At 33.0% G+C, this 72,089-nt stretch overlaps 1 protein-coding gene and 1 long non-coding RNA gene across 2 annotated transcripts; one reads left to right on the top strand and one right to left on the bottom strand.

Moving 5' to 3' along the window:
• Positions 1 to 22,703: 22,703 nt before the first annotated feature.
• On the bottom strand, positions 22,704 to 35,619 carry LOC143048266 (uncharacterized). The gene is made up of 3 exons (XR_012969776.1): positions 34,556 to 35,619; positions 27,876 to 27,974; positions 22,704 to 22,808 (listed from the first exon to the last, which is right to left on the bottom strand). It is a non-coding gene; the product is annotated as an uncharacterized LOC143048266 (long non-coding RNA).
• A 7,380-nt stretch (positions 35,620 to 42,999) lies between these two features.
• Positions 43,000 to 71,865, top strand: LOC143048261 (inhibitor of Bruton tyrosine kinase-like). The gene is made up of 25 exons (XM_076221829.1): positions 43,000 to 43,140; positions 46,421 to 46,958; positions 47,330 to 47,426; positions 47,838 to 47,959; positions 48,486 to 48,596; positions 49,499 to 49,584; positions 50,351 to 50,429; positions 50,928 to 51,045; positions 51,910 to 52,081; positions 53,183 to 53,309; positions 53,969 to 54,164; positions 56,746 to 56,914; positions 57,695 to 57,800; positions 59,938 to 60,371; positions 60,826 to 60,918; positions 61,425 to 61,545; positions 62,197 to 62,293; positions 62,718 to 62,819; positions 63,542 to 63,659; positions 63,904 to 64,255; positions 64,583 to 64,800; positions 65,349 to 65,489; positions 66,166 to 66,561; positions 70,252 to 70,471; positions 71,285 to 71,865. Exons 2-25 carry the CDS (start codon positions 46,653 to 46,655, stop codon positions 71,426 to 71,428), a joined length of 4,125 nt encoding a protein of 1,374 aa, XP_076077944.1. The 5' UTR covers positions 43,000 to 43,140; positions 46,421 to 46,652; the 3' UTR covers positions 71,429 to 71,865.
• The last annotated feature ends 224 nt before the right edge of the window (positions 71,866 to 72,089 follow it).

Below are 72,089 nucleotides of genomic sequence, written 5' to 3'. Positions count from 1 at the left end.
TTACAGACTTCTTTACAGATTCATATTCAACATGTTTTAGTCATTTTTTTCTATTTTGGTTCTTTACTACATGAGGAAGTCATAAAGAATTTACAATCCCCATAACATGTTTTCATTTACTCATGTGTAAACTTAAAGCTTCAGATTCATCAACACAAATAGAACTTTGTACGGTAGCTAGCAACTTCTAAATTTTAGGTTGAATCAGACATTAAGAAATTTAAGGAGCTTCAACATATATTGTACACCAACTTATTTTCGCGACTTTCGCGAGTAGAAAAATAAAGCGAATATAAATCGTCGCCAATATGGAAAACTTTTATCATTCCTTAATAAACTACATCAAGTCAATCAGAAAATCGCAAAATTAAATAGCCAGGAAACGGTCTAGGAAGGGTAAAATATGAAATAAAGTAATCTACATTAAAAATGATACTATCTGGTCTAGTTTTAACCCATGTGTAATTTTTTTTTAAGTTTTAGGCCTGAATAAATACAGATTTATGGTGTATAATAAAGACCTCAGTCTGAGAAGTAAAATAATAGATTTCATTACATTAATGACACATATTCTGGTGGCAGGAGAGAAAAAAATATCAATTGTTAACTATATGATTGCCAATACCTTAAGCAAAAAGAATGTTGTATTGATGATGGATTAGTTGTGATAGACTCAGTTTAGAGGAACAATCAATGTAACATAATATTCGGCTTATTTTTTTTTTTTTTTAGGCATATATATATATAACCCATGAAACTTAATCTATAGGAAATTCTACCAGAAAATGTTTATGATAATGGCCAGGATTCAAACTCATGTTACTGAGATATTGTGGCACCAAAACACCTTGCACTGTGCCTGACTTAAATATGTATATATATGTATAATCTTATGTATAATCTTATGAATTGTCAAAAAATTGTATGGTCAGTTTCCTTTTCATATTTAATCTTTTTTTACAGCAACACTTTTATTTTTTACAAACATTGAATTATCTGACCATTAACAGACTTCAATTAATAGAAAGCTTAAATGATGTGAAAAAAGATGGAACAATCTGTCTAATTCTGGGGGGAAATTAGACCAGCCATTGTATTGATTACTTCACCTTTGAGAGAAAAATACTTTTAATGGTCTCACATCTACAAATAAAGTTGTCACAAAATAAAATGGATGGACAGCGTACATCCCAGACATGAGGTTCTAATCACCGCTCTGGTCAATAATAATGGACATACTACAGGCATTGATCAGATTCTATGGTCAACAATATATATTTTCACTGATGGGATTTAATTTGGCTGGTAAAATAATAAATTTTCACACATAAGATCATTTGTTAGATGTCTTATTGGCATAAAACAGACTGTTAGGTGACAGCAATGAACTTCTTTGTCCGAAACATTATCACTGGGAAATAGGATAAGTGGAAAAATGGCCTACTTAAATATCAGTCAATCTTCAAGGGGATATTCATTTTCCTTGCTGTAAATACTCTTGTTTAAAATATTTAACAGAGGACAAATTGTCAGAACACTACACCTATTTTTTTTTACATTGATTTCAATATAAGGCCAATTAAACTTAATTGATAGATTTTCATCCCTGCCTGCCCCAATTTTTTTTTATTTAAATTTTTTTACGACTTCCGGATTTTGTTCATTTCCATCACTGGTAACCATCAATAACTTCGTTTCATTCAAAACTCCCTGTTTCAAATTTTGGTTTTTGTATTTCAAGTTATCAAAACAAAATGAACAAAATAAACTGCGAGCTACTGCTCACTGATGATACCCCCGCCGCAAGTGGATAATATTAATAGTGTAAAAATATGCAAGTGTTCGGTAAACAGGAAGTTGTCGAGTGATGAATCTGAAAACGCATCACACGGTATAGCTGACTTATATAAATCCTGAAACCAAATTTCAGAAATCCTTGTATTGTAGTTCCTGAGAAAAATGTGACGAAAATTTTCAACTTGGCTATCATGTGTAAAATCATACAAGTGTTCGGTAAACAGGAAGTTGTCGAGTGATGAATCTGAAAACGCATCACACGGTATAGCTGACTTATATAAATCCTGAAACCAAATTTCAGAAATACTTGTATTGTAGTTCCTGAGAAAAATGTGACGAAAATTTTCAACTTGGCTATCATGTGTAAAATCATACAAGTGTTCGGTAAACAGGAAGTTGTCGAGTGATGAATCTGAAAACGCATCACACGGTATAGCTGACTTATATAAATCCTGAAACCAAATTTCAGAAATACTTGTATTGTAGTTCCTGAGAAAAATGTGACGAAAATTTTCAACTTGGCTATCATGTGTAAAATCAGACAAGTGTTCGGTAAACAGGAAGTTGTCAAGTGATGAATCTGAAAACGCATCACACGGTATGGCTGACATATATAAATGTTGATACCAAATTACAGAAAGGGTGGATGTGTAGTTCCTGAGAAAAATGTGACGAAAGTTTCATGGGACGGACTGACTGACGGATGGACTGACGGACGGACTGACAGACAGAGGTAAAACAGTATACCCCCCTTTTTTAAAGCGAGGGTATAATAAGTCGACATATTCTAGTGCTCTATGATGACAACATCATCTACCAAGAATAGAGATTGATTACGAGAAGGGCATGAACCATAAATTTCGGATTACAATAATACGCTATGTCCAAGAAACGCAAATCGCCAAAAAATATCTGTGAACGATATTCAAACACTAGAACTGTGGAACACATTGGTACAAAAATGACTGGATTAAAGAAATTGACACTAGCACGAACTTGTTAGATTTATGACCGTATTCAGTTCAAAAAGTTGACAAACATACGCATTTTATTATAGCATTTTAACCCATTTAAGCTCTTAGATTTACCCATGGCTGTCGTTTTTTGTTGACAAACAACAAACACCCTCTGCTATAATACCCCCAATAGAGTCATTAACAAACTTTTATTTTGTCAATTAAAAAAGAAGATGTGGTATGATTGCCCGAATGACACAACTCTTAAAAAGAGACCAAAATGAGAAAGAAATTAACAACTATAGGTCACAGTACGGCCTTGTAATTATATTTGCACCTTGCATAAGTTAATAAAGCACCAACCCTTTTATTATCAACACTGTTTTTTAGTTTACATTTTATTCTGTACTCATAACACTTGTGTTGCATACAAATGCATTTGCTCCATTTTATGGGGACTACAAACCATCACTGAGAAAGCAAAATAAATTTGGTGTAGGTACATGTAGCCCAACTGCTGTTTTTTTTATATATAAAATAGGTTCTAAAGGGCAATTGCATGAAGAACCGTGGTTGCCAATCAGAGATATATTTATTTTAAAATTTGAAAAATTATGTACGATTCCTTATACATGTATACACATGACATAAGCTTATTATTGCACTTGCAGATATGAAGAACATGAAACTAGAGGCTCTAAAGAGCCTGTGTCGCTCACCTTGGTCTTGTGCATATTAAACAATGGACACGGATAAATTCATGACATAATTGTGTTTTGGTGATAGTGATGTGTTTGTTGATCTTACTTTACTGAACATTCTTGTTGCTACAATTATCTCTATCTATAATGAACTTGGCCCAGTAATTACAGTGGAAAATATTTTCTAAAAATTAACAAAAATTTATGAAAATTTTTAAAAATTAACTATAAAGGGCAATAACTCCTTAAGGGGTCAATTGACTATTTTGGTCATGTGAACTTATTTGTAGATCTTATTTTGCTGAACGTTATTGCTGTATACAGTTTATCTCTATCTATAATAATATTCAAGATAATAACAAAAAACGGCAAAATTTCCTTAAAATTACCAATTCAGGACAGTAACCTAACAACGGGTTGTCCGATCCATGTGAAAACATCAGGGTAGATAGATCTTGACCTGATAAACAATTAAACCCTGTCAGATTTTCTCTTAATGCTTTGGTTTTTGAGTTATAAGCCAAAAACTGCATTTTACCCCTATGTTCTATTATTAGCCGTGGCAGCCATTTTGGTTGATTGGCCAGGTCACGCCACACATTTTTAAACAAGTTACCCCAATGATGACTGTGTCCAAGTTTAGTTTAATTTGGCCCAGTAGTTTCAGAGAAGAAGATTTTTGTAAAAGATTACTAAGATTTACGAAAAAATGGTTAAGAATTGACTATAAAGAGCAATAACTCCTTCAGGGGTCAACTGACCATTTTGGTCATGCTGACTTATTTGTAAATCTTACTTTGCTGAACATTATTGCTGTTTACAGTTTATCTCTATCTATAATAATATTCAAGATAATAACCAAAAACAGCAAAATTTCCTTAAAATTACCAATTCAGGGGCAGCAACCCAACAACAGGTTGTCTGATTCATCTGAAAATTTCAGGACAGATAGATCTTCACCTGATAAACACTTTTATTGCATGTCAGATTTGCTCTAAATGCTTTGGTTTTTGAGTTATAAGCCAAAAACTGCATTTTACCCCTATGTTCTATTTTTAGCCATGGCGGCCATCTTGGTTGGTTGGCCAGGTCACGCCACACATTTTTTAAACTAGATATCCCAAAGATGATTGTGGCCAAGTTTGGATTAATTTGGCCCAGTAGTTTCAGAGGAGAAGATTTTTGTAAAAGATTACTAAGATTTACGAAAAATGGTTAAAAATTGACTATAAAGGTCAATAACTCCTAAAGGGGTCAACTTACCATTTTGGTCATGTTGACTTATTTGTAAATCTTACTTTGCTGAACATTATTGCTGTTTACAGTTTATCTCTATCTATGATAATATTCAAGATAATAGCCAAAAACAGCAAAAATTACCTAAAATTACCAGTTCAGGGGCAGCAACCCAATAACGGGTTGTCAGATTCATCTGAAAATTTGAGGGCAGATAGATCTTGACCTGATTAACAATTTTACCCCCATGTCAGATTTGCTCTAAATGCTTTGGTTTTTGAGTTATAAGCCAAAAACTGCATTTTACCCCTATGTTCTATTTTGAGCCATGGCGACCATCTTGGTTGGTTGGCCGGGTCACGCCACACATTTTTTAAACTAGATACCCCAATGATAATTGTGGCCAAGTTTGGTTCAATTTGGCCCAGTAGTTTCAGAGGAGAAGATTTTTGTAAAAGTTAACGACGACGGACGACGACGACGGACGACGACGACGGACGCCAAGTGATGGGAAAAGCTCACTTGGCCCTGTGGGCCAGGTGAGCTAATAAAATTTAGAAAATAAAATCCTCCCACCCACCCCATTTTTTTCAAAAATTTGGATGAAAATCTACGAATTAGTTTTAGTTGGCCTAATGAGCATTAATATTATGTTTCTGATGTAAAAAAAAATATTAGGTTTATATCAATTTACATTTGTGAGGATTAAATTATTCTTATGTAATCTTGAACTTATTTATGCTTAGAAAATATTTCATTAATGAGGGTAGTTTCTTTATTTTCTTATTTACATAAATAAATGTTAATGCAACTACCATACCAAATATCAATGAACTATAACCAATAATTATTCTGCACAGGTAGTCATTAAACTCCAAAAAACATCTGTTAATGACTATGCCATCACCATTATGTAAAAGTTACATATCTATATATTTATATACATAATATACAACTCGTCTAAACATCAACCCAACAATGTTAGATCTGTAAATTTGCTTTCACAAATTTTTTTTTGTTCTTTCCTTGCCGGGATTCAAACTTATGCTACTGAGATATCGGGACACCAAATCGCCTGCACTGTATCCGACCACTAGACCACTCGACCACCTGGGCTTCACAAAAATGAAGCCTTTGGTGGCCGGTTGTTACCTTTCCACGTCAGTTTTAATCTTCTTTGATCTAACCACATTAGAAGTTTAATATAAAGATTTCCACCAAATCTAATAACAATGTCAATAAAGGATACTGTGGATTCATTCATTTTCATGGGATACCGACTAACCGTACTTATTTTCAAGGATTGAGCAAAATTTGCATGTTCATGGATATTTGACTTCATGGTTTTGCCGAATTCTACATACATAGAAAATTGATTATTCTATGTACATTTGTATTCGTAATTCACCTGTTCCCACAAAATCCACGAAAATTGGTATCCAACGAATAATAATGAATCCATAGTATGTGGAGTAAACACCATGAAGACAGCAACCTTAAAACATAGGCTTCATCTACACATAGAAATCAATTAATTTATAAAAAAAAAAAATGTCTTTGGTCTTTATTCTATTAGAAAGAATTTACATATGTGGTCTGTTCTACAACTGCATATTGCTCTCAAAAGACTGAATTCTTAATATTTACAGTGATATTCAAAGGAAACTCCTTTATTTTGGCTGGTTAATCTGAATTAAATTAATCTTATTCTTAGGCCAACTTCTTATTGTTCATTATCAGGTTTCAGAATTTGAACAATTCTTATCTTTTTAATCTCGTCTTAATAATGCATCTATAACCTTATAATGTAGTTGTCACTACTTGAAAGGAAATATTTTTAAAATCATGTTTTATTTGAGAAGATCTTATTTCATACTTGTTTTAAGCATGGACGAATGTCCTTATTTCTGCAAAAAAAAGCTCTTAAACACTGCAACAATACCCACACATTGTACGACAAACCATATAGTTTAGACTCCTGTTATAGTTACTACTATTCATGTCTCTTTTACAGTCTAGAATAAGCATTAACAACTTTGACCCACATGCAGTTTCAAATAAGAGGATTAAAATGTTAAAAGTTGATTGCCCTACATACTCAGCAGCAACTCCATATTTTATAAAGCCTTCTTTTAATGAATATAAATTTTGTTCATTTTTTCCCCTCATCTTGTCTCCAGACAATGCCAGAGCAAAACAGCATGCTAGAAATTGACAAAATGTTTAAAGAGTTTTTACACTGCAGCTGGCTTAATATCAATATAAGCTGGATGCTGACAGGAGTTAATAAAGCAAAAATCAAAATAACAAATAACCAAAGCAATAGGACAATACAAACAATACATAAGACAACAAACCCTAACATTGTCATTGACACACTGTGACACATGCTATAAAACATTGACATAACAGTAGCTAAAGCTTGAACTTTGGGTAAAATTAACCCCCACAAAACAAAGGTAATATCAGCTACTCCCATAGGGTAAATATATCCTGCATTGGAGGGATATAAGGTGTTCTGGAAGATAAGACATATCATGCTTTGGAAGGATAACTAGTGTTCTTGATGAGTAAAAATACCATACCTTTTTGGGGGAAATCAAGTGTTCTTAAAGGGTCGACATATCCAGCTTTGAAAGGATATCATGTATTCTCTGGGGTAAACATATCCTGCTATGGAGGGATAGCAACAGTTCTGGAAGTTAAGACATATCTTACTTTAGACAGATATCAAGTGTTCTTGAATAGTAAACATATCCTGCATTTAAGGGATATCAAGTGTTCTATAACTGGAAGTTAAGACACATCTTACTTTAGACAGATATCAAGTGTTCTTGAATAGTAAACATATCCTGCATTTAAGGGATATCAAGTGTTCTATAACTGGAAGTTAAGACACATCTTACTTTAGACAGATATCAAGTGTTCTTGAATAGTAAACATATCCTGCATTTAAGGGATATCAAGTGTTCTATAACTGGAAGTTAAGACACATCTTACTTTAGACAGATATCAAGTGTTCTTGAATGGTAAACATATCCTGCATTTTAGGGATATCAAGTGTTCTATTACTGGAAGTTAAGACACATCTTACTTTAGACAGAAATCAAGTGTTCTTGAATGGTAAAGATATCCTGCGTTTTAGGGATATCATTGGTGTTCTATAACTGGAAGTTAAGACATAATCTTGCTTTAGAAAGATATCAAGTGTTCTTGAATGGTAAACATATCCTGTGTTTTAGGGATATCAAGAGTTTTATAACTAGAAGGTTGGACATATGTCAATTCTTCTAGAAAATACCCGTAGACAGGGGGGGTTCGGGGGGTTCGGACGAACCCCCCTTGAAATCAAATAAGCACCGTTAAAGTCAACGTTTTGTTCAAATTGTGACTGTTAAAGTCGAGTTCATGAGACCAACGAAACCCCCCTTGGAAATTCCTGGCTACGGGCCTGTAGAAGGTACATATAAATCACATGTTTATGATTAAACTTTGGAGAATGGCATGCATGTGTACTAGTTATTACATCAAAGATAGTCTATGGAAATGATGATACTGTTTATATTTAATTTAATACACCTAGCTTTGACTACCATTACAGGATATCACAAACTTCCCTGTAAATTATTATGACACAAGAGGAAATGTCTGAGGGTACAGTGCAAAAAGTTGTTGTTGTTTGAAGTCAATAGGTCCAATGGTGCATAGTATCACAGAATCTCAAATATCACTAAGGTCTATACTGTCACTATGATTGTTTCTTTTTTATCTAAAATTTTAACACTCCCCAAAAATAAAAAATAAACTTTTATTATAAATAGATAAAATAATCTTTACATGATTAGTCTAGATATTCCAAGCTACTATTTACACAACAAAATCATTAGGAAGACACCTAGGTGTTTGGCAAAAAGGAAAAGTGAAATTATACACTCTCAAGCCATCACCCATGTATAAAATAAATTTAAAAATGTTATGAAGTTGTTTCTTCCTTACTAATAAATTCCAAAATCAATGTCAACATTTAGTTTTATAAGTATGAAGAAATGAATGAAGCCATTCATGAGTAATCTACAATAATCTTTGACTGATATTTAAAATAAATACTAATGCATTCTAAATACAAATTGTACTTACAATATTTCATTTAACTTCTATTCAATTTACACAACAATTAGAGCCACAGCTGTATAGTTCTGACTAAAATCATATAACCTGATAAATTGTGCACTGTATATATACTGCCTAGGTTTCTATGACCAGTTTATTTATATATTTCCTGCTTGTATATTGTGATTTTATGCAAGTTTATTTATTCATGTCATAATTGCATAATTCTGGTTAACTATTTGATATATATGTATCAAGATTTGAAATTCTGGTAACAGTGTAGTAATTGTTATACAATGTCCTTAATTTTCCATGCAAAAACAGCTTAATATTGTGTTAAAATGATTTCATTGTCAGAAAATTCCCTACAGACATTCTGTGTCTTAAAAATCCATACCAATTATACTGTAATTAACAATTAATTTAATCAAATATTATTAATACAAACAAATCATGTTAAGTCCAATCCTAGGGTATTACCCTTCGTACAAAATGTGTGCATATCTGGCACCTGCAACAACATGCAATACTATCAATCATCTTAACATTAAAATAATTAGCCATGTTACCCACCTGACAAACTAAGATAATCCAATGTGTATTGCCTGTGTATTCCTAGAGAGTGATGTGTATTGGACTGACAGAGTTAAGTCTATGTAGCATCCCTGACTTAAGATGTATGGAAAATCAATTGCTGAGAGTAAACACAGGCAGACAATTCATGTTAATAATTACGTTGTCTGTAGGAGGTAGATTCTCTATCACATGACTGGCAGGGGAGGAGGAGGAAATAAGAGAGGGGTCAGTCACTTGACTGGCAAAGGGGGGAGGGGGGAGGAAATAAGAGAGGGTCAGTCACTTGAAGTGCACATGACTGGCAGGGGGAGGGGAGGAAATAAGAGAGGTCAGTCACTTGACTGGCAGTTGGAGGGGAGGAAATAAGAGTGGGGTCAGTCACTTGACTGGCAGGGGGAGGGGAGGAAATAAGAGAGGGGTCAGTCACTTGACTGGCCAGGGGAGGGGGAATAAGAGAGGGGTCAGTCACTTGACTAGCAGGGGGAGGGGAGGAAATAAGAAAGGGACCAGTCACTTGACTGGCAGGGGGGAATAAGAGAGGGGTCAGTATCATGACTGGCAGGGGGAGGGGAGAAAATAAGAGAGGGTCAGTCACTTGACTGGCAGGGGGAGGGGATGAAATACTGTTTTCTTTTAGATTTTACATTACCAATGCTTTTTGTTGTTTACTAAATGTAAGACTGGTATAACATTCCTATATCTTTCTAGCTGAGGAGATACTTTTACGTAAGGAACATGCATGGACAGTTGAACAGACTGACATAAGATTAAAAGATGGACAGTTGAACAGACTGACATAAGATTGAAAGATGAACAGATGAACAGACTGACATAAGATTGAAAGATGGACAGTTGAACAGACTGACATAATTGAAAGATGGACAGTTGAACAGACTGACATAAATTGAAAGATGGACAGTTGAACAGACTGACATAAGATTGAAAGATGGACAGTTGAACAGACTGACATAAGTTGAACAGACTGACATAAATTGAAAGATGGACAGATGAACAGACTGACATAAGATTGAAAAATGGACAGTTGAACAGACTGACATAAGATTGAACAAGAGGCTGTAACAACGACAGCAAACCGGATTTATTAATATTTATTTGTGTCCTGGCAATATCACAAGAACCATTACTGATGAACGGTAAAAGTCAAAATCGTCATTATTGAACTTGACCTCTATTTTGTCATCAGTAACAACATATAAAAATTTCAAAAGCTTTGGTTGAATGGTTCATGAGAAAATGCATGGACACGACTGGAAACACCATTTTTCAATCTTTCAAGAACCATAACTCCTGAACGGTCAAAATCGTCATTATTTAACTTGACCTCTATTTTGTCATCAGTAACAACATATTAAAATTTGGGAAGCTTTGGTAGAACAGTTCAAGCGTAAATGCACAGACACAACTGGAAACTCCATTTTTCAATCTTTCAAGAACCATAACTCCTGAACGGTAAAAGTCAAAATCGCCATTATTGAACTTGACCTTCATTTAGTTGCCAGTAACAACATATTAAAATTTTTAAATCTTTGGTTGAACGGTTCATGAGTTAATGCACGGACAACTTTTGATTGCCGCCCGCCCGCCCGCCCGCCGTACATCCCCAAATCAATAACCGACATTTTTGTCACAAAAATCCGGTTAAAAATGGACAGTTGAACAGACTGACATAAGATTGAAAGATGGACAGTGTGATTATTATTTAGGCTTATGAATATTTAAACATTCTGACTTTAGATTGTCAGGATTAATATTACAGATTATGAAAAATTTATCCTTCTGATTTTTTTTACAAAAAAGCTGATGCATTTTATACCATCTATGATTTTAACATCAAATAGTTTAAGGAGAATATCACACAACAGTGACTTTTCAACCTTAATTTTACTTTTAACATCTAACCATATTGAAAATCACATTTGCCTTTTTCAATCTCTTGTAGGAATATTTCCTTTAAAACACACAGTATCATGTTCACTAGTGGTTCACAGGGTAACATCTTATATAAAATTAAACAAAAAAAACCATTTACATTACGTAATTCTAAAACATTTTTACAATTTTCATCAGCTTCAAAGATAATTTTATTGCTTTGATAACTAGGAAACATGAATTTATTGAACTGTGAAATGAAATAGCATCAGAATTCAATAGATTTTTTCGTCATTACTATATTTCCTAGAAATCTGTCGAGTCCCATTAACAAGGTATTATTCATTAGAATAACTACCCTGCAGATCTCTCTGACAGAACATATTTACATTAGATGGTGTAATCTTACACCAGAATTCATTTCCAATAGATCAGACATATCATTGTAGCTCTATTCTTTCTAAAGATATCAAGATATTAAACAATTATAGATAACTATTGACATGTTTTAATGAAAAATTATGGAAGAAAATCTGTTGCGATCTTCTATATAAATCAATTTTGCAGTCATGTATTACAAAATTTCAAAAGCTCTTAAACCCAAAATTTGAAAATCGTTTAATAATCTTCATAAAGCAATCAAAAGGCATAGTGCCTGACTGGATAAAATAATATCTTAAAACACTATTTCTAAAATCAAAGTAAACCTAGTGCATGAATGACTATTGAAACTCCCATTGCCCCATTGATATATTGATTTGTTTTATTGTTTCAGACTTCTTAGCAAATGCACAAAAGTTGTATGCACTAGATTCAAGAGTTTACTTGAGTCCTGGGTCATTTCTACCAGAATATCATATATACAATTAGCAATTGATATCTCTTCCAAGTGAAAAAGTTGAATGAAAATGAATTAAATTCTCTTTTTCATCTTTTATCCAGCAATTATAAAGATTTCCCCCCAAATTGTTTGGTATTAAGATTGAGTTCCATTCCAGCAAGCATTCAAATAATTCTTATTACATGTATTTGCAACCTTTTAAGAAAAAACTTTCATACAGTCAAATTACTAAAATTATCTTGCAAGTGCAAAGTCATAAGCATACCTTTTCAAATAAAAAATTGTCTCCCCATAAAAATGGAATTGGTCGCCTAAAAATAATTAAACATTCAAAATGCTTTCTTATTTTAGCAAATTATCATCGCATGAAGAAGACACAATTTTTAAAAGCAACCCTTTTTCAACAAAACACACATAATTCCCCCAAGAATTTGACAAAATCAATGCAATCTACAAATGTAATCCAATAGATTTATTCCTGCTTCACACACAAAAAATAATTGGTATATCTAGTCTTTTTAAATTTTTATCATAATTACCCAAACTGTGTTGTTACCATTTGACATAAAAAGAATTGTCAGAAAATTTCAGTCATAAGTATCAATGGAAATGTAACAATAAAGGATTACACTTTAATGGTCTAAATGGCTAATCAATAAATTCTGACATGAGCTGGGTGAAGGCACAACTTTTCCTTTACCCAATACTCCATGCTGTAAAACAGATTTAAAGAGGCTCTGCATTAAAAATTTCATGAATAATTGACCTAATTTCTCTTTACAATAACTGAAGCAATTCTCAGTGTGGTAGCAGGATTTTTCTATACAATTTCTTTAGAGGACCAAAAGACAAAATTACCAAAAAAATGATGCCTTATAGCAGGGACTATTATACGATCTGTTAGTATAATTATCCCAGCTTATACTAGATCACTCTTAATTTTATACCTATTTACCTAAGTTAACCATCACCAGGTCTAATATTATTCTTAGGATAATTTTTTTGGTATATTTGGTGATTTGAAGTCTATCCCTTCTTTCCTCCAAAGAACCTAATTTGAAGTCTATCCCTTCTTTCCTCCAAAGAACCTAATTTGAAGTCTATCCCTTCTTTCCTCCAAAGAACCTAATTTGAAGTCTATCCCTTCTTTCCTCCAAAGAACCTAATTTGAAGTCTATCCCTTCTTTCCTCCAAAGAACCTAATTTGAAGTCTATCCCTTCTTTCCTCCAAAGAACCTAATTTGAAGTCTATACCTTCTTTCCTCCAAAGAACCATCACAAAAACTTTCCAATGAAAGCTAAGAGGGCATGATTTTTGTACTCAAGACTCGAAAATTAACCAATCAAATTGCTGGATTTCATGTTTAGAGCATGATTTTTGTGCTCCGAGCACTGAGCAAAGTTTTATGCCTTCAAGCAACCCGGCGTCTTCTCTGTTGTCTTCTTATCTCTCGATGTCCTGCAGCCGGCATTTTTATCTTGAGCACGAGATTCGAGACAGGTGCTTGCCATTCTCAATTTTTTGGAGTATACTCAACAGTCTTGAGCACGAATCTCCAAAGTTTTATGACCGCATGAAATTTGGAGTACAAAATTTTCGAGCACGAATTTGAATTTGGAGAACATATTTTGTACTCCGAGTACTGAGCAAAGTTTTATGACCGCAAGGCCTGGACTTCATGATATTTACATACCTGGAATACAACTATCTCATAATTACCAATAGAAGCAAAAAGGGTGTAGGGGTTGTACAGGATTTGTGATACAAGATGTATACCAGGGATAGAACTATCTCCTAAACATTCCTATAAATCATTAGGAAAGGGGGCAGGTGTTATAAAAAAATATAAAGCAATAGGGAGAGGGAGGGTGGTGTACTGTTGTACAAGTTTAATAGATCCCGACCTGGAATCAAACAAAATAAATTATGGATGTCTTTAGCACTGTCAAACAATTTAAATGATTGCTAATACTTCTATTCAAGTTTTTTTCCACTTGATAAAATCAGTTAACTTTAGAAATTTAGCTGACTTTTTTGAGACCATAAATCAATATATTGCTAAATGTACTTTTTCTGACCTTTCAAATGTCAATTTATAAATATTTACACAGTATTTGTTAAATAATGAATTTCAATATAATTATTAAATTATTGGACATATGTCACCCTGCCTTTTAAAAGAAGTTGTAGGTTATTTAAATTATTTACAGTAATCAATAGAGAACCAGATCATCCTGTTACAATTCAATTTAATTCTGCATGTAATTATCTTCCATAAAAATGTCAACTGTGTTAGGATGCTCTCATCAAAACAAGAGGCTCTCAAGAGCCTGAATCGCTCACCTTAATTCTTTTGGTTAAATCTCTCATCAATGATTATTTTGGCTTTTCAATTTATTTAAATGTTTTTTGGATCGTCCTATTTTCTTCAAAAGCCAAAAAAAATAATCATTTTCTCCTATGTTCTATTTTAGCCATAGGAGCTATGTTTCTTGAAATACAAGGAAATAAAATATAAAATTTATACTAGATACTCTGAAACTCATTTAGCCTAAGTTTGGCTGAAATTGATACAGCAGTTTCAAAGGAGAAGATTTTTTAAAGTAAGTCAACATGATGAACAAATTGTGAAAAAAGTCTTTAAAGGGCAATAACTCCTTAAGGGGTCAATTGACAATTTTGGTCAAATTGACTTAATTGAAGATCTTACTTTGCTGAACATTATTGCTGTTTACAGTTTATTTCTATCTATAATTGGATTCAATTTTTCTCATTTGAAATTTCATAAATAAAAAAGAAAATTTCTTCAATCATTTTTATGCCCCACCTACGATAGTAGAGGGGCATTATGTTTTCTGGTCTGTGCGTCCGTCCGTCCGTCTGTCCGTTCGTTCGTCCGTCCGTTCGTCCGTCCATCTGTCCCGCTTCAGGTTAAAGTTTTTGGTCAAGGTAGTTTTTGATGAAGTTTAAGTCCAATCGACTTCAAACTTAGTACACTTGTCCCCTATGATATGATCTTTCTAATTTTAATGCCAAATTAGAGTTTTTACCCCGATTTCACGGTCCACTGAACATGGAAAATGATAGTGCGAGTGGGGCATTCGTGTACTGAGGACACATTCTTGTTTTGAGAGGATTAATATTCAACAGCATAGTGAATTGCTCTAAGAGAAAACAAAAATTTTAAGTTCATTAGAACACATTCATTCTGTGTCAGAAACCTATGCTGTGTCAACTATTTAATCACAATCCAAATTTAGAGCTGAATCCAGCTTGAATGTTGTGTCCATACTTGCCCCAACCGTTCAGGGTTCAACCTCTGCGGTCGTATAAAGCTACGCCCTGCGGAGCATCTGGTTGAGTTATAAGCCAAAAACTGCATTTGACCCCTATGTTCTATTTTTAGCAATGGCGACCATGTTTGTTAATAGATCATAACTTCGGATACAATTAACAAACTAGATACCCTAAGGAACATTCAATTAAAGTTTGGAAGTATTTGGCCCAGTAGTTTCAGAGGAGAAGATTTTTGTAAAAGATTACTAAGATTTACGAAAAATGGTTAAAAATTGACTATAAAGGGCAATAACTCCTAAAGGGGTCAACTGACCATTTCCGTCATGTTGACTTATTTGTAAATCTTACTTTGCTGAACATTATTCCTGTGAACAGTTTATCTCTATCTATAATAATATTCAAGATAATAAACAAAAACAGCAAAATTTCCTTAAAATTATCAATTCAGGGGCAGCAACCCAACAACAGGTTGTCTGATTCATCTGAAAATTTCAGGGCAGATAGATCTTGACCTGATAAACAATATTACCCAATGTCAGATTTGCTCTAAATGCTTTGGTTTTTGAGTTATAAGCCAAAAACTGCATTTGACCCCTATGTTCTATTTTTAGCAATGGCGACCATGTTTGTTGATAGATCACAACTTCGGATACAATTTACAAACTAGATACCCTAAGGAACATTCAGTTAAAGTTTGGAAGTATTTGGCCCAGTAGTTTCAGAGGAGAAGATTTTTGTAAAAGATTACTAAGATTTACGAAAAAAGGTTAAAAATTGACTATAAAGGGCAATAACTCCTAAAGGGGTCAACAGACCATTTCTGTCATGTTGACTTATTTGTAAATCTTACTTTGCTGAACATTATTTCTGTTTACAGTTTATCTCTATCTATAATAATATTCAAGATAATAACCAAAAACAGCAAAATTTCCTTAAAATTACCAATTCAGGGGCAGCAACCCAACAACAGGTTGTCCGATTCATCTGAAAATTTGAGGGCAGATAGATCTTGACCTGATAAACAATATTACCATGTCAGATTTGCTCTAAATGCTTTGGTTTTTATACGACCGCAAAATTTGAAAAATTTTTCGTCGTATATTGCTATCACGTTGGCGTCGGCGTCGTCGTCGTCCGGCGTCCGAATACTTTTAGTTTTCGCACTCTAACTTTAGTAAAAGTGAATGGAAATCTATGAAATTTTAACACAAGGTTTATGACCACAAAAGGAAGGTTGGTATTGATTTTGGGAGTTTTGGTCCCAACATTTTAGGAATTAGGGGCCAAAAAGGGCCCAAATAAGCATTTTCTTGGTTTTCGCACTATAACTTTAGTTTAAGTTAATAGAAATCTATGAAATTTTGACACAAGGTTTATGACCACAAAAGAACGGTTGGGATGGATTTTGGGAGTTTAGGTTTCAACAGTTTAGGAATTAGGGGCCAAAAAAGGGCCCAAATAAGCATTATTCTTGGTTTTCGCACAATAACTTTAGTTTAAGTGAATAGAAATCAATGAAATTTAAACACAATGTTAATGACTACAAAAGGAAGGTTGGTATTGATTTTGGGAGTTTAGGTCCCAACAGTTTAGGAATTAGGGGCCAAAAAGGGACCCAAATAAGCATTTTTCTTGGTTTTCGCACCATAACGTTAATATAAGTAAATAGAAATCTATGAAATTTAAACACAAGGTTTATGACCATAAAAGGAAGGTTGGTATTGATTTTGGGAGTTTTGGTCCCAACAGAATAAGGGGCCCAAAGGGTCCAAAATTAAACTTTGTTTGATTTCATCAAAATTGAATAATTGGGGTTCTTTGATATGCGGAATCTAACTGTCATGACTGTGTATGTAGATTCTTAACTTTTGGTCCCGTTTTCAAATTGGTCTACATTAAGGTCCAAAGGGTCCAAAATTAAACTTAGTTTGATTTTGACAACAAATGAATCAGTTAGGTTCTTTGATATGCTGAATCTAAAAATGTACTTAGATTCTTGATTATTGGCCCAGTTTTCAAGTTGGTCCAAATCGGGGTCCAAAATTAAACTTTGTTTGATTTCATCAAAAATTGAATGAATGGGGTTCTTTGATATACCAAATCTAACTGTGTATGTAGATTCTTCATTTTTAGTGGAAGAAGACGTCAAGTCTTCTGAAGACTTAAGGGGCCGACCATTGGCTTTGAGTCTCCGTATGCAGCATTCATTTCGTGTATTACAATTTCAAAACAACTTAGATTCCTGACACCAATTTTTACACATGATTGGGCATCTGAATCATTTAATTTGTAAATTATGATTGTAAAACAATCACTATCGTAAATATGACCCTTTTATTTATGTAAATTATTAGATTTCATCTTATCCAGATGAACGTAATTTGTTTACTTGTAACAGGATGTTTTAACTGTAGATATTTGTATTACGCATGCGTGAATTTGGTATCGGTACAACTCGCCCTGTTTACAAGTTCGCCCTTGAAGTTACGAATTTGCAATCCTGCAGACAAGAAGATTTTATTTTTATATAAATAAAAAGGATATATAAAGTGTTATCTTTATTCATGGGTTTCCTTTGTCATGTGAATTAGCTGCCCTTCGTAACATACATGTGAACCTCCAGTTTAGGAGAAAAAACTCCCGTGTATGAAATTTTTCAGACGCCATATTTGATCATTTCTTACTACTGTACGGGTGTAATTGACACCTGTGTTAAATTTTACCTGAACATCAAAGAAGATGTATAATTATATGGCTTCACTTGACAGCTTGGGTGTCAAACATACTGGTAATCAACGATGTTTACCTCCGGCTAACTGCCGTTGTGTTATCAAAACGATGTGTATTGGGAATATTGAAATACTTTTTTGTTACTTCCCTTTGTTTTATCCTGTTTTCAGTTATTTTGCTTGTAAAAATGTAAATGGTAAAAAGACTATAAATGATTAATATTTTAATCAAATAATCATAAAAGGATGTTGATTAAATGAATTTAAATGATTTCGGACAAATAAAAAAATTAAAATTTATAAATTATTTTATTAATTTAGACCTCCTTTCAAGGATTAAATTGAAGTTTATATATTAAATTTGTTTATAACTAGTTGGAAGTCAACATACAATATGTGCAACTAGGCTAATAGTCTAGCTTCTGCTAGCTTCACGCATAATTTTTCTACCAATTTAATATATAACTAGAATTATGCAAACAGACTTAAGGAAAAGTCAAGTCATGTAAGTTCATACAAATATGACACTTTTTCTAGACAATCCAGATCTTGCAAAATACATCGCTAAAAATTGTAACCTTTAATTTTGTTGTTGTGCAGTAAAAACCCATATGGGAACTTTCAAAAGTTGGCAGGTATGTAAAAAGTCTTACTATTTTTATGCTCCATTTATGGGCAATATGTTTTCTAGTCTGTCCGTCCGTCCTGCTTCTGGTTATAAAGTTTATGGTCGAGGTAGTTTTTGATGAAGTTGAAATCCAATCAACTTGAAACTTAGTACACATGTGTTCCTCTTGATATGATCTTCTTAATTACTGCCAAATTAAAGATTTTACCTAATTTTCATAGTCAACTGAACATAGAAAATGATTGTACGGATGGGAAATCCATGTACTTATGACCTTTTCTTGTTTGAAGAAAAAAAATACATTTTAACGATAATGGAACAAAGCAGCCTGGGTAAGTGGGGCTGCTTTTATGGTAATTCAAGTTACCTTTTATTCACCTTCTTCCACTTCAGAGCTATCAGCTCTTTGATTGGTCCTGTTTTCAAATTGGTCTACACTAAAGTCCAAAGGGTCCAAAATTAAACTTAGTCTGATTTCAACAAAAATTGAAATCTTGGGGTTCTTTGATATGCTGAATCCAAAAATGTACTTAGATTTTTTATTATGGGCCCAGTTTTCAAGTTGGTCCAAATCAGGATCTAAAATTATTATATTAAGTATTGTGCAATAGCAAGTCTTTTCAATTGCACAGTATTGCGCAATGGCAAGAAATATCTAATTGCACAATATTGTGAAATAGCAAATTTTTTTTTAATTAGAGTTATCTTTCTTTGTCCAGAATAGTAAGCAAGAAATATCTAATTGCAAAATATTGTGCAATAGCAAGATTTTTTTTTAATTGGAGTTATCTTTCTTTGTCCAGAATCAACTTAAATCTTTGTTATATACAATATACAATGTATATTCACTTTTTACTACCAACTGATAAATTATAATAAATAACATTCAGTGATAACAAGCAGTTTTTTTTACATCTTAATATTTTATGATGTATTTAAATGAGTAGTTATTGTTGCAAACTCCATTAGAAATTTTAATTGAGATTAGTTTTGGAATAAGGGAAAGGGGGATGTGATTAAAAAAATTGGGTTCAATTTTTCTCATTTGAAATTTCATAAATAAAAAAGAAAATTTCTTCAATCATTTTTATGCCCCACCTACGATAGTAGAGGGGCATTATGTTTTCTGGTCTGTGCGTCCGTCCGTCCGTCTGTCCGTTCGTTCGTCCGTCCGTTCGTCCGTCCATCTGTCCCGCTTCAGGTTAAAGTTTTTGGTCAAGGTAGTTTTTGATGAAGTTTAAGTCCAATCGACTTCAAACTTAGTACACTTGTCCCCTATGATATGATCTTTCTAATTTTAATGCCAAATTAGAGTTTTTACCCCGATTTCACGGTCCACTGAACATGGAAAATGATAGTGCGAGTGGGGCATTCGTGTACTGAGGACACATTCTTGTTTTGAGAGGATTAATATTCAACAGCATAGTGAATTGCTCTAAGAGAAAACAAAAATTTTAAGTTCATTAGAACACATTCATTCTGTGTCAGAAACCTATGCTGTGTCAACTATTTAATCACAATCCAAATTTAGAGCTGAATCCAGCTTGAATGTTGTGTCCATACTTGCCCCAACCGTTCAGGGTTCAACCTCTGCGGTCGTATAAAGCTACGCCCTGCGGAGCATCTGGTTGAGTTATAAGCCAAAAACTGCATTTGACCCCTATGTTCTATTTTTAGCAATGGCGACCATGTTTGTTAATAGATCATAACTTCGGATACAATTAACAAACTAGATACCCTAAGGAACATTCAATTAAAGTTTGGAAGTATTTGGCCCAGTAGTTTCAGAGGAGAAGATTTTTGTAAAAGATTACTAAGATTTACGAAAAATGGTTAAAAATTGACTATAAAGGGCAATAACTCCTAAAGGGGTCAACTGACCATTTCCGTCATGTTGACTTATTTGTAAATCTTACTTTGCTGAACATTATTCCTGTGAACAGTTTATCTCTATCTATAATAATATTCAAGATAATAAACAAAAACAGCAAAATTTCCTTAAAATTACCAATTCAGGGGCAGCAACCCAACAACAGGTTGTCTGATTCATCTGAAAATTTCAGGGCAGATAGATCTTGACCTGATAAACAATATTACCATGTCAGATTTGCTCTAAATGCTTTGGTTTTTGAGTTATAAGCCAAAAACTGCATTTGACCCCTATGTTCTATTTTTAGAAATGGCGACCATGTTTGTTGATAGATCATAACTTCGGATACAATTTACAAACTAGATACCCTAAGGAACATTCAGTTAAAGTTTGAAAGTATTTGGCCCAGTAGTTTCAGAGAAGATTCTTGAAATAGTTTACGACGACGACAGACGACGGACGACGACGGACGCCAAGTGATGGCATAAGCTCACTTGTCCTTTCGGGACAGGTGAGCTAACAATATAATCTGACAGATTTGTTTAGCTGCTACCAATGATGGATCAAAACATGTGTCTTTGAAGTGAAATATCAACAGAAAATATCCATAATTAAAAAAAGAAAAGGGAAATAACTCCTAAAATAATTTATCCTTAGAAAAATCTTCTTGATCTATTTAATATTATAATTAGGGCTTAAAGGGGTGGCCATGTATTAATGTCTGAGACCTTTCATGTGAAGTATAAACAATACCTGAAACCTGTTAAAGAACAAATCAAAAACCTGTCTTTAAGAATGATCAGACTATTTAGTGAACAAATAAAAACCCTGTCTTTAAGAATGATCAGACTATTTAGTGAACAAATAAAAAACCTGTCTTTAAGAATGATCAGACTATTTAGTGAACAAATCAAAAACCTGTCTTTAAGAATGATCAGACTATTTAGTGTCATGAAGTATTGCCAGTTTCCCAGTAACAGTACTTCAGATTTGGAATGCTCCTTAAGGTGAATTTCTTGTCAAAAACCAAATTCATCACATTATGTAGTGGAGCTTATGATTAGGTTGCAATTCCCTCAAGGAAAGTTGACCTAGACCATTTTTTTTCCATTTTGTTCATGCATATGAAGTTTTTGCTTACTTTTATAACTCTCATACATTTTCATTTTTTCATTTTAAAACTTATGGTCTTGTCAAACAATAAGGAAATGAATGCTGTTGTGAAGTTCCCAAGTATCTGTATGGAAAAGGGGAATATTGCTCCAACAAGAAGTTATCATTTCAGAAAATGATGTATACAAACATTACTAAAACAATATTCAAAACACATGATTTTCACATTTAGTAAAAACACCACAAAAGCTTCTAAATTGACAGTATCAGGGGTTTCATTATCTTTCATGTTGACTGGTACTTTCTACGTTTCTAGGTGGTACTTTTCAATTTATTCCATGAATATCTTATATAAAAATTTCTACATCTAGGCAGTACTTGCCAATAGCATAGGAGGGTAAAAGTACCGGGTACCGCCTCCTAATGAATGGCCTGAGTATTCAAGTTAAATGTCAGTTTTGATTTCATGCCAGTTATCTCCCTTTCTTTACTAATACATAGGGTATCTTTAAATATGTGGTTCCCAATGTTAGATGCACAGGTTTACCAAATTGTAGAAGATTGACATACTGTTAATTCAGAAATTATTGCAAGCTTTTTATTATTGCTAAAAATGCGACAGAAATGTAAACGCAATAATTCAAACTCACAATTTCGAAATTATTTATGAATTAAACAGGATTTTTCTCAAAATCGTCAAAATTAAAATCGCATTTAAGTCTAAAATGACAAAATTGCAATAATTTCATAATTTACAGTAATTTAATTTAACTACATAACAATATACTCCATATACCTCCAAGCCCTATATTTAGATGTATTTTTAAAGAACCATGTGTATTATACACTCAAGAAGAGTCTGACTCTGTATTGAAAGAAGAAGAATGAAAAATTAAACACTTAACATCAATTAATCAGCCTGATAAAAGAAGTTACACCAAGCTGATCAAAACTTACCTTTAAATTTGTTCTCAAAAGCATTAAACTGTTGGTTTAGTAAAGTAGTCCAAGTACACTAAATGATTCCACAAAGTACAGGTTATCAGTTGCAAGATAATAGCTCCTAGACGAAAAACAAAAGAATTATGACAAAATGTGGAGGAGTCTGATTGATGTACGATAGATACATGTATAATCCTTCATCACAATACAAGTCTGAAAAATTAAATTGACTTAATTCTATCAGTTTGAGCGACTTTATTCTATCAATTTGTGCATACATTCTATTGATTAAGAAAATTCAATTGGTAGTTTTAAAAGGTTTTAATGATTAAAACTTTGTGCAAATACACAATTTGTAATTGAATCAAAATTTGAGCAGATATGCTAAGGCAATATCAAATTAGTGGTAGGTTTTATCATGGTAATAAAGATTGGTTTCTAAATGTATATTCCTGCAACTTGTGAAGGCAGGAATTGCATTTTACAATGTAAATAAATGGAGAATATTTCCATGGGACAGAGATGATGCCCATATAAAGGGTAAATGAGAACTGTAAATTATAAGTGACTCCACCCAAATTAAAACTGTAGCTGTGTTATAAGGTCATAAGCATTGTGCATAAGTTGCATGACATTTGGTAGAGGAAATCCAAGTTACAGAATGGAAACAACAAATTCAGCATTTTTTTGCATTTATAAAGGGGCATTAACTCTAAAATGGTAAAATTGAGGCCACCCAAATTCAAACCTGATCTGTGTTCTGTGATGGGCATACTAATGGACAAGGGTAACACTAAATGCCCCTTCCCTGCAGTAGGATTATAAAGATCCGAAAAAAAAGCTTAAACTTTAGATTGCACTAACACTGCAACCAAACTCTTTTCTAAATTCCATTTTCATAAAAATCTTATTTCTTATTGGTACCAGCTTATGGTGCTTAAACAGCTATATTGCAATAAGTAATAAAGCAGGTGTCTTTAAAAAGAATTTGAATAAAAAATATTTGTTTCATTAAATAAATACATATCAAATTTGACAGTCCTTATATCTAGTCTGTTCTCAAATATTCTATCTTGTCTGGAAATGTATTAAATCCATTAAACTCCCTAATTCCTAACAGAGGAATTTGAATATTTAGATTGAGCAAAATGAATTTGAAATCTTATATCCTGATTTTAAATCATGTCAAAGTAAAGAATTTTTTTTTTTTAATGTTTTAGATCAGCATGCTACAAACTGACACAACAATTACTATACACAATGGTATGCAGGGAGTATGATATTTTCACAATGTTTATAAAATAAACTATATCAATAATCAGTAGATGCAATAACAACCACATCTATCATATTTTCCTATCCACTTATAATATGCTTCAGGCAAAAGGGAATGGCTATGTCTGTAAAGTCGATTTACTAACTGATTCATAGCAACCTTTTTTTTCACTTCTGCTTTATTAAAACTGAAGTAGAAAATGTAAAGCCCTTTATTTTGTTTATGCTATCTCACTTTAATCTGATGCAATGCCTTGACAATGTCTTGACAACACCTATTGTTGTATGTCAAATTACAGGAGGATCGAGTGAAAATAACAAAGATTTTTTTTCTGATGTAAAATATCTTTTTTATTTGACTAGAATATCATTGCAAATTTAAATGTAATGAATTAATCAAACACAGACTCCATCATATATTTTCAAGTTTTCCTTAAAAAAGATCGAACCAACACTGTCTTGTAAACTAAACACTTCTTGAGTTAAAGGTAACACATGCATAAATAACAAAGCTTGTGAATTTAGTAGATCTGTTTCAAAAACTCGTAAATTAAATGCTGAACTGAAATCTGTTATTAAGGATTAAAGTTTCACAAGCCATTGTAATGTAAAAATTGATAATTTAACAGCTGGAATAAGAGGAATCTGGTTACAAGTTTTAATCAATTCAATTAGAGACAAATGCTTCCCAAACAGAAGCATGTCAGGCCAAACCAAATTATATCCTGTTCATGACAAACATAATAAAAATGGCTCATGTTTTTTTCAACCTAATTTCAAATTTGATTTTCCTGGTATTAAACTTACAAGTTAAATTTGTTGTGAATAGAATTCTGCACAAGGAAAAAAAAGGCTCACATCTATATGGTTTCATGTGACTACTGAATCGTGCTTATTCTGGATTGGATTTTTTAAAGTAATTTTTGTTTTCAAGTAAAAATACAATTGTTCCTACATGGACACAAATAATAATGTAGAGATCTTTTAAAAGTCATGTGTCATTTTGATTAATACTTAAATGATAAAAGCTGCTTTAAATATAATCTGATATATATCCTGAAATTTTATTATCAATTTATCCAAATGTCATTTGCCCATTGTAAATTTGAAATTATTTTAAAGGTTGAAAAACACATGAAACATAGGTATGTTGTTTTTAGACCTATAAATGTCTTTGTAAGTTACTTGGCTGCTGGTAATTGCTATTTATATGCCTATCATTTGCTATTGTTCATAGCATTGTATAGTGTGGCAGAGGTCTATATTTCATTTGAAAGTCATTATTCAAACTAGAACTACCTTTTGAACGAGTCATTTGAAAGGGCCTCTCCTCTCGGACTAATACTTATCTGTCCAAGCTCTTAACTAAATTCTTGTAGGATATTTCATGTAAACAGAAACATGTTATTCAAAACATGGACATAATATCATTAGTAAACAGAATGTGTCCATAGTACACGGATGGGACATCCGCCTATCATTTTCTATGTTCAGTGGACCGTGAAAATATCTCATTTGGCATTAAAATTAAAAACATCTTTTTATAGGGAACATGTGTACTAAGTTTCAAGTTGATTGGACTTTAACTTCATCAACAACTACTAGACCAAAAATTTAACCTAAAGCTGGACAGACGGATAAACGAACAAATGAACATATGGACAGACCATGGACAGACGGACGGACAGAGGAATGGACAGATAAACAGACACACAGACCAGACAACATAATGCCCATAAATGGGCCAAATAAATGGATCTCTTTTGTAGGATCAATAGACCTTCAAGTTATTTGAGCAGCAGTATGGGTTTTGCTCATTGTTAAGGCTGTACCAGTGCCATATCCAGGGGTTTCTAGGGGTTAGAACCCCAACTTTTATTTTGACGATCAATGCATTTGATGTGGAACATATATTTGTATCCCTCCTTTCTCTTGAGTTGGACCCCCCTTTTTAAAATTGCTCTGCCCCTGTGTTCTGTGACCTATAGTTGTTAACTCCTGTGTAATTTGGTCTCCGATTGAGAGTTGTCTCATTGGCAATCATACGACATCGATCTTGTTTTTTTAATATATTCAATAATAAAAAAGTCATATTTTTGTAAAACAATTTTGCCTCAAATTCTTCAATGACTCTTGATTATTGAAAATCTTTACTTTAAAAAAAAAAATGCTTAACTGAATTACAATTGTTATAAAGTAATATTATCTATCATGAAATTTTCAAACCTGCAACCTAGTTGTTATTAGAATCAAGTGTTGATAACAAGATAACTTGGTGCTATATATATAACTGGTTCTGACAGACACCATTTATTTGGAAACAGACTCTTGCAAACATATTCATCAAAGATGATTTGGTTATGACATCTGATCATAACATTAATGAGAAGTCAGAAACATTGTGTCAATGAAATCATTTATAATGGACGACAATAATTAAATTTCGACAAATCGGTAGAAAACTAATCTTCATTGAATGCGGTGTTATTCCCAAGATTCTAACTATCCACTTCATTTTATACCTACAAGAAGATGCTTGGCCGAGATAACATCATTATGGACTCCTACATCTCAGTAGATTCACAGTTCTGACGACAAATAGCCATTATTTGTGGTTAATAGCAAAATTTGTTCTCCCTAATTTAGACATGGTGTGATTTTTATTAGAAAATAGTCGAATGTCAAATGAACTATGTTATGCAGTTTATAGAACAGACATAATGAACAGACATTACAATAAAAGTAGTCTTGGAGTTTGTAACACACAATGAATGATAAAAGTTATTAAGAAAATACTCACCCCCCCCCCCCCCCCCCCCCCAAAAAAAAAAAGTTTTCAAAAACAATTATTTTGTGCTTTCTTTTTCCCTAAAAATCTATGAAATATTCCATATATTTGACAGACCGTACAATAAAGACTTTGCACATGATATCTAATGCAACATTCATACACACTTTGTAGAACATCACTTTTTTACGCCAAATGTAATAAAACTATACTAGATATCATTGAGATGGGAGCCATCTCTGTGGGCCCCGCTGTGAATAATGTGCATTAAAAAATTGTATCTTTACCATAGGACATGGGTTTGTCAACTGAAATCAAAGTTTTTGACCTTGACCTTTGACCTATGAAGTTGTAAATAAATTATGACACACCCTTTGGTGTTGGTTTATAAACATGTCAAGTATAAACTTTGAAATGATAAAGGTTCTCAAGATATAGAGCGGACACGATCTTTACCATAGGACATGGGGTGGTCAACTGAAACCAAAGTTTTTGACCTTGACCTTTGACCTAGGAAGTTGCACATAAATTATGACACACCCTTTGGTGTTGGTTTATATACATGTCAAGTATAAACTTTGAAATGATAACGGTTCTCAAGATATAGAGCGGACACAATCTTTACCATAGGACATGGGGTTGTCAACTGAAACCAAAGTTTTTGACCTTGAACTATGCCCTAGGCAGTCATTCATAAATTATGACACACCCTCTGGTGTTGGTTCATATACATGTCAAGTATAAACTTTGAAATCATAACGGTTCTCAAGATATAGAGCGGACACGATCTTCACCACAGGACACAGGGTTGTCAACTGAAACCAAAGTTTTTTGACCTTGACCTTTGACCTAGGAAGTTGTACATACATCATGACACGCCCTCTGGTGGTGGTTAATAAACATGTAAAGTATAAAGTATGAAATCATAATGGTTCTCTAGATATGGAGCGGACACAAAGTGTTACGGACGGACGGACAGACGGACGGACGGACAGACGGACGGACGGACAGACGGACGGACAGACAGACGGACGGACGGACGGACGGACAGACTGATCACTATAGGGGACCGCCTTTGGCGGGACCCTAATTAACATTTCACCTACTCCTTAACAATTTACTTACAATACTTATGCTAATGTTTCAATCAGTCAGTTGTAACAAGCATAAGCAACATATGTACTGTAGGTAAATCTTTTCTTCTCTCAGTTCAAAGAATGAACACTGAAAAAGAGAGAGAACATAATAAATATTCTAAAACATCTACAGTATTAAAAGAAAGAAAACAAAGCTTATGAATTTACACAAAACATTTTCAGCATATATCTGTGGTAGGTAATATTGCTAAGTGTCAGAATAACTGTGCTGTCACAATGTATACAGTATAGGCATAAATCTTTTATTTTTACTTTTGTCACAAATCTGGCAAAGTTTCCACTATAGAAGCAGCAAATGCATATATACCATTAAAAAAGTGTGATGATTGAGAGTCAAAGGTATAGTTATACTATCAGTAAGCAACAATTATGCTAATATAAAAACAAGAATGTCCCTAGTACACAAATGCCCCATGCACACTTTCATTTTCTATGTTCTGTGGACCTTGAAAATGGAGTAAGAACTCTAACTGGCATTGATTGGACATCAACTTCATCAAAAACTACCTCGACCAAAAACTTTAACCTGAAGCGGAACAGACGGACGAACAGAGGGAACACATAGACCAGAAAACATAATGCCCATAAATTGGGTATAATTAGAAGATGTGGCATGATTGCCAATAAGAAACTTCTCCAATGTTAAAATGATGTTGTAGTAGGTAATCATAGGCCACTATAATATGGTCTTCAACAATGAAGCTATACAAAAGCTATCGACCATGAACCAGGGGACAGGGCTTTTAATAAACTGGCTATGTTCTAATAGTAATGCAACTTAATAGAAAATATCATTGATCTATCACAAGTATAGTGCCTATCTAACTGACTTGAGCAGAAAACATTGAGAACTGCCTGTTGATTGAGAGCCTCTGGACCATGACCTAGGGATAAGGAAGGGCTTCAAAATAGTCTTCAAACTGATATGCACTGATATTTATGCAGCTCTATAGAAAAAGCAACAACGATTTTTGTTACAGGCAAGACATAACACTGTCAGTTTTACTCTTGATTTAAAATCAATTGTGGATTGACTTTCTTTGAATAGTAAGGCTAACAACTTAATACTTTCAAATATGCTTTAAAATCTTTGACTATTATCCAGGGTTTCTTTTACACAGGAACACCTGCAAAATTTTATTATTTGCTTTGTGTTACGGCCAGAAATCGCCTTCAAATTGTAGCCAACAAAAGACACAAATCAATAATAAAATTTAACAATATTTATTATACAAAAGTTTACAAGAAGTATTACACAAATATTACTGTCAACTTAACTGTCAAAATATGAGTCCAATCTTTTATCTTTATCTGTATCCGGATATCTTTCGGAATCCAATCTGAATATTACGTTCACTACTAAGGTCACAATCAAGTATGATGTTGTTTGTAGAATAAAAGTGTCAATCCAAATGCTGTGAATGCTAATGTCTATCGATGTCTAAGTCTAAGTCCAAGAGTGAGAGTTTAACTTTAGTGTCTGTATATATATAGTTGTCATGGAAGATTCTAGAACTGTCTATAATGGAACATCCTAGAAAGTTACAACAGAAGTTTCTAGTAAAATGTAGAAGTTTATATAACGCATCTTTTATTAGGATCATTCTGGATTATTCTGTAATTGTTCCAGTGATTTCTAAACTGCACAGTTCTAAGATTATTCTGTAAACAACTATCAGGCCACACAACACAAATCAGGCCAACATAAATAAATACAATAATTACAATATCATAATATTTGCTGGAATTATTTACCCCACAACTTAACTAACCACTTTACTAAAACTTATTCAGTATAAAATCCAATCCATGAATATAATCATCAATGGAATACCAGTACATATAAACATACAAAACTAAACTCATACTCATACCCATACTAAACATTTGAGACAAAATAACCACATGAATAATTCATGTATATTACTAGTTATCATTCCAACTGACCGTCTATAGTCTCATGGCACCATTCTTATTTAAGTGCAAGAGGTTGTGGGTACTTTTCCCAGTCTAGGCAAAACCAATAGATAAAACATTGTTATAAAAAAGGGGCGACAGATACCAGAGGAACAGTCAAACTCATAAATCGAAAATAAACTGACAATGCCATGGCTAAAAATGAAATAGACAGACAGACAAATAATAGTAAAAAAGAAACAACATAGAATACTATAAGCTGCTTCGTCAAGAACAATTCACTATGTAGGAGTAGGAGAAAAGACAAGCCGGTGCGAAATCAGAATGTGGTTTCAGGGTAAGTTGACATGTCGTCCTACAAACTGTGTACAAACTAGCACATTAAAATTATGTCTGAGCTTAAAGTCATAAGAAACCTCAAATTAAAAAATATCATGCATATGTTTTTTATAACTAAATGGATAGTTTTCATTATACAACTTATGTACATATACTTTTTTCTGAGGAAAATTCTTTAATTTGTCCACATTTAGAAGAAGTTTATTTATTTTTAATTGCTTGCTTCCAGGAAGCAATTCGCCGACATATTTTCCCTATGCATAGTGACCTGAGCGTAACCCTCCTCGTAAAAATCCGGTGATCGCAATACGCATGGATCTGTCATTAAAATAAACAATTATCTGATTTTACATGTTAAACACGTGCTCAATACCCATGCTTTTTGTTATTTATTTATTATAAGGTGACAATCGGTAAACTTCGGCTTTAAAACACGGTATTTAATGAGCAGCCATATTTGTTAAATCATAACAGACAGAGAGAAAAAAAATTGACGATTATACGATATATTGGCGTAAAAAATGGCAAAATCGTGCACAGAGTTCTAAGTTCATGATATATACATGCATTGGTTCAAGAATTAGATAAACATTATTTTTCACCACTCACTGGTTTCATATGACTTTAATGGGTGTTATGTGTCATGAAATAGAAGTTCCTTCATAAAATAAATTCCAAATGAAGGAAACATTGTGAAATATTGTTTCCATGTTTATACATATTGTTTCCACTGGAAGAAATATTACAGTATTTGTTCATGAGGGAAACTAGAGGCTCTCAAGAGCCTGTATCGCTCACCTGATTCTACTTGGGTTTTTCATATACATTTTGTAAAAAGAAAAAATTTGGCTACAAAGTAACAACACTTGGCCAGCACCTCATTAAGAAAGGAACATTTATGCTATGTTTACTTTCATTCTATTCAGTGGTTCTCTAAAAGAAGACATTTGTATGTATTTCCCATAGGGTCCTATGTTAAACCAAGTCCCCTGCTGGAAGCCACCTTGATTGATGGATTGGCTACAAAGTAACAACACTTGGTCAGCATGTCATAAGGAACATTCATGCTATGTTTGACCTCATTCCATTCAGTGGTTCTCTAAAAGAAGACATTTGTATGTATTTCCCATTGGGTCCAATGTAAAACTAAGCCCCCCGCTGGCAGCCATCTTGGATGATGTATCGGCTACAAAGTAACAACACTTGGTCAGCACCTCATAGGGAACATTCATGCCAAGTTTGGTTTAATTCCATTCAGTGGTTCTCTAAAAGGAGTCATTTGTATGCATTTCCCATAGGGTCCTATGTTAAACTAAGTTCCCCGCTGGCGGCCATCTCGGATGATGGATCAGCTACAAAGTAACAACACTTGGTCAGCACCTTATAAGGAACATTCATGGCATGTTTTGTTTCATTCCATTCAGTTGTTCTCTAAAAGAAGTCATTTGTATGCATTTCCCATAGGGTCCAATGTTAAACTAAGTCCCCCGCTGGCGGCCATCTTAGATGATGGATCGGCTACAAAGTTTCAACACTTGGTCAGCACCTTATAAGGAACATTCATGCCAAGTTTGGTTTCATTCCATTCAGTGGTTCTCTAAAAGAAGACATTTGTATGTATTTCCCATTGGGTCCAATGTAAAACTAAGCCCCCCGCTGGCAGCCATCTTGGATGATGTATCGGCTACAAAGTAACAACACTTGGTCAGCACCTCATAGGGAACATTCATGCCAAGTTTGGTTTAATTCCATTCAGTGGTTCTCTAAAAGAAGTCATTTGTATGCATTTCCCATAAGGGCCTATGTTAAACTAAGTTCCCCGCTGGCGGCCATCTCGGATGATGGATCAGCTACAAAGTAACAACACTTGGTCAGCACCTTATAAGGAACATTCATGGCATATTTTGTTTCATTCCATTCAGTTGTTCTCTAAAAGAAGTCATTTGTATGCATTTCCCATAGGGTCCAATGTTAAACTAAGTCCCCCGCTGGCGGCCATCTTAGATGATGGATTCGCTACAAAGTTTCAACACTTGGTCAGCACCTTATAAGGAACATTCATGCCAAGTTTGGTTTCATTCCATTCAGTGGTTCTCTCAAAGAAGTCATTTATGTATGCATTTTCCATTGGGTTCAATGTTAAACTAAGTCCCCCGCTGGAGGCCATCTTGGATGATGGATCGGCTACAAAGTAACAACACTTGGTCAGCACCTTATAAGGAACATTCATGCCATGTTTGGTTTCATTCCATTCAGTTGTTCTCTAAAAGAAGTCATTTGTATGCATTTCCCATAGGGTCCTATGTTAAACTAAGTCCCACGCTGGTGGCCATCTTGGATGATGGATCAGCTACAAAGTAACAACACTTGGTCAGCATGTCATAAGGAACATTCATGCTATGTTTGACCTCATTCCATTCAGTGGTTCTCTAAAAGAAGACATTTGTATGTATTTCCCATTGGGTCCAATGTAAAACTAAGCCCCCCGCTGGCAGCCATCTTGGATGATGTATCGGCTACAAAGTAACAACACTTGGTCAGCACCTCATAGGGAACATTCATGCCAAGTTTGGTTTAATTCCATTCAGTGGTTCTCTAAAAGAAGTCATTTGTATGCATTTCCCATAAGGTCCTATGTTAAACTAAGTTCCCCACTGGCGGCCATCTCGGATGATGGATCAGCTACAAAGTAACAACACTTGGTCAGCACCTTATAAGGAACATTCATGGCATGTTTTGTTTCATTCCATTCAGTTGTTCTCTAAAAGAAGTCATTTGTATGCATTTCCCATAGGGTCCAATGTTAAACTAAGTCCCCCGCTGGCGGCCATCTTAGATGATGGATCCGCTACAAAGTTTCAACACTTGGTCAGCACCTTATAAGGAACATTCATGCCAAGTTTGGTTTCATTCCATTCAGTGGTTCTCTAAAAGAAGTCATTTGTATGCATTTCCCATTGGGTTCAATGTTAAACTAAGTCCCCCGCTGGCGGCCATCTTGGATGATGGATGGGCTACAAAGTAACAACACTTGGTCAGCACCTTATAAGGAACATTCATGCCAAGTTTGGTTTCATTCCATTCAGTGGTTCTCTAAAAGAAGTCATTTGTATGCATTTCCCATTGGGTTCAATGTTAAACTAAGTCCCCCGCTGGCGGCCATCTTGGATGATGGATGGGCTACAAAGTAACAACACTTGGTCAGCACCTTATAAGGAACATTCATGCCATGTTTGGTTTCATTCCATTCAGTTGTTCTCTAAAAGAAGTCATTTGTATGCATTTCCCATAGGGTCCTATGTTAAACTAAGTCCCCCGCTGGCGGCCATCTTGAATGATGGATCGGCTACAAAGTAACAACACTTGGTCAACATCTTATAAGGAACATTCATGCCATGTTTGGTTTCATTCCATTCAGCGGTTCTCTAGAAGAAGTTCAAAATGTAAAAAGTTAACGACGACGACGATGGACAAGGACGGATGACAGACGCCAAGTGATGAGAAAAGCTAAGTTGGCCCTTTGGGCCAGGTGAGCTAAATAAGGGGTATATAATATTTATCCCTGTCAGATTAAAGAATAATCTAAGAATACAGAAAATACTTATAGCATTGGGTATAGCAAAGTTTCCAGGAGTTTCTGTAAGGAGGAACAAATTTATGTTGACAAAAGCATGGTAAAGTATATTTGTATCACATCAAATGTTTTTCACCCTGATACAGAGGTGGATTTTGGGGTTGGCAGGTGGCAAAGCCCCCACCCTTTAGTGAGAAGATTTGGTTGATTATCCACGGAATCACTAAAGCAAGACTGAATCAGGCAGTGCCTCCTTCCCCAATATGACAATTTCTGGATCCGCCACTGTGATATATGTAACAGTAACATACTTCTGCTATTTGGTGTTTAACACCACCCATCTATTTATCCAACAAACCCATACTATGTTATAAATAACCATGGTTTAAATTTTGAATGATGAAAAACGTTTTAATCCTTTTCAATTTAAAATGACATGAACTAATCCATGTAATCTGACAACAATTAAGGCAATGCCACCTTTAATAACTTTTGGTTTAAGGTTTTGAACCTTTCTGAATAATTTAAATTGTAATTTATCTACTAATATCAACGAGTTCTTTTATTTTCTAATGCCAAATACAACCAACAAAACATTACAATAATCTAAATTACAATTTTAGCTACAATGTAACATGGGAGATAATTCTTAGTAAAAACAATTCTTAAAAAGTAAAAAATGGGATTTTTGGGGGATTCTTAATAAAAAAAAAAGTACTGCCTGTTAATAAAAAACGAATCTTAATTTATCTTTAAAAGCCAGCAACTTAATTTAATATTTAAAAGTGTTCATAAAACACTAATAGATATATACTTACCCTTTAATATTGCTGACGTAAGTGAATCACAATTTTAAATATTCCGACTACATTATTTCAAGACCCACGAACAATAGAGATCAGTCAGTAGTATCAACACCTTTCTGGTTGACAAACCAACCTTGAATGATACAAAGGATTAGAATATCAATTATAGACTCATGATGCAGATTTACCAGTGATATCAAATTCATCTTTTTATTGTGTTGAGGACATGAAGATATTTGATATCAATTAAAGATGAGACGATAAGAAGAATTATTGTTATAATATCAATAAATTGTACAATGTTGTTTAAATATAGAGCTCTTTTTAAAATAGAAACACATTAATGTTCCTCATATTTCACATATTTTACATTATACGTATATGTAGATTAACGCCAGGCAAGTTTGAAATTCATAGGCTTGTAAAAAACTTACAGGAAAGAGTGATGTGATTATGTATAATTTGAATTATATCAATTTTCATAGATCCATTAGATCTTCTTCAATAACTTTGGTTCATTTTAGCTTGTTTATAAATAAAATTAAGATGTGTTATGATTGTTGATGACACAACTCTCTACAATAGAACAAATGACACAGAACAACTGTAGGTCACAGTAACCTAGGTTACCCCAGTCATATACCAGTTACAAAGTAATGTGCTAGTGAAGAATTGGTGTGTGCTCAAAATTCTCACATATGGTCTGGATGCAAAAGTACCCTGCCACATCCACTCTGTAGTTTTGTTAGATTGTATTTCTATTTCTAGCCATCTGATGAGTTAATCCATTTCAAATGATTTTTATAGATTGTTCTTATGTTATACTAGTGCACCACTATACCAGTTTAGGGAGTGGGTTGGGCACTTGTAAACAAGTTTAACCAAGCCACATTTTGTATGTGCCTGTTCCAAGTAATTCAGTGGTTGTCATTTGTTGCTGTGTAATATATTTGTTTCTCCAATTCTATGGAAATATATCCCTTTGCGAACCCATTGTATAAAAAAATTTAATCAACGTGTGGTTGTTGGTGATTTCAGAAGATGATTGGCTGAGTCAAAGGGTCATAACCTTTCTCAACTCCCTGAAATGATAAAAAAAACAGGTGTAAATGAAATTGACAACTTTGTGGAAAGTGAAAGGAACTCAAAGGGGATTTTTTTTTAAAAAGAAAAAAATTGATCTTTTAATCATTAGAGAAACAGATTGTTACACAGTTACGTGTGGATTATCGGATTTATCCAATCTCGATAGTTAAATTATAAATTTTAAAGTCTTCGCCAAGGCTCGGACTTTAAATTTGATAATTTAAGTATCTCCATAAATCAGATAATCATAATCCACTTGTATCAATGTAATAATCTATATTTATCATTCACTAAAAAAATATGCTGTTATTTTTCTTTTTTCTTTTGTATTACATTTGAAATTTCAGGGCCTTTTATACCTGACTTATATGCTGTATGGGCTTTTCTCATTGTTGAAGGCTGTACTGTGATATACAGTTGATAATTTTGGAGTCATTTGGTCTATTGACAATGATTGAGGAGTGAACATACAACATCTTATTTTGCAGTGGTGGATCCAGAATTTATTGTGGAGTGCTGTCTCATTGGCAAACATACATCTTATTTTGCAGTGGTGGGTCTTGAATTTTTCATAAGTGGGGGCCCACTGACTGCCTAAAAGGGACCTCCGGTCATGCTTCAGTAATTCCCTATATAAGCAACCACTTTTTTTCCCAGAAAAGCTCCCCCCCCCCCACCACTAAATCCGCCTCAGTTTTGTAATTGTATATTGTGGAATAAAACAAAACACTGGTTTACTTTTTATAACCAAATGCTAGTTTATTATCCATAGTTATTGACAATGTAATGAAAAGAAAAAAAGAAAAAAATCAACTTAACAGTTTTTTTTTGGAAATAAACAGATAAAAGGGGGAGTGCAAAAAAACTGATTCCCCCCAAGTACCTGAATGAAAGTCATCACAATACGCATGTTGAACCTATCCACAAAAGTCAGAAAATACAGCTGCAATTTCAGTTCATTACAGATCATTACACTTGCTATCTTGTAATCCACACATTAGTCATGTTAGTTATCACACTCACTCGACAACTCGCTCTCAGCATCATGTGGATTAAGCTATGGGAGATAACCCTGGTGTTAATGGCGGGAAATTGTGAGGGTCTGAAACTCACGGCTAGGTTATAGGATAGAGGATAATCATAAATGGACCCGAAATAAAACCAAAATAAAAACGAAAAATGAGATACAGATTTAGAAATATGTTAGACAGAGGATATTACTGTATGATCTTAATCAGAAGTTACCCAATAAAGATGTCATGAACATTTGTTTTCATCCTGAATATAAAGTTTAGGAAGTGGCTATTTTAACGGCATTCAAACATCTTAATTCAAGCTGGCAAAATAGCATATTTCTATTTTCCTGTAGTGCAATATGATAGTTTCCGCATAAATGATGCCATTCTGCTTAAAAAATTGCTATGTACGACAAAAGTTAAACTCTATTAATTTATCATTCATTGGCACGGTCACCCACTTCTCTGTAGTTCTTTATGGCTAGGAATTAGAGACTCTGCTTCAATGAATAGCTATCATATTATAGTACTACATCATGATAGTAGGAAGTTCATGGAGTAAGCCTTCTTCAAGGCCGTAAAATTCGTCCGAAACATTGAAAGAAGCCAAATTATATACTTCTACTTCTTCCACTAAGTGACCACCGTCATTAGGTTGACTAACCTGTCACTGTCTGGTGTGCGCTTGTAAACTTAACAAGTCCAAAAATAATTTAAACAAAAATGAAGCTGTTCATAGCATTTATACATGGTACTAATAAAAACATGGGACTTGAAATTTAATGTGCATGCAGTAGGCTCTTGAACTAGTCAAGACTTTCTGCAGTGGTCACTGAGGCAGGTAAGGTGTTCCAATCTCATAGTGTACGTGGATAGAATTAATCTTTCAGGCCTGGTGCTGGTCTTGCATGATGGTAATTTGAAAGAGTGAGCACTCATATGTCTTGATAATTTGTCTGTTGGTATTAGTTTGTCGCCAGCATCAACCCGTTTACTTCCTTATATAAGAAGGTTAGTCTAGCATGCTTTCTTCTCAGTCCTCCAGTGTTGGCCATTTTAGTTTGTGTAGCATGGATTTAACTGATGGTGTGTATTGGTACCTGTTTTTAACATTCCTTGCTGATCTTCTGGCGTTGTATCATGTCTAGTTTATGCTTGTCTTTTTAAAATACGATCTGGGGTCACCCACTTTCCAACCAATTGTCTTGGTAGTTTTTAGAGGCTAGGGATTACAGACGCTGTCCTTATGAATAGCTATTGGATAGTAGTAAAACGGGGGGCAAATATTTTTTTGGGTAAGCATTCTTAAAGGCAGAAACTTCTTTCGTAACACGGGGAAAAAACAGTCAAATTTGTTAAAATACGCATGGGGTTCATCCACTTTCCGCTACACAAAATTCCATACAAACAACCATACATCATGATTGCCAGCTGATCTACATGTTCGACGAACGAATTGTCATTAGATGGACACTGAAGATTCGTTCCGCAGTGAAAAAGGGTCTTCAAAAATGCTGTGAAACTGTTTACTCTCGTAGTGGTATTAACCATATGAGGATTCTAAGAACTCGATCTTTTTGTGAAATTCTGTGAAATTGAAAAATTGACTTAAAGAAATGATTCACAATGCTATAAATTTATTACTAAGGGATACCATATGGCATATTTTGTTAATTGTGAACAAAAAAGTAAAACATGCTATACACAGAGGAAAAAAATATCAGTTTGCTGGAGTTTTTTTTATTGACAACATATTTCTTGAATTTGAAGGTAGTATTTTTCAACAAATGGTCGGAATTCCTATGGAACGAACTGCGCGCCTCACCCTGTCGACCTCGCGAAGTTCTTATTTTCATAGGAGTCGGACATTTGTTAGAAGCAAGAAGACCAAAGAAGCCAGATCACTTTAATTTCACATTCAGATATATTAATGATGTTCTTTCCATAACTGCAATCCAAACTTTTCGAATTGGATTTAATGAATATATCCCAGAGAAAAAGAAATTAAAGAAACAATTAACAGACACGGCTTTCAGCCTCAGACTTGTAACTCGAATTTGATATGACCGGTCATATCAGCACCCGAATATGACTTGCTTCTTTCGCATTGTAAACAACACCGTGAGAAAATTCGCGATATATTTATACTTATCGCAAACTCAGAAATATACATAATAAATACCTCCTACGTAAATCTCAGCGTAAATCCACATGTATTTGAACCTATGATTTGCAAACGCATTGCCGATTTTATTGTATTAGAATGTAATAAAACAAAAGATAAAAGAACTTTTGTTCTTATTCGGGTGCATAATAAAAAGAATTAATATACTAGTTGTGTTTATTTCCTAAATATAGTAACACAGCTATATATATTTTGTACAAAGTCAACTTCATCATGGAACACTTTCTCCAAAATCAGGGGTTCATTAAAGGATGAAAATTATCTTGATATTTATGTTACGATTTTAAAAGCTATCAATATACTAATTTAAGTTGCAGTATAAAAAAAAAATTATTTTTTGTTTTTGTAACCATAGAAGTTCGTATAATATTGTATTAAAATGGAATTCTGAGGAAGGTTTTGTTTTATTTTATTTTCTATTGCATTCTTCGCATATTAACTGATTTCAGCGAGTCAACATGGCAGCTCAGTCCTTCGTTACGAAATGTCAAATTTGGTTTTGACGGTAGCTTACGAGAAAACATGTAAATTAAAAATCGCAAGTATTGGGTTTGAGAATTCAGTATATTTTTTCTAGCGGTTATTAACGAAATAATCAATGCATGAAAATATTTCAGCTTTATCTAGCCAGGAGTAAAAAAAGAACAGCTCCATCCTCGCTTCAGTATTTGAATGAACTTCTTTGTCCTTTTAGAATCGAAATAATTCATGGAAGCCATAGATTTGTTGTTTTACACATGGCATGGGCCGTGATATTCGTTAATTTTATCCCTCGCTAACGCTCAGGATAAAATTCGAATATCACGGACCAGGCCATGTGTAAATTTACAACAAATCTATGGCTTCCATGAATTATTTCTTAATTCTATCTATGACAAACGATATGAGTTTAATTTTGAAATTATAAATACCCCCTTTAGTGGCAATATGCCAACTTCACCTGCATGTATATACAGTCGGAAACCAGGTTGAAATAGAACAAAAGAATCGAAGCTCTTTGTTAGAGAAGGCGATAAATGTTTACTGTATTGTTTACTATAGTGACCAAATTTTTAAAAGTTAATAGAAACAAACAAAATTGCAGTTTTCTTCTCAATTACGAGGTGTTTTATTTTAAAAACACCATTTGCATAAGTTTTCAATTTATCTAGTACATAGTTAAGCAGAACAATTAGATATCAAGTCGACGACATGGGTATCTTTCAAGTTGGATGAAGAAAATGCATAACCTCCGATTTTTATGAAAAAATTACCACGGACGGAAAACATATCAATCTATTAGTTCAGTAATTTTCGTGTCTGCCCTTCCATTATGTGACTGAAGAAAAAATTCCAAAAATGGGTAACAAAAGAGAAAATCGAATGCACCTTTTTATGTTAGGGCGTGTTTGAGTTGAGTATTTTGTCTTGATATCGTACAAAGTAAGAATATTTCATACATCGTCTCGCTTCAGATTCTATCATTTTTATATATTAAAGCTACAGGTTGACTTTATAACACAAAAGAATCACAGTACTAAAAGATGAAATATATGGGTCAAGTGAAATACCTATCTAATGAGTCAAAAAAACAGAGAAGGTGTGTTCGAATAGCTATTTTTTTACTGAAAGTACTTGACGACAGTCTTTCAAGTTGGATGATGAAAATGCATATCTTCGAAAAATTCTAATGTTTTGTGTGTGATTACTAGGGTTTATAGTCTTCATACACTAAACAAATCTAGTCTGCCCTTCAACGAAATATTTAATTAGAATTTTTTTAAATGTTTATGAATTTTCGAAAATTCCACCTGACAACCGATCAGACAATAGTTTTAAGTTGAATCGATGCAGACAAGATTATTAACTGATGCTCATTAGCTAGTTGATACATTTGTCTTTTAAAATACAACTAACATATAAGAATCGTAATGGTGCAATGTGGATAAATTTATCGGTTTCCAAGAGCAATATTGGTAGCGCGTCATCCATTATGGCTTCCATTTCTACGATTGTGAAAATGAACTGGCGTAATGGGGAGATAATTTTGACGAAGTAGACTCCTGACTGTATATATAATATATATTTCCCAACTTGGTATTCGAGATCTTGCAGCTGCAACTCATGCTTTGTAATAAGTCATCATGCAGAATCTTTTCAGAAAGTTGGTGAACCAGGGTTATTTCTAAAAACGTCTCGTCCTTTTTCAATCTAATTAACATATTGATCTCTGATTTCGTTATACTACAGACTCATATGTAGTACCGTGATGTATAACGAAATCAGAGGTCAATATTTTAATTAGATTGGTCCTTTTTCTGAACAAGTTCATCAGAAGATACTAAAAAGCGCCCGGGAGCGCCCGGGTGAAGAAAAAGCACCCGCGGAAAAGAAAAAGCGCCCGGGGAAGAAAAAACAGCGCCCGGAGAAAAGAAAAGGCGGCCGGGGAAAAAATAAAAAAAATATTTGTTGGCATGAGACAACTTTGTGTCGATGAAATAAGTTATGAAAATTGATGTTTTTTTAATTTTAGACAAGTTATGTGCAAATTCAGATAATAGACATTTGTAATAAAGCACAAAAACAAGTATGAATGTTTCATTTTAACAAAAATATATAAATACTATTAAAATGGAAAATGTAAAAACAGCTTAAATTTCACAGATAAATAATAATTCAATCAAAATTAAAAGAGTTACACATAATAAATCAGCGAATAAAGCAGTACTATACATGTACCGTAGTTAAAACAAGGGGATAAAGAGCAGGAGCTTGGTTTTAATTTAAAACTAAGCATTAAAACCCTGATAAGCATAGCCACTGAAACAGTTTTAGTTTTATAAAAAGATACAATAAATCTGTATCAGTATCTGCATAAAAAGGTGTTCACCACATGCATGCATGCAGTTGCAAAAATATTACACCTCAGGCACTGTAAATATACCTGACGCCTGATATAAAATGTTGCATTCGTGTCTTTCAAGTTTGCTAATGTCCTTGTCTATATATGCATGCCTTTTGTGTTTCTTTGTTACATGACGTGGATCTATATACTTATACATCCCGTCATTGTCTCATTGTGCTATGCCGGTAAATTTTTGTATTCTTATCTTTTATTTTTTGCTAATGTGCTTCGTCTATATACCTTTTTGAGCTTCTTTCAGTTCGGTACATATTTGTTTGTTTTCATAGTGATTAAGATTAGAACACAATGTTGACTGCTGCACCCCTATTTTTGATATTTTTACCTATCTTTTTGTGTTTGTTTTGTTCACACATCGTTATCAATATAATGGAATTGTATGCGACTGTATGGTTTAATCCACCATTTATACTTCAGAAAATGCCTGAACCAAGTCATGAATATGACAATTGTCACATGATCCATTTATTTTTGGTGTTTGATAATTTGATTTTTCCATAAAATAATTTGCTTAGGAATTTTCCGTTTCGAAATTTCCTCGGATCTAGTTCGGTATTTTTCTTCTTTTTTTATTTTTTTTAAAACATTTTCCTGCGATATAATTTGAATAGTCACTACTATAATATCATTAGTATAATAGTCCCAGCTAGCTGCTTTTTTTGAACTAGCTTTCGATATAATAATAACAAACACAGAAAGCGCTTCTCCTGTTTCACATATATATAGAGTATTTCCCGTTTGTCCATGATGAATTCTGCCGGGTATATTGTGAGCGGCGTCACTTTTAAAATAGTTTAAAACGTCTACTAAAGTTGCAAAACGTAGTAATTTTTTGTCACTTTACATTTTTTTCAAACAAACTAAACACCTTGTTTTGCATTTTGAACCCATGAGTCTATGGTGAATAAAAGGAGATGTGGGGTTCTATGCCCATGACATAGTAACCCAGCTACAAAAAGAAATTAAAATAAAAAAATACTCACAAAGTTCCCGGCGAATTTATGTAAAAGATCACATTATTTTTTAGGATATGAACACAAAGTTTATTACCAGATTACAGATCCAACACAGAACTATATATTGACCATTTGATTATCTTGTTGAAACCAAGGGCGTATAACTAATATACGTCCTTGTTGAAACAAAAAATCGTAAATGATTATGTGACTACATTTTTTGTACTTGGACTACCCCATGAGGGGCCTCTTTTAAGAATCGGACATATTTCCGGAACATTTCTCCAGATTTGATTTGGTTAATAATTTTGTATCGTCGTTTCCTGTTTATATTTCACCACGTCAAAAAAATAGAAATTATATAAAAATTATGTCTAAACTAAGCATAAACACCAACTTTACATACTCCCTCAACACTGTTTGCGAAAATAATGTTCTGTCCTCTTGATCAGGTAATGCAAAACTCGAATGCTTTGGTTGAATTAACAAAAATATCTTGAACATTTTAACATGGTTAAGGTCACAAGAACTTTTGAAGAAATGACATACACAGTGTTTCATACTTGTTATGCAATTTTCTTGGCATATCTCACTATGATCGGGAATATAGTGCTATTATCTTCTATAAATTTGTTCATTTATAACTCATTGAATGTCTTTATAGTCGATAAAGGTAAACTTAATTATATTGGTATATATATTATATACATGTATGTAGTGGCGAGGCACTTGCAAGGCTATAATCAGTTCATTGAGTGTATCTGGCAGAATCTATTTAGAATACAACACACCTGCTTGAAATCATACTAGTATGTTTTTGTAGTGACATACAATCCAACATCATTGCTAGCCCAAATAAAAAAAGTGTTCTACTAAGCCCATAGAGCTACCCTTGCACAACTTGACATTGTTTTCCTTTTCATTGTTCCAATGTCAACAACATAATTCGACCAACCTCGCATCATACATTTACAATGATCCTATGTTTATTTACATGTAAGACTAATTAGGCTTCATTGGATGTGATAATCGTCTTGATGTCTTCATAAATAGTACATTGCATCATTGTTTAAAGTGACAAGTAATACTTAAATGACCAACATGACTAACTTGTCAGACTAATTCATATTTGCTGATGTCTTGAAAGGCTGTATTGAAGTTTCTGCATTGTTACCTTGTTATGTGGTAGTACATGTAACGTTCAAGCCATTTTTTTTCTTCAGCTGAACTTTAAGAGGATATTTTTCTTTAATCTTTGAGACTAAATAATATGTAATATTGCCATTAACATGATAAATTTTCTATGACAGTGGCGGATTTACCAGGGGGCACAGGGGGCACGTGCCCCCCCCCCCCCCCCCAAGTTCAGGTCACCAATAAACAAATTTCTGACATAATTTTATTGCTACTGAACTTCTTATCTAGAGCGGAAAAGTTTCACAGCTTGATTTGACTTCTTAAACTGGCCATCGTCCACATGCGTGATTTATGACAACTTATCGATGGGTGTGTAAATATTGACACCTGTGTGTTTTTAATGTCTCTTTGCAAGCTTAAATTAAGGAAAATACATTTACATGTTGATTGGAATAGTAAGAATTTTTATTGGTTTATAATAAAATACAGATTAAGATCGATTACCAGGTGAAACTTCTGATCTGTGTTTTTAAAGAATAGGTATAAGGGACGACATCAAAAGTTCAATTCACATAGTTTTTTCACTGACACCCCCACCCCCCTCTTAACTTAATTTGGGAAAAAATTGATTTACCAATAGGGATATATGTAAAAATCGATTTTAGATATACAAAAGAATTTTAACCCCCCACCCCCAAACTATTTGATTTAAGTTTTTTATCCTACATCGATCTTTTGATGTCGTCCCTAATGTAGATAATGTTGGTATACATCTATATTTAGGCACTTAGTTTCTCTTCATTACAAAATACAGTACTCACAATACCATTTTTTTTTATAGAATTTATGTGTTTTTTCTCTCTTCAAAACTGTCTTTTTGTGAATTTATTCAGCTACAAATCAAATCATTTATTTTTTAATACCATACACGTTTGTTTTTTAAATGGAATGTCCTATCTCCTTCCCTCTTATTTTCAAGGAAAATCAACAATTTGTCCCCCCTTTTTCCTCCAGTTTAGGAAAAACATGATGCATATCTGTAGCTAGGGGGGTTTGGGCAAACCCCCTCTTGAAAACAAATAAGCACTGTTAAAGTCAATGTTCTGTTTGAATTGTGACTGTTAAAGTTGAGTTCATGAGTCCAAATACCAAGTAAGTCTGGAAGCAAGACCAAAAAAATATAGAGGTGATGAAGAAAATATCGATTGGTTGTATGTTGTTTAACGTCCAGTGGCAAATACTTGATGCATGTTGAGGACAAATATAATAATGATCAATTGGCAGGAAAAGAAAGTATAAAGTGAAATAGTAAAACAATGAAAGATCTAGAAATATAGAGATATAGAAACAATGATCTGAACCCCCCCCCCCCCCCCCCCCTTCTAGAAAAAACAACAACCAAAAAACAAAACACTCACACTCGCATACATTTATATACCGTATATACATCTCTAAAAAATCTAAAATTTTGGTTTCATGGTGCTCCCCCAGACACCAAGGTTCTGGATCCGCCTCTGAATGATAGCAAGAAATGTTCGCATACAAGGATATATAAACAAATTCTCACAGTTTTGAATGGTGAAAATTTCCCAGAAATATTCTATGATCATGTTAAAAATTAGATTATAGTTATAATTTCATTTGAGATGAAGATAAATATCTTCTTTTTCCCCAGTTCTTTGTACATGTAGATTCTTCACTAATTGAATTTATAAAATAAATTTCAAACCATAACTCATCAAATTTGAAGGATCCAAATCTCAAGAATGTTCAATTAGTATTTCTACCAGTGGTTAACAATAACCTGATTTGTGTGGTGTTTTATTTATATGTGTGCTTAAACTGCCATGAATTCAAATGTACAAACTATTACATTGAGCTTTAATATTCAATTTTATTTGATTCAGTGCTTTATCTGGTGTGAGGCAAATCTTTAAGGAATTAAATTAGCATAAACATGAGGAGGAACACAAAGTTTATTACAGATGCAATACAGCCTTGATAAAAACATTAAACTTCATTTGTATGGTGGACAATGTAACAGTGTATGAAGATGAGATCTCATTAACATGTTTAACCCACCGCAATTATGTGCCTGTCCCAAGTCAGGAGCCTCTGGCCTTTGTTAGTCTTGTATGAAATTTTAATTTTAGTTTCTTGTTTATAATTCGGAGTTTAGTATGACGTCCATTAACACTGTACTAGTATACATATTTTTTAAGGGGCCAGCTGAAGGAAGCCTCCGGGTACTGGAGTTTCTCGCTACATTGAAGACCCATTGGTGGCCTTTGGTTGTTTTCAAATCTATGGTTGGGTTGTTGTCGCTTGACACATTCCCCATTTCCTTTCTCAATTTTACAATGCAGCGTCCAACAGAATGACTACTAACTTGAACAAGTAAATTATATATAATATAGAATATGGCACATAATTGGAAAGCACTTGGCCAAGAGAATAAATGGTATCCCATACAGTACACATGTAATTTGTATAAAAATATTTTTATTTGAATCTATAATTTGTACTGTGTTTTTTAAGTTTTTAATAATTGAAATACAATAATAATTTCAATATTTATTATTTTCTTATTTTCAGGTTAATCCTACCATTATGGCTTTTTAAACACAGACACTATGGTTGCCCTACAGTGGGCATCCAGTCTTTGGCTGGTATCCAGCTGTTAATTGGTGCTGCTTGTTAGCAAATCTGTGAGACTAATACCAGTATTTATAACCAAGACAGACAGTATTATTTCATCTACATTTACGACTATTAAGTCAACTGAAGTAACTCTTTTGTGATTAAAGTCATACATTAGGCTGTAGATATGGAGTGTGGGTTGAAGTGTAAATCCAAACGGCATGCCTTAGAAGTAAATGCAGCTGTAACAAAAGGGTTGTTAGAAGAAATTCAAGCTTATTGTAAACTTTGTTATGCTTCTACACAAATGACAGACATATATGGAAGGACAACCCTACATGTGGCAGCATCGTGTGGCAAGTGTGATGTGGTTGAATGGTTGATGACTGATAGAAATGCTGATGCCACCCTTAAAGATGTAGAATCTGGGTGGACTGCCCTTCATAGAGCAGCTTTTTATGGACAAATGGCAGCATTTAGACTACTTGTCCAGGTAATGACATCAATTTAAATTTAAAAACTTCATGTCAAAATTTTTAAACAAGTAATGGTAAAAATTGACAATTTTTTGAAGAAACTGAAAAATGTATAGTTTAACTTTAGATTTTTATGGATAGTTGGCAGCTTCTAGAATACTTGTGCAGGTACATGTAATGTCATGTTTTAATTCAAATTTACAACTCCATTTCAAGTATTTGAAACATGTTATACCAGAAATTGTATAACACTTTTTGTAGAACTGAAAAATGTATAATTTAGCTTAGTTTACTAGAAATATGGTAAAAGTTTGTTAACAGCTGGATTTAATAATGATATTTGTTTTGTTTTTTTAAATTAAAAACATCATGTTCATTTTAATTTCAGTTTAATTGTGATTTGTATAGTAGAGATCATGAAGGATTATCTCCCTTGGACTTGTTCCTGAAAAATGTTCCTGTCAATGTTTCTTTTTCTGATCAAGGTATGTACATGTACAATGTAAATCACAATGAATTTTTTCATTGAGCTACATTTGTAATTGGTATTAGAAATTGCCAGATATATTTTTGAACATACATGTATATACACATGTATTTACAATGCCATTTTCTTTAAACTACAGTCCATTCAATCACAGCATAAAACTACCTGAATATTATTCAGAATGGGGTTTCAGTATTTATATACTTTTTTGACAATTTACATATCCTTGTAGCTTGAGAAATGTTTTGAATTACACTTAAACATAAATTTTTCTACAAGTCCTATCAAATATAATAAGAGTTTCATGATATACATTTGTGCATATTGTTTTCTCTACATTGAGGATAACATTTGACAAATAATAGTTGTGATAATTCCAAATACTTACTATAATGATATATTGTTGTAGATGCTAACAGTGTTTATTCTTGGGGTGACAACACTAACTTTACCCTTGGACATTCTACAGAACAGAGAAGGATTTACCCAGAGAGAGTAGAAATGTTTAAAAATGATATTAATGTCAAAGATGTAAGTAAATATAAAGATGTATGCATACTGCAATTTTATAAAGTTTTGCATCCATTTATTATTGCAATTATTCAACATTGGATAACAATGGCAGGAAATGATTCATAAAAGTTACGCTATAATATTGTAATGCAAGTTTTTTTATTTTTGCAAAATCTATCCCATTGCACATTTTTCCATTATAGAATCATTGCAAATTTAATTATGAAAAAAAAAAGGCTGACAGAATTTTACCCAACTTCCCAAGCTACATTCAGATCTGATCTAGTTGCATGTGTCAATTCTTTCACCATCTCAAGCTTGTATTCTAAACGAAGGAAGACTATTTGAGATTTTAGTAACATTCCTAGATTCCAGCAAAGATTGTGCCCTTGTTGTATGAAGTTAAAAATATATGTTTGTATTTTATAGATTTTGTTTTTAAAGTTTCTATTCAAAATGAGATATTATTTGTACTGATTAATAGATACTTGAGTCCCTTTGTTCTCCAAGTATTTGTCATTGTAAAATGTATTATGTATTACAGATTGTGATGTGTAAATACCACAGTGTTTTCCTGTCACACACTGGACAAGTGTACACATGTGGACATGGACAGGGAGGTCGTCTAGGTCATGGAGATGAACACACTTGTCTGGTTTGTATATATAGCTATTGAATATTACATACAGTCATTATATTTGAAAAATCCTAAAATCTTTATGAACTCAAATCATTGTCGAATGGCATTTTTTTGTGTGAGAGATTCATAGATATATTCAGAAGGTGTAAAGATGTTTTTTCTTTGATATTTCAAAGTTAAAGAAATATGCGTCATCATTTGAAATCTCACCCACTCTCACGTGCAGGGCTTCCAAAAAAAATTTCAGCCAGCCGGACATTTTATATCTAATCCTGATTTTAATCCCTAAGACTAAGTCACAAAAGGCAGTTATGGTAATCAGATGGCCATCCCAATGATTGACATCACATTAAATTAAAAAAAACGTTTTTAAACTTTACTTTGATATGAATTTGATGTTTGGATGTACAGTAAACTGTTTAATTGGCTGTGCATCATTCAAAATGTGCGCATCATTGTGCCATATCTACATTAGACTCTATATTTGTGCAAAATGACCTTGTCAAAACTTTACTTTGGTTTTTAAAATCACATTTTCCTAATCCCAGATGTTGACTTGACAATGGTAAAATATGGACCATAAACGATTGTAAAATCTGGGTATGTTTACTAAGCACGACTGAGTAAAGTTACTCTTTCCACCTTATTTCTTCAACAAAATACTTGAAATGAGCGTAAGATGCAGGTATCAATGATAATTTTAGCATTTTTGAAGAAATGTAGGATGCATAATTAAATTTCCCACCTCTGCACATGCGCACACGTGATCTAGAAAATATAAATGACTAGTTTGAACACAAGGATTCTTATTGGTTCTATTATACTAAAATACTTTCTACTATCTATTATGAAAATAATGGGACCAACTTTTAGGTTAACTGTGATACCTATTAACATATATATGCTTTACTTTGTAGGTCCCAAGACAGGTGGAATCTTTAAACAATGAAGTCTGTATACAAATAGCAGCAGCAAGAGATCATACCTTAATTCTTGTTGAAAGGTAATTGGTTTTATAGCAATTTTGGAAATCAACTAAAGCTCAGAAAACCTGAATATTTCACAGGCCTATGAAAAAAACAACACAAATTAAACACTTAGTTTAGGAGCATAAGCTATATTGTAATCACCTTTGCCATTAGTCTGTCCATTTGTCTGTTTGTCCCAACAAAATATTTTTGTCACACATAGTAAGTTTACCCCAATATCAAACATTAATTAAACTGATCATCAAATATTAAAGAAATATTACTGTATCCCCAATAAAATGAACTATTAAGTACTGATAACACTGGCTATACTGATAATGGTTTAATCTGAACTTACTCTTAATTGAATATGCTTTTAAAACATTTTTGAAGGCATAGATAGAAAGGAGATAGTTCAAGTGACATTCTTTTATGAAATAAGTTTTGTGTTCTTAAAAACAAAAGTATTAAAAAGTTAATATGTAGAAAACAAATATTACAGAAACATTTCAGTTATAAAATTGTTTATTTGGTTAATATTATAAATTTAAAAATTGTTGCAAGGTTTTTATAAATGTGAATAATGCATCTTGGTGATTATCACAATTATAAAAACTAGCATTCTGATATCTGTACGTAGATTTCCTGAAATTGTAATGATAAGTCTCACATTTTTGTCCATTCTTCAAGAATATCAATAATAAATACACAAAATAACTTCTGAATACACAATGTAAAAACTAGTGTGAAAATTGAAATTGTATGCAGATTTTGATTTTAATTTTATGCATATATTTACAGTGGAATTGTATATTCCTGTGGATTAAATGAAAGCCATCAGTTAGGACAAACAGTTAAAAAATCTTTATTGCCTAAACCTGTAAGTATAGATTTGAATTGTAAGAAATGTTGTTAGTACACTCTAAAGTATTCTGAACCATTAAACATGTTGTCAAGATTTTTATAAAACCTTATCAAGTTCTCAAGTATAGTTTATAAAAAAAAAATTCACAATTTATTCACACTGCTAAGTGTATTTTGCATTGAAGTCTTTGCATGGATGCCTAACAGTATTATATAAGACTATTCAGATATAATTTAGATATCTCAGTACATAGTTTAACATCATTATATACTGACTTGTTGCTTTTACTTGTAATTTTGCATTTCTTTAAAAAAAAAATAATAAGTAGAAAAACGTTGCATAATTATATGCAATAATATTTCTCAATTCTGTATGCATTCTTAGTTTAATTGCAATAAAAAAAAAAACTGTTTGCAGTAACGCCTTTAAACTATATTGTTTCCAGATGGAAAGAACATTTTAAGATTTTATTGTTGTTAAGTTTTGTCAATAAGAACATTGTTTTTATTCTAGATAAATGGTAAGGTACTAAAAGGGAAACAGATCAAAGGGATATGTGCCGGAAGGTTCCATTCTGTTGTGTATACTAACCATGCTGTGTTTACGTGTGGACTGAATGCTGGACAGCTAGGTTTGTTACACATGTTAAAGCTTGGAAACAAAACTGTATAGCTAGTTTTATATCCTATTTAAGAATAATTTTAATTAAGAAGGAAGGGTATTAAACAGAAAAAAAGAAGTCATTTTACAGAGAAGAAACATGTTATAATTTGTGTTTCAATAAATTTTAATATTGATCAAATTATCTTTGTTACCTCCCAGGTGACTGGTAATCAACAAATGCAATGCCTACAAAAACTACAAATTTGAAACAAGGTCTAAATATCATATTGCATTAAAGTTGTGATTTGTTTCATGTTAATACATGTAGTTGTGTTGTAAAACCATAGGCTTAACTTTTTAATACAAAATTTAACATTGTTTGTCAATCAACGACTTACACAATTCCTGCATTTTCCTATAAACACGTCACAATACTTATGCTATTATTTCATGGTAAGAAAATATTGTTCAACAACATTGTATACGTCTATTGAACTTGGTTCAACCTGTGTAACTCATTCATAAAAAAAAATATTAGATTGGTTTGTTCATGCCTAAAATAATCATTTTAAAATTTTTAAAACAGAAACAGGAAAAGATTTAAACTTCAAAATAGGCCTCTCAGCACAAGTTTAAAAATGAATATCAGATACCTACAATCCTAAAACAAAGATATTTATACACCAAGAAAATTTAAATCTACAGCCTATGCATACATTCAAAAGGTGGGTTCATCCCTATTCTAAAATGAAATGAGGTGGAAACTTATTATTTCTTTGCCAAAGAAAACTCCATTGTCAGAAAATGTAATTCCAAATTCAAGTCAGTTACCATTTAGTATCCAATGAAAGGGTTAAGATTATTAATATATATATAATATCTATTTTCACAGGTCATCCAAAGAGTCAAGACAGATTTTGTCCTTTAAGACAGGTGTCAGCACTAAATCAGAAGGACATTTTCTTTGAGAAGGTGGAATGTTCTGACGCAGCTGTCGTCTGCCTGACATCTCAAGGAGACATCTATGTACTACATGAATACCAGTGTAGGAAAATAGCTTCAAAGTAAGTAATTCATTTTCTGTTACTGTGAACTCATTTATTTTCGTGGGTGTCAATTTTCATGGATTAAGGAAAACTTGCATATTCATTGATATTTAATTTCGTGGTTTTGGCAAAGTCTGCATACATTCCTGTAAACAATTTGTAATTCCTTGAACATCATAATTTGTGGTTTCCTTGTACCCACGAAATCCACAAAATTTTAGTATCCAACATATATAAATGAATCCACAGTTTGTTGTAAAAATTTGACAGAGAAAGTATTATCTTTTTGAAAAAAGTAATATCATTATGAAGAAAGGAGGTTATAACTACTATGAATTCATTATTATGTTTGATACCAATTTTCGTGGCTTTTGTGGGTACAGGTGAACCACGAAATTCAATGTTCAACGAATAGCAATTTTCTTTAGGCTTAAATGCAGACTTTGTCAAAACCACAAAATTGGATATCCAGGAACATGTAAGTTTTGCATGGTACCCACGAAAATAGATGAATCCACAGTATGTGAATTGTATGCCTTACAGGGAGTTTGTTGAAATTGAATAGTCTTTTCATAAAATTAATATAATAGTGTAAAACTAAAAAAAGACATAAATGCACATGCACACGGTATCATACAAGGACATGCAAAAAGAGGCAAAAGATGCCAAAGCGATATTTAAACTTATATGTCCAAGACACTGACAATTCCATGGTAAAAACAAAAAAGACCAAAAAAACAACCAACAGACTACAAAACATTGAAAACTAAAGATTGAGCGACAGCAATCCAAAGCAAAAATCAGGGATGATCCATAAGGGTAAGCATAATATGCTCCACATGTGGCACCCATCATGTGTAATTTACTACAAATGAAATAACTTGAACATTATTGCCTTCCTTCATAGTGAATTTTAATAGTATTATATGTTACATTTCAAAGTTATGACAAGCTTAATTCAATTTACATTTTATAATTGACAGATCTTTTGATTGTGGTGTCCTCAGTTAACATTGAATAGAAATGAATAGTGTTTTGAACTCAAATTTAAATGGTTGTTATTTTAGACCCATTGAATAAGAAATTGGCAAATAGTTAAAAAAAACGTTTCCATTTCAGATGGCAAGATATAGTAAAAATGAGTGTATCTGGAGGTAACCTTGACCATAACACTGATATGGATGTACTGAGGGAGAAAGGAGGCACAGAACTCACCATACTCTTACAACATAGTCTTCCTGGAAAGGTACAGAATCAATATTCATTATGGTTCTCTTGATTTGTGAACATGGATTTAATACTAATTTTATATGACCTACTATTTTATTTTAGAATTTTTAATGGCCACCAGTACTAAATGATTATGTATTGATTGATTGATTGTTGGTTGCTCAATTCCAGTGGCAAATATTTCAGGGATGAATTAGATAAAGATTATCCTTCATTGGCTTTAATTGTGTACATTAAGTGTAAGAGCCAGCCAATTGTGTACATTAAGTGTAAGAGCCAGCCAATTGTGTGCATCAAGTGTAAGAGCCAGCCAATTGTGTACATTAAGTGTAAGAGCCAGCCAATTGAACACAACAAAATATAACCAAAAGTATATGACTGTATCATATATGTCATGACTAATGAATATGAACGTACTTAGTTCTAAGATACTTATTGAACTTCCTGTAGATTCATTTATTTGTAAATTTCTCTTACAAGAAATTTAAAGGTCTGAGTGAATAAACTACACAGAGAACAATACCTATTGTATTTGTTCAATGGGACAATATAACTGCCTAAAGTTTAAATGGACAGGTAACTATCAGGTGAATCTATGGAAAAGTACAATTGGGTTCGCAATAATGAAAAAAATCATACATAAAATAGTGCTCTATCAAAACCAATATTTTGTAGATATTTATATGGAGGACCAGCAGTCCAGTCCTTAAAAGATGTAGATGGGCCATTAGGAGACAAATTATTGTTCAAGATGTCTGCCTCAGTTTAAATTCAGTATCCATAGTAACAGATAATGGAGAAGCATTTATTGGTACCATCAATCCTAAGAAGTCTTCACCCAAAGATATTGTTCGTCAGAACTCAATTAATGGTAGACTATATAACATATTTAACCAAAATTTCAATTCGCAGATCAAATGTTTCAGCTAAAAACTAAAATTTAAATATTAGTTATTGTATGGTCATTCTTTTTAATTTTGTATAACTACTCTATTTTACTTAATTTTTTATTTTTCTTCAATAACCTGTTAAAATAACAAAGAAAGTGAACTAGTTTCACTGAACTGCAGGATTTTCTCGCTGTGTTGAAGACACATTGATGGTGATATAGATACAATGGATAAGCGTTGATTCTTGAAAAAGAAACCATGAGCCCGCAGGGCGAATGGTTTGTTTTTCATGAATCAACGCTTATCCATTGTATCTATCACTTAAACTATTGTGATAATGTCTTTTGAAAATTAACGCCTATTCTTAATTAGAAGGTAAGTGAGTTTAATTAACCATGATATTGTGTCAAATGATCCAGTACAATAAATAAGATATCGCAATTAAATGGTTAAAAAAAAAAACAAATATATTATAACACAACACGTCTGCCCTTAAAGATCTTCATATCATCAGTCATCCGAATGTTATCTGTTTTTACAAAATAAGATATATTCGAACTTATTTCTATTTGAATTGATCTTAATGGAAATGAAGAATGTGTCAAAGGGACAACAACCCGACAAAAAACATTATATATAGTGCATATAATAAGTATGTTTTCGAAATTTCTAGCAATAAGCCTAATTCAAGACATATCACGATTTTCCAGCATAGGAATTTGCGAATTAAAATTTGTAAAATTATGTAGTAAAACAGATGAAATCATATAATATTAATTTATTAAACAGAAATGGACCAATATCATGCAATCCATTTTTGTTTTGTTTCAAATATATGGAATAGCCAACCATTATCCGATAATAAACGACCAAAATCGCTTTTTTACACAAAATATCCACAATAACATTCAAAACAAGAACAAAAACTGGAAATCTAGACTATTGGAACAACAAAGAGAATTCAGGGATTCGAACCTAAACAGACAAGTCCTCAGCTTTAACTCATTTATCTTAACTACGAAACCTCGTGGCTACCAACTCATACCATACGATTACCTATTATGTATATATAAAGGTACAAGCCATGTGTGTCCGTTGTACCGATGTATATCATATATTCATTTATATATATAAAATAGACTTTTAAATCGTAACCGATTGGTAGCCCAGAGGTTTCGTCGATATGTTAATGTCAGTAACAAGTTACAAAATTTATGGACGGGTTCGATTCCCAGTGAAGGTATATAGAAATTACAAAAATTAAAGGTAAGTTTTTAAAAATAATTCCATTAGTGAACAGAAATCAGGAAATTAGTCAATTCAAACTTAATGATATTAGGCACACAAAGGAAACAATAGAATATAATATGGTGAGTCCATTTCAGCGACGGATTTAGGAAGCGTTGATTCTAGAAAAAGAATCCACGGTAAATGAATAGGCTGACGTCACCACAATGGTTTAAGCCTTTGGCTGTTATCTGCTTTTTAATCGCTTGTCGTCTCTTTGACATATTCCCCATTTCCATTCTCAACTTTAAAGAAAACATGAAAAATTTCAGTATTGGAAAATATTATTGAAGTATTTACAGCTGCAAACAACTGGAAAAATTTTGAGATTTACAAACTGTGTCTTAGCTGTTATATACCAAGCATACATGAATTCACTTCTAGTTGTTAATTTCTTTTGTTAGCATCACCCGTCGTCGTCGTTGTCCGTTGTCATCATCGTTAAGTTTTACAAAAATCTTCTCCTCTGAAACTATTGGGCCAAATTTAACCAAACTTGGCCACAATCATCATTGGGGTATCTAGTTTAAAAAATGTGTCCGGTGACCCGGCCAACCAACCAATATGGCTGCCATGGCTGAAAATAGAAAGTAGGGGTAAAATGTAAATTTTGGCTTATAACTGTGAAACCAAAGCATTTAAAGCAAATCTGGCAGGGGGCAGAATTGTTTACCAAGTGAAGATCTATCTGCTCTTAAATTTCAGATGAATCGGACAACCAGTTGTTGGGTTGCTGCCCCTGAATTGGTAATTTTAAGAAAATTTTGTCGTTTTTGGTTATTATCTTGAATACTATTATAGATAGAGATAAACTGTAAACAGCATTAATGTTAAGCAAAGTAAGATCTACAAATAAGTCAACATGACCAAAATGTTCAGTTGACCCCTTAAGGAGCTATTGCCCTTTATAGTCAATTTTTAACAATTTTCATTAATTTGGTAAATTTTTGTAAATTTTTACAAAATATTTTCCTCTGTAACTAAAGGGCCAAGTTAATTATAGATAGAGAAAATTGTAAGTAGCAAGAATGTTCAGTATAAAGTAAGATCTACAAACACATCACCATCATCAAAACACAATTTTGTCATGAATCCATCTGATATGTGTCCTTTGTTTAATACATGTATGCACATAGACCAAGGTGAGTGACACAGGCTCTTAAGAGCCTCTAGTTTTCATACTACTTAAAAAAAATGATTTCAGTAAAAATTATCCCAAAAGCCTGTAGATTTATTTCTTATCTTCTCTAATTTTGTTCTATTTTCATTGTACAGCAACTGGAGATGATGATTTTGGTAAGATGAGATTAATTGATTTGCTACTTAAAGATGAGATAGAAGATGTGTTGTTGAGAAGGCTCCCTAACATACATAGAGCTACACAAATATTCTGTGACAGAAAGGGAAGAAACTTTACTGTGCTACAGTCAAAACCTAATCTCTGGTGAGTAAAACAAATGATTAAAAGCATGGTTTGGGTAATGTCCAAAAATTTGTTTATGTAATTATATCTTTGAGGGACCTTATTAAATTATGATATGATTTCCTTTTCTCTTTCTTTCATTCATGTTATTATATCTTTAACTTTTAATTATCTTCTTCTACAACAATATACAGGGCATCCATCTGTATATCATAGAGCACTTCTAACAGTCTGATCTACTATTTTGTAGAGGAATTATGCCTCCAAATTCAAGTCTTGGTTCCATCTGTCTGACCTTATATATTTTAAATAAGAAGATGTGGTATGAGTGCCAATGACACAACTCTAGATTCAAGTCACAATTTATAAAAAGTTAGCACTATAGCTCAAAGTACAGCCTTCAACACGGAGCCTTGGCTCTCACCAAACAGCAAGATATAAAGGGTCCCAATTAGAGCAATAACCCATACAATTCTTGCCAAATTATAATGAAATTGATATAAATAAATCAAATGCTAATATCAGCTATATCTTGGTGGACTATTAAAAAATCTAAAGTAATCAATTTTTTATTACAGGAGTAATGTCCCTTTGAAGTATAAATTCTATGGAAAATTGAATTGTGTTTCCTGCCTTCATTTTTTGTAGGATATTTTTTCTATTTTTTTGTAGGATATTTATTTAAGTATAAAAAAAAATTGGAGTGAAATAAAATATGTTCATCAACAAGGGATATTGAAGCACTGTTCTTTATTATAATAGATGTTCACACTTAGATAAATTATTTGTTATTTATTTTAGTGTAACGGATGTACCATCAATAAGTCCCTCTAGTATGATAGAAGACTGTGAACAAATAATGGAAGAAGCTGATGAATTTGATATGATTCATGATGTGATTATTAAGGTAATTTGTAATTGCAAGTTAGAGTATAATAGAATTAAGAGATAACTGTATTGTATTTGAAGCTTTAAGGACGTCCATCGGTAGTTTTACTGTCACAAATTTAGTTTACCTGGCGACGCGTAGCAGAGACAGGTAAACTGATATTTGCGACAGTAAAACTACCGATGGACGTCTGAAAAGCTTCAAATACAATACAGTTATCTCTATTCTAATGCAAAACAAGTTCATAATTAAATTTCAATCATTATATCAGTGTAAAATCTTCATTAAAGAAAATTCCGCGAAAAGATGTTATCTTCTTTGGTCCCAACACTAGATGACGTCGTAGGTATGCTTCAGGCGTCAAACATAAACACCGGGCTTTTTCTGGCTTCTGTGCCACTTCAGAATGTAATAAAATTTGATAAAAAGAGGATTTTTAGGTGCAACATGTGAGTTTAATGGCTTATTATTGTAGAAATAACATGTCAATTCATTCAGCAATTCAAAATGTAGGCTACCTTAGTTACAGACAAGGAGATAGAGAATTTTACGCTAACTGTCATCCAATCAGAACCATTGATACAAACTAATTGCATTAGAATAACAAATATTAGTTTGTGATTAGGCAGGTTTAAGGGGAATCACTAGTGCTTGATCAATGATGTTTACAGTTGTAACAGAATTTGGCACATCTTATTTCTGAGGAGGAATCATGATATTTTGACTAAAACATTTGTGTAGTTTACATGTTAAAGTTTGTGAGAAGGTCAGTTTTAGATGAATCTTTCAAAGTAAGTTTTTGTCGAGCCTGCAACTTTTGTTGCAGAAAACTCGACATAGGGATAGTGATCCGGCGGCGGCGGCGGCGGTGTTAGCTAACTTCTTAAAAGCTTTATATTTTAGAAGGTGGAAGACCTGGATGCTTCATACTTTGTATATAGATGCCTCATGTTACGAAGTTTCCGTCAGTCACATGTCCAATGTCCTTGACCTCATTTTCATGGTTCAGTGACCACTTGAAAAAAAAGTTCAGATTTTTTGTAATGTTGAATTCTCTCTTATTATAAGTAATAGGATAACTATATTTGATATGTGCGTACCTTGCAAGGTCCTCATGTCTGTCAGACAGTTTTCACTTGACCTCGACCTCATTTCATGGATCAGTGAACAAGGTTAAGTTTTGGTGGTCAAGTCCGTATCTCAGATACTATAAGCAATAGGGCTTGTATATTCGGTGTATGGAAGGACTGTAAGGTGTACACTGTACATGTCCAACTGGCAGGTGTCATCTGACCTTGACCTCATTATCATGGTTCAGTGGTTATAGTTAAATTTTTGTGTTTTGGTCTGTTTTTTTATACTATATGCAATAGGTCTACTGTATTTGTTGTATGGAATGATTGTAAGGTGTACATGTCTAGCGGGCAGATGTCATGTGACCTTGACCTCATTTTCATGGTTCAGTGGTTATAGTTAAATTTTTGTGTTTTGGTCTGGTTTTTTCATACTATATGCAATAGGTCTACTATATTTGTTGTATGGAATGATTGTAAGGTGTACATGTCTAGCGGGCAGATGTCATGTGACCTTGACCTCATTTTCATGGTTCAGTGGTCAAAGTTCAGTTTTTGAGTTTTGGTCTATTTATCTAATACTATATGCCATAGGTCAACTATATTTGGTGTATGGAAATATTTTATGATCTTTATGTCAGTAGCGCAGGTTTCATTTGACCATGACCTCATTTTCACGGTTCATTGCACAGTGTTAATTTTCTGTGTTTTGGTCTATTTTTCTTAAACTATAAGTAATAGGTCAACTATATATATTGTATAGAAGCATTGTTAGCTGTACATGTCTGCCTGGCATGGTTCATCTGACCTTGACCTCATTTTCATGGTTCATTGGTCTTTGTTTAGTTATCTTGGTTAATGTTAAGTTTATGAGACAGTTGTAATAAAGCTTTATACTTAGGGCTATCAACATAATATCAATGATTAGTAAAGAAGGCGAGACATTTCAGCGTGTGCACTCTTGTTGATAGTTGGTATGCAGTTGCATATATAAGTAATTGCAAACCTCTTTCCATGGAGATTATAAGCCATATGCCTTTTTGTCTATTTTATTCATATTCTTAACTTTTTTATATTTTCAGATTGGTGGCCATTCATGGATAGCACATAAATATATCCTTCTGAGTAGATGTGATTATTTCCACAGGTTATTGGCTGAGAGTAAGAAGATGGAGGATGATGATACATCTGTTATAACAGTACAGGGGACTCATCCTGATATCTTTGATCAATTGGTCAAATTTATTTACACTGACACTTGTGACCTTTTAACCCCTGGTGCAAAATTTGAACTTTCAAAAATATCCGTTGAAAATGGAGCTGAGGACGATTTTCTTGGTAAAGTTATGGACACTGCTGTTATTACTTCTCCACATACAACATCAGCCTTTGAAGTACTGAAGAAAAAGAAAGGGCATGCTGGGAAAAAGGATGAGAAACAAGTAAAGTCAACAAATCCTGTCAAGATGTTACAAGACTTGGCAAAGAAATATGGCATTAAAGGTTTACCTAAAAGGTATATAAAGTGCATGTATACGTAGTGAAATACAATACATTAGACACTTCAAAAAGTTGATAGATATGAATAAAAGGAGATAGCTTTATGCACGGAAGAGACTCATTTGCCAGTTCATTAATTAACAATGGTCTAAAATGAGAGATTTATGGTGTGATTTATGGTGTGATTTATGGTGTGATTTATAGTGTGATTTATGGTGTGATTTATGGTGTGATTTATGGTGTGATTTATGGTGTGATTTCAGGAATAATAATGCTATCAATTTTGCAGTGGAGTTATTTTTTTCAAAACCTTCTCGTTCTTAATTTTCACAATGATAAAAGCATGACACAAATGTTTGAATTTACAGTGTATAGATTCAAGCAAACATTCACATCTTAAATCTGCTTTAATTGTGTCTTATCTGTCACAAAGTAGAATGTTTTCTTCATGTTTGATTTCTTTTTTCCAGATTAGAAGCTGTTAAGTGCATAGGAGGTAAAATAGATCTATTACCAAACAGATTTTTGCCTAAGCCTTCAGTTATGTTTGACAGACAAAGAGAGTAAGTGTAATAGACAATTGTTTCACCCACAAACTTTAATTCCTAAAATTTCTTCAGTGTATTTCGTTAGTCAGGTAATATGAACATTCATCCAAATTTAATCTAAACGTTATAGGAATCAGATTTCCACTCATTTTCCACTTTCACTTTAAGTAATTCTCAAAATTCAAGTATCAATAATGACATAACATTAAAACATTATGGTTATTGTATAGATTCCTTGAATTGATTGTTCTTTTTCAGCAACAGTAAACATTTTTTGTAAGATACAAATATTCTAAATACTTATTTAAATCACACAACCTGGAGAGCTACAGTTCGATTTGCAATAACATGACACCAGATTATCTCAATTGACAAGAATATGATATAATAAGTGCTATATAAAAAAGAGAAATGAAAATGGGAAGACCACCCCCAAATGGCAATAGATTGAAATAATTATATGAAAGCCATATGTAAATATAACATGTTGACTATAATACCAATAAACCTTTAATTTACAGGAAAGGTCTATATGATGTGTGTATTCAATCAGAAGATGGTGTAGAATTTATGTGTCACAAATGTATATTAGTGGCTAGACTGGAATACTTCCAGAGTATGTTGAGCTGTGGATGGGTGGAGGTCAGTCTAATTAAAGAAAAAAATTATTACTGAAAAATTCAGGTTAAAAACTTGAACATGATCATAATTTGACATAAATAAATGATATTATTCTGTCTTTTTTTACTTCTGATTATGGAAACTATGCATATCATGAACATGGAAAATCTTTAAAAGGAAATGTTAATACATCTTAGAAATACAAGTCTAAAGATTCAACCAAGCTTTATAACATAAAAAATTAAATGCAACTAATATTGCCATGCATGATTTATTGTTATGCATGCGTATTGTTATGCGTTTACTTTACTACATTGGTTAGAGGTATAGGGGGAGGGTTGAGATCTCACAAACATGTTTAACCCCGCCGCATTTTTGCGCCTGTCCCAAGTCAGGAGCCTCTGGCCTTTGTTAGTCTTGTATTATTTTAATTTTAGTTTCTTGTGTACAATTTGGAAATTAGTATGGCGTTCATTATCACTGGACTAGTATATATTTGTTTAGGGGCCAGCTGAAGGACGCCTCCGGGTGCGGGAATTTCTCGCTACATTGAAGACCTGTTGGTGACCCTCTGCTGTTGTTTTTTATTTGGTCGGGTTGTTGTCTCTTTGACACATTCCCCATTTCCATTCTCAATTTTATGATTTATGTAGACTTTATTTGTAATTTCAGACTTCTAATACCAAATCACTAAACCTTCCAGTGACGGGGGAAGTGTTAGAAATATTACTGGATTATCTCTATACTGATAAATCTGTTGTAATCACAGGTTAGTTTTACAATACATATATGTGTCTTTTAAAAATATATATATTTTTTTTTAAATCAATCATTTCTTAAATGACATAGGATAAATTTGTTATTTTAGTTACAATGATCCTAAGATTATGAAGTGTTAAATTTTTTAAATGCAAAGTCATAAAAAATATATAAAACATTTGTCATGTTTAGTTGTATGTGTGCAATGACTTGATATATATGTTTTGTTTGTTGTACTTATTTTCTGTCTGTTTTAAAAGCTCTTCATAGCTTATGCTTGTAACTGTATTGCATATACCGACTCTAAATAAAGCTTTATGTCATATGTCTTATATGTAATGAAAAAACTCCTGTCCAACTACTTTACCCATTTCTCAATCATTTTGCATTATTGAATATTGTTCATATTGTAAAGAACACTTTTTGTTTTATAGATACAGACAATGTAGAGCTGTTATGTAATATCTTAGTGGTAGCAGATCAGATGTTAGTTGTCAGACTGAAAGAAATGTGTGAAACATCACTCTCACAACTAGGTATGTATATTTATTAATCAATAAGTACAAACAACCTATTTAAACTGTTGCAAAGTTGCAGTGTAGCATTTTTATACGACCGCAAAAATTTTAATTTTTCGTCGTATATTGCTATCACGTTGGCGTCGTCGTCGTCCGAATACTTTTAGTTTTCGAACTCTAACTTTAGTAAAAGTGAATAGAAATCGATGAAATTTTGACACAAGGTTTATGACCACAAAAGGAAGGTTGGGATTGATTTTGGGAGTTTTGGTCCCAACATTTTAGGAATTAGGGGCCAAAAAGGGCCCAAATAAGCATTTTCTTGGTTTTCTCACTATAACTTTAGTTTAAGTAAATTTAGAGCTGAATCCAGCTTGAATGTTGTGTCCATACTTGCCCCAACGTTTAGGGTTCAACCTCTGGGGTCGTATAAAGCTGCGCCCTGCAGAACATCTGGTTGAATATCAATTGGTTACTGTTAATTGTTGGCAAACATTTCTTACATGTCAAGGATGGGGAACAATTTCAATTAAGACTAAGAATGTATTGAAAAATTCACTATTTGCTATAGTAAGACTAAGCATTAGAATAAAACTATCAATTCTACAAATTAAGAACATATTCAGAAGTGAACATATTAGACACTGTTATAGCTTTTGCAAAATATAGCAAACACATCTAGAACTGTTCACTATTATTTTATAGATATTTAAATAACTTTTATCTATATATATTTTCAGTGACCTTTAAGAATGTAGGAGAATTACTTGAGTTTTCAAGTCTCTACAACGCTACACAACTCAAGTCCACATGTCAACAGTATATTCATATTAATTTAGCTGCATTGATGGAAGGAAGGTTTGTAACTATCTAGAAATATATTTTGTAGCTTGGTTGACTTTATTTAAAATAGTTTTTACTGGGAATAAAATATTCTGTGATAAAATTATGAATTATCACATCAATAACATTGTTAGAGTTTCGTCATCATGTTAATTCTTCAGTTTTCGTTAATGTTTTGAAATGACTTCAAGTTTTCTACTTGCAAAAATACCACTGCAACTAATTTGATTAATCATTTACTTATCATATTAATTTCCAGGTATTTAGATATCCTGAGCGATGAAGTGATAGGAGACCTGATGTCTTACTACAGAGAACAGGTGCCCGTTATGTGTAGGAGAATTATCACCCCTTGGGATGAAGGTCCTGATAAAGCATACTTAGAGGAAATAGCACAGGGCCCTAAGATGGAAGACAACTTTGAAACACCAACCAGGAAGAGTAAATCTAAGAAGAGGAGGAGTAGAAATAAGAGTATGTCGGAGGAGGTAGATAAGTCTGGCTCACTCAGACAACGACAGATTTCTATAAGTTCAGATATCAGTGTCAAGTCAGATGATGAAATAACAGAGTTGGATACAGTATCTAGTCCAACAGAACCTGTATTCAAGGTATGCTTGTATACATACATTTATTAGTATTATTTATAATTAAATAAGAATATGCTGTTTGATTGAAATGTGACAACTCTCCACTTGGAGGTTATTCATGGCCTTGTTAATTTAAATTTCTGTAAACAAACAGACATAACCATAATAATACAAACTTAAAAACTTATTTGGAAAATGTCCAAAGTTAAAGCCAGTCCTTAACTTCAAACAATCACCGAAGACATATTAGTTGTCAGTTTCAGGTTTGTGTAGAAATCTCAATTCATCTGTTAATTAAAAAATTTGTTGATATATACAAAAGTTCTTAATGTTGTCTTATTGTTTTAGGATATAACAATGGAAGACAGAACCAACAGAGACAAGTCTTCTCCTGTGTCTATCACAATACCTCCAGGAGGATCAAAATGGGGTCCAACTCCATTAAGTCCATCCCCTGGACCTGTGTGGCCTAAATCTCCACAGTCATTTACTGAAACAAAAGTCCAAGGTTCAGACTTGAGACAGATCATGGAGGAAGAAGATAAAGATCATACAAAATCTACAAGGTTAGAGCTATTATTGGAATCTAAAATAAACAAATGAAACTTCAAAGCCATTCCTAATTTTAGAAATGAATTCATTCTATATCAGAACTGTTCAGACCAGATTGACCATTCAACATGGTGCTATTGAAGTATCTTACCAAACAGACTTCTGAAGTATAGTACATATATGGTAAAATGATAATGGTCATTTAAGAAAAAAGGAACTTGTATAAACCTCGAAGATGTGATAAAGATTGTGAATAACTACATAATAGCTTTCAATAGTGTAACACATTCGGGCCCCGCCTTTAGGCGGGTCGCCCTATAGTGATCAGTCTGTCCGTCCGTCCGTCGCCCTATAGTGATCAGTCGGTCCGTCCGTCCGTCGCCCTATAGTGATCAGTCGGTTCATCTCAATGATAGCTAGTTTTGTCAATTTCCAATGAAAACACTACCATAGCATTAACAAATATTTACAAGATTGTGTTAAACCAAACAAACAAAACAAATGATTTTTCTTTTTTTTCTTTTTATCTTTTCATATTTTTTTTATTGCTATATCATTACAGTCCGTCACCGAAGAGATTCTCCTGGAAGGATGTAAAGAAACAACAAGCTAAATCAGCACCTGCACAAAAAGGACAAAGCACAGAAGATACCAGTCAAAATAACAATATAGAATCTGAGCCAGTCAAAGCAGCTTGTCCATGGTATGTCAGTAATAAACAAATTACAAATTTGTGCACTTTCCAAATACATTTCCTATGTTACAATGCTTATTTTATTACATCACAGTAAGAACGTATTATTCAATGAGATTACTTACACTAATTTAACTTGGGAGAAACAGTTTAACTCATTCATACCAAACTATTTGAGATTTACAAATAATATTGTTTCAAGGAAGGACATTAACCCTTTCCTCCATAATGAGGCCTTTTGACGCCTGTGTAGTGCCTCAGTTGAAACGTCTTACCTACCAAAAAACTTTATCAGACTTAATAAAATTTGTATCTAATATAAAAAGGATATTCATGAGAAGATGGGACTGGAATTTCATTAATGAAATATTCTTTTTCACAATGCTTTAATACTTTAAACCTCATGATTTTTTTTTATTGAACAAATCGTATGTGAATCAAGTTTTTAAAAAAAAAATCTATGAAGGAAAGGGTTAACATTATGGTAAAACTATTGGTTCCAGGAATTTTGAATATGATTTGTAAAATTTGTTATAACAGATGTTAACGTTGAATATTCTTCTCCATTGCCTCCAAATTCATCCTTTCTGTACTTTCTGGTTAAACACAAGATCTCAAAAGATCTTGTTCTGTACAAATACAAGAACTTTCATTCTAGCTCATTTTGTATTTACATTGTTTTAAGGGGTGAAGTTGGTAAAGTAGCAAAGTCATTTAGAGATTTAATGATTGAGGATAAAAAGATCCAGAATACACAGCAAAAGTCAGGACAAAGTGTCCAGAACTTAAATCAGAATGCACAACAAAAGTCAGGACAAGGTGCCCAATGTGTCAAGCAAAGTACACAACAAAAGTCAGGGCAAAATGCTCAGAACTCTCATCAGTGTACACAACAAAAGTCAGGACAAGGTGCTCAGAATTTGAATGACAGAGGACCTAGGAATAAAAAAGCTGCAGAAAATACTAAAAGTACTCATGTTCCCACAGATCTGCTTGATAGTTCATCAAAGTCTACTAAGAGTATTCCTGTGACTAAAGGTCAGGTTGCAACTACAATGAAGTCTGCATCTAATTTATTCAGGTAAATTCAAAAATGCTTTATAGTTCACCTGATTGATCAGTGTGAGCTTTGATTTTCACTCTTTATACTTATATAGTCAATCCTCATAATTCCAAAGCTAATCCTCCCACAGGTATCTTTCTTAAACAAATTATCGTATGATACTACTTACCAACAAACATGGTATCTTTTACTTCCAATTAAACATAAGGATAAAAAGAAATCACCTAACTTGGTAATTCCCAGATAACTTCTTCTTTCAGTGCCAACCCTTCTTGCAGTCTGTCCATTAACATAAAACATAAAAAAACCTCCATGAGTGTAAGTTTTAAGTTGCCTTTTTTAGCTCACCGGGGCCCATCACTTGGCGTCTGTCGTCCTCTATCCTCGTAAAATATTTCAAAAATCATCTCCTCTGAAACTACTGGGTCAAATACCTTCAAACTTTAAATAAATGTTCCTTAGGGTATCTATTTTATAAATTGTATCCGAAGTTTTTATCCATTGACAAACATGGCCACCATGACTAAAAGTAGAACATAGGTGTCAAATGCAGTTTTTGGCTTATATCTCAAAAACTAAAGCTTTTAGAGCAAATCTGACATGGGGTGAAATTGATTAATTTGTCAAATCTATCAGCCCTGAAATTTTCAGACGAATCGAACAACCCATTGTTGGGTTGCTGCCACAAAATTAGTATTTTAACAAAATTTTGCAGTTTTTATACGACCGCAAATTTTGAAAAAATTTTCGTCGTATATTGCTATCACGTTGGCGTCTGCGTCGTCGTCGTCGTCGTCGTCGTCGTCGTCGTCGTCCGTCGTCCGAATACTTTTAGTTTTCGCACTCTAACTTTAGTAAAAGTGAATAGAAATCTATGAAATTTTAAGACAAGGTTTATGACCATAAAAGGAAGGTTGGTATTGATTTTGGGAGTTTTGGTCCCAACATTTTAGGAATAAGGGGCCAAAAAGGGCCCAAATAAGCATTTTCTTGGTTTTCGCACCATAACTTTAGTTTAAGTTAATAGAAATCTATGAAATTTTGACACAAGGTTTATGACCACAAAAGAAAGATTGGGATTGATTTTGGGAGTTTTGGTTTCAATAGTTTAGGAATAAGGGGCCAATAAAGGGCCCAAATAAGCATTTTTCTTGGTTTTTGCACAATAACCTTAGGTTAAGTAAATGGAAATCTATGAAATTTAAACACAATGTTTATGACCACAAAAGGAAGGTTGGTATTTATTTTGGGAGTTTAGGACCCAACAGATTAGGAATTAGGGGCCAAAAAGGGACCCAAATAAGCATTTTTCTTGGTTTTCGCACTATAATGTTAGTATAAGTAAATACAAATCTATGAAATTTAAACACAAGGCTTATGACCATAAAAGGAAGGTTGGTATTGATTTTGGGAGTTTTGGTCCCAACAGTTTAGGAAAAAGGGGCCCAAAGGGTCCAAAATTAAACTTTGTTTGATTTCATCAAAATTGAATAATTGGGGTTCTTTGATATGCCGAATCTAACTGTATATGTAGATTCTCAACTTTTGGTCCCGTTTTCAAATTGGTCTACATTAAGGTCCAAAGGGTCCAAAATTAAACTTAGTTTGATTTTGACAAAAAATGAATCGGTTGGGTTCTTTGATATGTTGAATCTAAAAATGTACTTAGATTCTTGATTATTGAAGTTTTTTTGGTCCAGTTTTCAAATTGGTCTACATTAAGGTCCAAAGGGTCCAAAATTAAACTTTGTTTGATTTCATCAAAAATTGAATCCTTGGGGTTCTTTGATATGCCAAATCTAACTGTGTATGTAGATTCTTCATTTTTGGTCCTGTTTTCAAATTTCAAATTCTACATTAAAGTCCAAAGGGTCCAAAATTAAACTAAGTTTGATTTTAACAAAAATTGAATTCTTGGGCCTCTTTGATATGCTGAATCTAAACATGTACTTAGATTTTTAATTATGGGCCCAGTTTTCAAGTTGGTCCAAATCAGGATCTAAAATTATTATATTAAGTATTGTGCAATAGCAAGTCTTTTCAATTGCACAGTATTGTGCAATGGCAAGAAATATCTAATTGCACAATATTGTGAAATAGCAAATTTTTTTTTAATTAGAGTTATCTTTCTTTGTCCAGAATAGTAAGCAAGAAATATCCTATTTGTGCAATAGCAAGAATTTTTTTTAATTGGAGTTATCTTTCTTTGTCCAGAATCAACTTAAATCTTTGTTATATACAATATACAATGTATATACACTTTTTACTACCAACTGATAAATTTAAATAATCTTTACCATTCAGTGATAACAAGCAGTTTTTTTACATCTTAATATTTTATGATGTATTTAAATGAGTAGTTATTGTTGCAAACTCCATTAGAAATTTGAATTGATATCAGTTTTGAAAAAGGGAAACGGGGATGTGAAAAAAAAGGGGGGGGGGGTTAAATTTTTCTCATTTCAGATTTCATAAATAAAAAGAAAATTTCTTCAAACATTTTTTTGAGAGGATTAATATTCAACAGCATAGTGATTTGCTCAAAGGCAAAAAAAACCTTTTAAGTTCATTAGACCACATTCATTCTGTGTCAGAAACCTATGCTGTGTCAACTATTTAATTTTAGATTTAAAAAGTTTGAAGAAGAAATCTTTAATTGATTTGTAAAATCTTGGCATTTGTTTTGTGTAAAAAAAAAAACATGTAATGTCAAAAATTTGATCACAATCCAAATTCAGAGCTGTATCATGCTTGAATGTTTTGTCCATACTTGCCCCAACTGTTCAGGGTTCGACCTCTGCGGTCGTATAAAGCTGCGCCCTGCGGAGCACCTGGTTTGTTATTATCTTGAATATTATTATAGATATATATAAACTGTAAGCTGCATTAATGTTCAGCAAAGTAAGATCTACAAAAAAGTTAATATGACCAAAATTTTCAATTGACCCCTTAAGAAGTTATTGCCCTATAAAGACAATTTTACACAATTTGTTCATCAAGTTTGCTAACATTTAAAAATCTTCTTTGAAATACAGGTGAGCAATTCAGGCTCTTGAGAGCCTCTTGTTCACCTGTCTTATTGATGTATAATTGTTTTCTTATAATCATGTTATAATGAGTCCAAGCAAGATCCTTCATAAGCTTCTATATAAATAACCTTCTTTTGAAGGAATTACAAGCAATGGGTACGGAGAGTAGCTTTCAAAATGTATGAATATGGTCCAAAAAGGGTATTATTGAATAGTTTCAAATAATATGCTAAATTTATGTAGCGTTTTTGTAGCAGTAGTATTCTAATAATCTGTATAGAGTGAAACATGAAGTTCACAAGTCAGGAATATGACAGTTGTTATCCATTTGTTTGATGTGTTTTAGCTTTTGATTTTGCCATTTGATTAGGGACTTTCAGTTTTGAATTTTCCTCCGCGTTCAGTATTTTTGTGATTTTACTTTTTACCACTTGATCACTAAACTGGAAGGTGAATTCTGTTATTGTAAAAGAAAAGAACTTTGCGGCACAGGTTTCACATATGTACTTGTTAAAATTGAATTTTCGAATTAGGGTTTGCAATAAAGTTTATTATTGAAAAAAATAACTGAATATTAGAAAATGGTGAATTGCAGATTTGATTTTTTATTAGGTAAAGAAATGTTTAATGTAAAATGTTCATGAAAAAATTTAATTTTATGCATGCAATATGTTTTTAGTTGGGGCCTACCTACAAGTGCAGTGCATCAGAGAAAGGAATCTGTATCAGAAACTCCCATTGAGAACCCCCAAAGTCCTACAGAAGCTGTGAATCCATGGCAACAGAGACAAGAGGCAGCATCAGCCAAATCGTTTAGCTTTACAGAGATTGTTAAAGATGAAATTCAGAAACATGAGACACTGGCTCGTGCAACCAATAAGCCACTAGGACTGATACAGGTAATGTTTAACTATTGCAAAATACTTTAAAACTTTCCAGGAAGCAAGTTGTATATCCTAGTTCCTGGATGATACCAAACGGAACATGAAAACTTTACAGTAGGCAAGTTCTATATCTCATTCCTGGTAATTTTACTTCCATACAGTACTGGTGGAATTACTGCAAATACCATCAATGTCCTCAGCCATGCGTTATCATGTGTTTCAACCCCTAGCTCGGTACACTCTCAGGATTGGGGTCCACAGTAGTGATCAATCAATGCGCATTGGTGGTGGTTTTCCAGCTGCTACTGTCTCTCTTAATCCATATCAAGCAAGAAGCTTTCTCTGCTGCTTGGTCCAGTTTCTGAATTGCTTTTTTTCTTTGCCGACCAGTCACTCCTACAGCAGAAAACAACCAGTAGAGACAAAGGGAATATGAAAACTTGAAGGGTCAATGAAATTATTTTTAGATTTTTTAGTTTCTGCATTTTAAAAGTAAGGGATTGGTAGTGGTTTTAATGTTGGTATTAAGAGAAGTGAAAAGAACTAACATAACAGAAGCTCATTTCATAAAAAATACTTGTAAGTTATAAAACATTTAAGTATAACTTACGATCAATTTTAGTTGTAAGATTTTTTGTGAAAAGAGTCACAGGACCCTACCACAAACCTACTGCCTATCCTGATAGACTATGCGACTATTCATCAATTATCTGTACCTAACCTATCACATAAGTAAATAAAGTAACTTTCTTTCAATGCTTTAGATTGTATGCAGTTACTCCATAGAGTATGTTAATGAACAAAGATTAATTTTATATGATTTTCCAGATTGAAGAACAGGCTATCCAGGAGTTGTTACAATATTACCGTGCTTCAGAAAGTTTTGATGAATGCATCTCAGTAGAAAGAGTTCCTCAGGCAATGGCAGCACCCCTTTGGACAGCTAAACAGCAGAAACAGTCACATGTATAATGCATAGTACCAAACTCTGTGAATTTTTATTTAGAAAATTTTTCTTTTCACTATTTTTCAATGCAGTATAATATGATTTGTCATTGTTATGGATATAAGCTTTAAACAATACATAGAACAGAATTTTTACAGCAGTGGATCTTTTCACACTTATTCACCAATATATTATTCCAGATAAAGAAATTTTGTTGTATATTTTAAATATCCTGGCTACCTACTTGTACTGTTTGACATATTTTATTCAAGAGTAAGCAAGGTAGTGACATAGATTTATTACACATTTGATGTTGGAATATCATTCAATTGTTTTATATACTTGCATATTATGATCTATTATGAGAAAGTTGCGCTACATTCAAGTTGACACAGAATGCACTTAATGTTTGGCTACTTCCTGATACATTAATAAAATTGATAAAATGATTAAAATTTAGAAAGAAAAAACTTTGAAAAAATACCATATGAAACTTTATTCATTCATCAATTACTTTAATTGTTAAAATTATGCAGAAAATTGAAATATATTTATCATTTTATCATAATAAATATTGAATTGCCATCAGATTAGTGTAGATTTCATTGACTCACTTCTTATAATAGTAGTAATTAGATACTTATTTTGTCTATTCACACTATGTTTTAATTGGTGGTAAATAATATT

Source organism: Mytilus galloprovincialis, chromosome 10, assembly GCF_965363235.1.
Source record: "Mytilus galloprovincialis chromosome 10, xbMytGall1.hap1.1, whole genome shotgun sequence".
NCBI lineage: Eukaryota > Metazoa > Mollusca > Bivalvia > Mytilida > Mytilidae > Mytilus > Mytilus galloprovincialis.
The sequence above is the reverse complement of the archived record's forward strand: the minus strand, read 5'-3'. Positions and strand labels throughout refer to the sequence as shown.

Excerpts from the sequence above, each read along its gene's own strand:
- LOC143048261 (XM_076221829.1), top strand. The coding sequence starts at position 46,653 with ATGGAGTGTGGGTTGAAGTGTAAATCCAAACGGCATGCCTTAGAAGTA. Across the intron at positions 46,959-47,329 it reads CATTTAGACTACTTGTCCAG|TTTAATTGTGATTTGTATAG; the intron begins GTAATGACATCA and ends TTTTAATTTCAG. Across the intron at positions 48,597-49,498 it reads GAGATGAACACACTTGTCTG|GTCCCAAGACAGGTGGAATC; the intron begins GTTTGTATATAT and ends TTTACTTTGTAG.